Here is a 72,089-nt window from a genome sequence, read left to right as displayed (position 1 = left end):
CAAGTTCTCACTTCATGTCGAGATAACTTAAAAATATTGTCAATAAGATAAAAATTGTAGTTGATTCAAGATAATTAAAATGTAAGCACATTTGTTTGAAAGATATTCCCTCTTCTACCTAGAGTATTACCTCCAATCGGGCTAACTCCGTAGAATCTAGAATCAAAATCAAATTGTTGCTGTTGAGTTTCTTCAAGGAAACTATCCATTTTCTTGATATGAAAAGAAAGGAAATATGTTCTTAGTTTCATAAAAGCACTTGATGAAAAGATATTGATAAAAGAATTTCATATAAATAAAGATAATTCTTGGCAGTTTTGGCAGTTTGATATCTTGAGTTTATCCATAATGATCTTTTTACAGTCTTTTGAGACATAGGAATTGAGCTTTCTCAGGATTTGGCAAGAATTTCATCACATCAACCTTCAACTCAGCTATGTTCTGATTTTTCCTAAAAGGACACATCACAAACTCTTTCAACTTAGAGATGTTCTGAGTCTTCTTTGGTCTCAGGAACTATATTGATAATATAGTCTCTTGGATTGAGAGTCTCTTTATGATAAGAATGAGCAAATATCTTTTAGGGATTGTTGGAAGGTTCATCACATCATCCTTCAACTTGGCAATAATTTAAACTTTCCCTACGAGGACACGTTACATGCTCCTTCAACTTGGAGATGATTCGAGTCTCATTTAGCCCCGGGGGTCTAACTCATCCATCAGTCCTCAACTTGATGATGATTGAGAGATCCCTTTTGCATATAGTTGATTGCAACTTGAATGATTAGAGATATTGAAATTTAGATTGAGTGAATTCTTTTTATCGTTTAGGATATTTCTACTGCCTTATTGCTAGAAGAATAGTCTTTAAAAATGTGCCATAGCTATAATCAATACCGATTCACTTATGGTTTCTTAACATCATTGAGTTTTTCCTTTATTGGTCATATCGAGGATTTTTCTTCATCTTTTTGGTTGACCAACAGAAAAAGCTTAATTTTTCTTCTTTCTTCGCAAAGCTTTGTCCTTTTGGAGGGAATATTGAAGGTAATGTGAGGTATAATTTTATGCAATAAAGATTTTGAGATCAACAACTATTTTCATAACAAATTGGCAAAATATTCTTGAAATCCTTGGTGAAAGAAATCACTTAAGGTCCAATTGACACATCTGTGACTAAATTCTCCTCTCCTTTTCCCAAATGAGAGACTCAGGCTTCACCCTTACCTAAACGGGTAATAAAAAATACTCCTCTCTTCCCTAAAGAGGGGGTTGTTTGCAAAATAAACTTTTGATGAGAAATTAAGTTTTTGTCAAAACTTTCTAACTTTAGGCTTCTCTTATGGAAAGGTGTGTTGAGAAACTATATTTTGATGACACACAATATGATACACTGTCATATTTGATTTAATATGATATAATAATATGTCTTCATGAAAAATGTTATATTATGACTGGATATGCTTTGTCATGTATCTAACGAGTATTTGATGCAAGGATATCTCACACAAAAGGATGGAGACCTCCTGTTCAAGTACAACCTTGGTGCAATCATACTCTTTGAAGAAAAAGCTTGACGGGCCATTCATTCTTAAAGATCATCTAAAGGAATCGGCTACTTCGACATGAAGATTTTTTTCTTCGTTAGAGTCATATGTAACAGAACCTTCAGAAGCATGCATGTTGCATATTACATACTTTATCATACAAGTCACCCATTCACAAAAAGCTATGCTTTATAAAAGTATACGATATTTTCAAAAAGTACCTTTTTGAAAACCAATCATTGTACCTTCTTACAAACTTTTATGAGAAAGGTATTTTAGCTCATGATTTCAAAAGCATTAATTGTACCATCTATCATGTATAAGACAACTTGAAAAGAAATAAAAAGTAATGATTTCAAGTATGTAAGAAAAAGACAAAACATAGAAATCGACTAGTTGAGCTAAACAAAGAAAAACAAAACATGTTTAGAAACGACTAGTTACTTTTTACAACTCAAAGAATGTCGACTTACTTAAAGTCATTATTTTTTCTAAAAACATTAAATACCTCCTCAAAACTTGTTTAGAAATGACTATCTTAATCCCACTGAAGAATGTCGACTTGCTTAAAGTCTTCATTCTCTGTATAGACATTAAGTAGGACATCATAAAGTATTTTGAGATTTGACCATTTACAAATTAAAGGACTCAACATTTATTATACTTACACCCATTTAAGTAAAGAAGTGTCGATTTCTAAATAAAATACTAAAGTATTAAATCATTAATTAGAATCTAGACAAAACTACATGATAACTTACACTCCAACGTTCAATGTACTATAAGTCATTTATTATAAGAAATAGACCTTTTACATAAAATATATCATACCTAAAATACTACAACGACTAGTGTACCCCATACACTACTTTTATAGAAAGAAGACTTTTTCGAAAATCCATAAAGTGTTGTTTGAAATGACTTGACATCTCACATCCCAAAAAGACCATCATTTCAAAAAGGCAACGACTATTTTTCTAAGGCTATATAAACACAATCAAATAATTTATTCACCATGAACATGTGAGCTTACAACGAGAAAAATTTCTATTGATATTTGAAAAAGAGAGTCTAGAAAAAGAAAGAGAAAAAGTCAAGAACAACTCTTTGACAAAGAGTATCTTCTGAGTGAAAAGAATAGAACATTCTGAGAATCCTTCATTCGTGCATTCATATCATTCTAAAGGTTCTATAGGAAGTATTGTAACTTTCTGTTATTCACTGTATTCCTTCTTTGTTGAAAGAAGTAGACCTCTGTGAAAGAGGGTGTGCCCCTTCTCTGTTGAGAGAAGAAGACCTATGTGAAAGAGGGTGTTTTCCTTCTTTGTTGAAAGAAGTAGACCTCTGTGAAAGAGGGTGTCCCCTTCTCTGTTGAGTAAAGAAGACCTCTGAGGAAGAGGGTGTTGTACTATTTATCCGGTAACTCGGATGTTATAGTGGAAAGCTCAAGTGGTTTGCTTGGAGACTGGATGTAGGTCAGGGTTTTGACCGAACCAGTATAAACTCTGTGTTTTATGTGTTGTGCCTTATTGCATTATATTTTTAATTTATCGATCTTTTAAGAATTTCACTATTCACCCCCCCTCTAGTGGAATTTCAAGGTGGACGATAATAAAGATTGAGAAAAATATCATACAAGAGCGAGTCTATCACACTCTCCCTGAAAATAGGGTTCTCAATGACGGGATGACCTAACAAAAAATATTAAGAGGTCATAAGGAGAACGAGCTTCCGTCGAAGCTCTCTCTAGAAAAAGGGTTCCTTATGTAATAATAATAAATTGTCTTGCAAACTGTAAGTGAAACACGAGTCCCTTCAAACTCTCTCTAGAAAAGAGGTTCAGGGAACAAACAATAATTACATGCGAAAAAAATGAGGTCCCTCGAACTCTCCCTGGAAAAAGGGTCTCTCACAAGAAAAATGATTGATAATTGATATTATGCCAATTGGTCGATAAGTTTAACACGAAGGTCGAATCTTAAAAATCCATGATTGGCGAATGCTACCTGAAAGTTGGTAAATAATTGAATTTGATAGAATTGATACCCCAAAGGTTTTCTTGATGAAAATTGGTGACCTAAAGGTCAATCTGACAGAATGGGTGACCCGAAGATCTGATTGATAAAAATTGATTGATCTGGAGGTCCAAAGGTTAGTTTGATAGACTTGAGTGACCCGAAGGTCTGATAAAGGTTGATTGACTTGCAGGTCTGAAAATTGGCATTGAGCTTGAACCCTAATGCGAGACTAGTGTTTGGATTGAATTTTAGAAGTGCGACCAATATAAAAACCAGATTTTGAAGAAGCAACAACACAAATACTGGGTTTTGAGAGAGTACCAGCACGAACACTGGATTTTGAAAAAGTACTAGCATGAACACTGGATTTTGAAAAGGTACCAGTACGAACACTGGATTTTAAAAAAGTACTAGCATGAACACTAGATTTTAAAAAAGTACCAGCACGAATGTTGGATTTTGAAAAAGGTATTAGCATGAACACTGGAGTTGGAAAGAGTACCAGCACGAACACTGAGTTTTGAAAAAGTACCAGTACAAACACTGGATTTTGAAAAAAGTTACAGCACGAACACTGGGTTTAGAAGGAAAGTTCAAGTCAAAACTGGAGTCTTAAAAAAAAACTAGATAAATTGGATTTGAAAGAAGATTCCAGTCAAAACTCAAATCTTCTAAACCAATTGTTGAATTTAAAAGAAGGTTCAAATTTTCAATGGAAAACTAGACGAATTAGATTTGGAAGAAAGTTCGAGTCAGAACTCAAATTTTCTTGACCAACTCTTAAATTTGAAAGAAGGTTTGAGTAGAGACTCAAATTTTCAAAGGAAAAACTAGACAAATTGGATTTAGAAGAAAGTTCGAGTGGAAACTCGAATTTTCTATACCAATTCTTAAATTTGAAAGAAGGTTCGAGTAGAGACTCAAATTTTCAAAAGAAAAACTAGACGAATTGGATTTGGAAGAAAGTTTGAGTTATAACTCGAATTTTCTAGACCAATTCTTAAATTTGAAGGAAAGAAAATTAGATGAGTTGGATTTGGAAGAAAGTTCAAGTCGAAACTCGAATTTTCTAGACCAATCCTGGAATTTGAAGGAAAGAAATTCGAGTCAGGACTCGAACCTTTCAAAGAAAAATTAAACCAAATTAATAAGTTAGGAAACTCGAGACGGGGCTCGAATCGTTGAAGGAAAATTAGACCAACTTGAAAGTTGGATTTGGAAATTGTCTTGAAAGCTAAATTTTGAAAGCTCGATCAATGCGAAGACTGAATTTTGGAATAGTTCAACCAATGCAAAACTGGATTTTGGAATAGTCTGACCAGTGAAAACTGGATTTATAGAGTTTGATCAGTAAAAACCGGATTTAGAAAGTTCGACCAGTAAAAACTGGATTTAGAGAGTTCGACCAGTAAAAACCAGATTTAGAGGGTTCGACTAGTCAAAACTGGATTTAGGAAGTTCGACAAGTAAAAACCGAATTTAGAGAGTTCGACCAGTAAAAACCAAATTTAGAGGGTTCGACCAATAAAAGCTAGATTTAGGAAGTTCGACCAGTAAAAATTGGATTTAGGAAGTTCGACTAGTGAAAACCGGATTTAGGTAGTTCGACCAGTATAAACCAGATTTAGCGAGTTCGACCAGTATAAACCAGATTTAGAGAGTTTGACAAAAAAGAACTGGATTTAGGGGGTTCGACCAATGAAACTGGATTTAGGGAGTTCGACCAATGAAACTAGATTTAGGGGGTTCGATAAGTGAAAACTGAATTTAGGGGGTTCGACCAGAAAAACTGGATTTAGGGAGTTCGACCAGTGGAAACTGGATTTAGGGGGTTCGACTAGTGAAAATTGGATTTAGGGGATTCGATTAGTAAAACTGGATTTAGGGCGTTCGACCAGTGAAACTGGATTTAGGGAGTTCGACCAGTGAAACTAGATTTAGGGGGTTCGGCCAGTGAAAACTGGATTTAGGGAGTTCGACCAGTGAAAATTGGATTTAGGGTATTCAAGTAGTAAAACTGGATTTAAGGGGTTCGACCATTGAAAACTGGATTTAAAGGATCGACTAGTAAAAACTGGAATTAGGGGGTTCGACCCAAAGGTTGATTTTGGCAAGATTGGCGAAACTGGTTTCGATAAAAGACTCAACCTGAAGGTCGAATTGGGAAAAGACTGGTATTTTTAAACAGTGCTTGTTGATTTATGATGGGAGATTTTGAATCTTTACCCTCACGATGACTTGAATAACTGCCAGGAGTCTCAGAATTATCCCTTATCCTGAATGGGTATAAATTCGATGCAAATGCAAATGAATGCAAATATATGCAAATGAATGCAAATAGATGTAAATAAATGATGGGATATTTTGTTTGATCCTGACTGCATACAAAACATTTTGAAGTAAAGATAATTTTTTCAAAAAAAAAATGCCCCAGTATAACTAGGGAGTAAGACATTGAATAGAAAGATAAATAATTGATATTTTAAGAACGCTCTCTGAAGATAACAAGGTGACACATTTCTTGGTTGATTTGGGAGACATTCTGAAAGAGGTCACCCCTCGCAAAATGATATTTGGCAAATAAGGAAAAATAAAGAAGATGGTGCCAAGCTATTAGGAAGAGTGATAATTTTATTGATGAAAGAAATTGGACCACGTTGTCCCTACAAAATGACAAAAGCAAAATGCAAGAATGAGAGAGTATTGACCCTGTTGCTCTTAGGGTGCTGATGAGCAAACCGCTTTGTCCTCTTCTTTGCCTTCCACAATGAGATTTTTATCAATATAGTCTTGAATAATATTCCTGAAAATGAAGCAATACTCGGTATCATGCCCCATTGCCCGATGAAACTTGCAGAATTGATCTTTAAACCTTCCTCTAATGACAAGAGGTTCATCGACTTTTGGGAGCTTGATCATCTCCTTGGCCAACATATACTCAAGGATTTCTTCACGTGGCTGATCTAAGGAAGTAAAGTCATGGTTAAAACTCCAATTGTCGTGCTTCAGCTTTTCTTGAGTTTTTGACTTCTGATGAGAGATCAGCTGGAAAGGCCCATCGTTCTGCTTGGAGATGTCGCTCTTTCTGCTTTCCTTGTCGCTTCTAGCGGCATTCATGGGGACAGGTGCCTTTTTCTTGGTGTCTTGACAGCTCTTTGAGGGAGTAAGACTCTCATATACACCATTCTCCATCCCCATTTTGAGCCATTCTGCTCGTTCTGTTAATTCAGTGAAAGATCCTGATGAAGAGGTAGAAATGAGGCCCCTCAGAGGTTGAGAAAAATTGTTCAGAGTGATTGATAATGCATGCTCCTCTGATATTGAACTCCTCATTTTATTGCAGGTAGATCTCCACTTGTGAATGAAGTCCCTGGCCTTTTTATCTTTCTTCTGCTTGAGGTTGCAAAGATGGTTGAGGGTTGGTAAGGCTTTGGTATTGAAAATGAATAGTTCGATGAATAGTTTAACCACCTTATCAAATTCTTTCAACTCAATGAGATTGATATGCTCTTAATACCATTTAGCTGTTGTTTCCTCCATACTGCGAGGGAAGCAAAGGAATAAAGTTTGGTTATCCCTTTTGAACTTGGAACACTCAACGAAGAACATGGCGAGATGTGCTTTAGGGTCGCCAGAACCATCGAATTTGATGAACTTCCTTGAGAGATTATCGAGACTGTCATCTCTGTCTAAACTGTCATAAAAGTCCTCACTCGTGAAGACCCTTTTGCCCTTGTCACGTTCCTGCAGATCCTTGACCATTTTGAGCACATCTCTGAGGTGCGGCTGAGTAGGGTCATCAACAGACTAATTCTTGGATTTGTTGGTCGATCCTTGCCCGTGAGTCAACTTCTGAAAAGCTTGATGAGCCTCACACTCTTCATCGGAGTCAGACACTGATTCAGATTCGTCAGAGGTATCGTTGTGCTGAGCCCATTTCTTTAAGATTTTCAGATGCTTCTTCATTGTCCGACCTTTAACCTTCTTTTTGCTGGGAATCTTGCCTGAACTAGCCTCTGCTTGCTCAGTCAACATCTTGTTCATCATCTTTCAGAATAACGAATACATCTGAGGATCGATGTCATCATTGGTCTGCTGACTTTGGCCCCTAGTAGATCTAAGATAACTCATCTTTTCTTCACTACTACTGATATCACTGAGGTGCTGATATGGTGCAATCTTCTTGCCTGATTTAGTCTTAACCATTCAACAATGTCGATACTCTCTGTAGGACAAAGGGGATGTTCAGGATGAGGACATTTTTTGAGGGTAACAATTTGAAAAAAAAGGAGAAGAGGAAAATCTGTTGACAATTCTAAAAGGATATCCCATTAACAGGGATTGGGTCATCGCTGGAATTGCAACAATTGCGTTGTTACTTCGATGAAGGAAGTATGCAACTAAGGTAAACCAAAAGGGAAGGCAAACAGATAATTTCCCACTGCCATGATCATGCAATTCACTAGAAAATAAGGTGAAGGGATTTTTGAAAACATGATTGAAATCCATGAGAAAAACACATGATTTTTCTTGAGGAAAATAGCAGGCAGAATAAAAATAAAGCTAGAAATTTAAGATCCAGAAGAAAGTAAGGATGAAAAATCGCCTGGAGTTTTGAGGAAAAGTAGAGGATTTACAAAAATTATCGAGGGTTTAAGAAGATAAAAGGGAATACATGGAAGTAAATGAGAAATAGGAGATTTTGAAAAATTATCCAGTATTTTTAAAAAATTTATAGAAAAAATAAGAAAATAAAAAGAATAAAGAGAAATAACTAAAAATGCATTAATTCACAGCCTACACAATCAAGTATACACATACAACATTCCCTAAAAAGCTGACTCTAAATGCACAAGTTCTGAAATACCTGTAGGACCTTAACCCTAACTCTAAAGCTCAGACCATTTGTGTCTAATCATGTTATGCCGATATACTCGAGACAAGACTCAATGTACGTGGCATAAAAATCAATTTTCTCCGGTTCTAGGCTCATGTTTTTTAACATCCTTGAGCGCATGTCGATATACTTTGGACTATAGCCCTTGGTATGTGGCAAGGGGGGATCAACCCAAATAGGTGGCCCCGTTGTGAGGCTTTGTCCTAAACTATGGTTCTAGAAGAAAGCCCAGCAACATGGTGGGCAAGTAACAGTAGGTGAAGTTATTTTTGAAATTTGATCAGCATGCAAGAAAATAGAAGGCTCTAATGACCTAAAGAAGTAGAGTTTTGAAAAATTCATGAGAAACAAACATTGTTTTCAATCAAATCCTACACTGAGGAGGATTGTATTTGACCTAAATCTATGTGAGCATGAATAATGCCTCCTCAATTAGTCCTACCAAATTATGCCTAAGTCAACATGCAATTCATGTCAGTTGGGTTTGATTCTAGGCTTCTAGGTTCACATGAAATACAACTGACATTGTAGAACACAATTTTCATAAACTAAATAGAGCAAAGCATAAGATTGATCAGGCAGAGACAGGTCCCATCACGACCGCCAAACCTGTTATCATTGCAAAATTTTTCTTTTGCAAGTCAAACTAACCTTTGAAAAAGATTTTGAAAATAACTCACCTCCGTTTTAAAATATGAAAATTTTTGAGGAATGAGACTCACTTGTCAATACGAGGTTCAACCGTTCCTGGCAGCATAACCAGGGGCAATCGAACCAAAGATCAATCATGTGCTTTGCTTTGCTCCACTTGTCTAAATCGATGTTCTATTCTTAAATACACAAAGAATCAGGCATGCGCTATAAAATTCTGAAAATGCAAAACGAAAACATGATGTATGCTTCATATATTGGTAAATACTTGAAAATATTTGTAAATGAAGACATCTTGAAAATTGTGAGTGATGTTGAGAAAACATTTTTGAAGAAAAGGAAAATCGATTTCTGAAGAAATCCTGAGGTTTTTTAGAAAACCAATTTCTTTGAAAAACTCAAATGGTTTTGAGAAAGTTGATTCCTCTTGAATTTGAACTTCGAGATTGAAATTTAGAAAATCATGAATTAAACTTAGAAAAGTACTTGAAGAATTTTTAAAAATCATTTTTAATATAGGGAAAACTTAATGCTTTGAGAAAATCACTTTCTGAAAAAAATTTAGGATAACTTTGAGAAATCGATTTTCTGAGATTGGATTTTTTATTTAATTAAAAAGAGAGGCATGTAGCCTTGTGAAACCCTTTCCATGATGCATTCTAAACCTAAGTGATACATGAATGCAATCTTGTAAAATATATTTCCTAAAGAATATTTGAGAAAATCCTCTAAAAAAGGAAGTTTATGTGCCTTGTAGAATTTCAATAGAACAAATTCGCCTCATATCCCTGACTATGACCACATATATGGATTGAATATAACCCATTTGATTCTAAAAATAGAAAAATATTTAGAAAACCTTGAAATATGCAATGAATTTTGAAGATAGCTTAAGAGTATAGGTCGATTGTGGCTTAAAAAAAGATGATAAATCTGGATTTTGTTCGTATTCTAACTATGGTCATAAATACGAACTCGATCGAGTTTATTAATTGCTTATAAGCTAGTGCACGTGTCATTTGTGTAAACCATGGTGAATTTGAATGTGCATATGAATCATCATTCATCACACAATTAATATTTATTGAAAAAAATAAACCATATGCAATGCAACCCTATTCTAAGGAGGAAAAGTAAATTCTTATTCCAAATTTATAATTAATTTACATAATTAATTGAATTAAAATAAAAGAAAATAAAAGGAAATACAATCTTGAATATCTTTGCAAAACTAGCAAACTTGTTAGTGGCAAAAATGTCGGCCTTTTGGGATTTATCCAATAATATCTAGAAATTGATGGATTTATCCAGATATAAGCCTTTTCAAAGCTTCTTTAAATAAACATTTATGAAATACAGTATTAAATGCATGTATGATTGAATGTAATATGAAAATAAGATTTATTTGAAAGATTGAATTTCGAAATTAGGGCAAAATAACCAAAATACCCCTGAAAACCAGACTATGGCTTTGAAATCAGGGTTTTTTTCGAGATAAAATTGAAATATCTTTAATTTGGACATTCTAAAATTGATAAAATTGATTGTAAATGTAATTGACATGTTTGATAACATGTTTAAAGTATTGAAATATTAAAATGGTGCCCGAAATTAGGAATGTTAAATAAAAATGATGATTTTACCCTTGTTTTAGGGTTTTTCAAGAACTAGTTTTGATAAGATGCATGAAAATCGACTTTAGAAAAATCTCAAAATTGTTTTGAAGACTCCTAATAGCCTTATGTCCTTGTGGATATCCTAGAATCTAAAAATCAAGAAGAATTTTGAGAAAATTTAAGAAAATAAGGTATTTTGCAAAATAACTTAATTTTTTGACAAAAATAAAATAAGTGAAAAAATGAGTTATGGTATTTTGGCCAAAAGAAGTTAAAAAAGAACTCAAATTGAGCTCAGATTTTGACTAAAGATCACATACATACTTGTAAATCAGATGGAATTTACAAAATTGAAAAATAGTTTATAAAACATGATTTATGATTAAAACATTGAAGATGAAAAGTTTTCAAAATAGAAAATAGGCTTTTTGAACAGACTCTAATATTTTTTATGTTTCAGAGTCTAAAAGTCTTCAATATTTTCCCAGATTTAGGGGAAAGATTCTTGACATCTCAATGAACATATCAAGACTTAAAACACTAAAAAACACCTCGGGGTTAGGGCTGTGTGACTTTGGGAAGTGAGGGTTTCTATTTTTGAAGCCTATTAAAGAATCTGGATTATGTACCAATTTTGGTTTTAAATCCCAAAGGGTGGGGCAAACTGACTCCAATAATTATGAAAAATTCAGGATAAATACTAGACATATAAACAAAAAACTTGGTTTTTATAGTTTTGAAAAATCATCTCCCGTTAGGGAGATACAACAGAAACAAGTTACCCCTGATTCTGTAACCGGTTTGACGACCTACAGAAACAAATACCCAACTTCTATTTTTGAAAATAAGGTTATATAACCCTAACAAATCCAATTTTTTTATTAAAAAACGGGAGGATATGCATCATGCTACCATAAAAAATTTAGATTTTTATGACTATCATAGATAGGTAAAATAAATATAAAAACAGACAACTAAAAATCAAGACTGATAACTAAGATGACATTAAATGAAATAAACTTGATTTAAGCATTATAAATAATGAAAAAAATAAAACTGAGGCTATTAGGCATGCTTCAATGTATTAAACAATGAAAATATGCACGCACATGCTTGAATGAAACAAAAAAAATACAGGAATCATGAAATCAAACTTGCTTTAGCCCTTGAAAGAGGGATTCGATCCATAGAAGTGTTGAATCTCATCTTTACTTTGGCATAAACATAAAAATATTAATTTAATCTATTCTCATGGATCAAGAACGTAAAATACATCATGGTACATTATTAGATCATGTTCTTGAATTTATTTCATGGTTTTTGAACTAAAAACATGCTTGAATCCGACAAATAAGGAGCGATAATGGTAAAATCAATGAAATAAAGCAATAAAAATGATTAAAATAACAAAATCAATTAAATAAGACTTTACCTTGGGGGATGCAACAATGGACAACATGCTGGGGGAGAAGGGGAGAGAGGAAGCAAGAAGGAGAGGGAGATCTAATGAGGGTCGACCCCCCTTCGGGGTCCCCTTTTATAGCTTTTGAAAACCTAGAAATTAGGGCATAATTAATGCTATTTTGACTTTTTTGAAATCCTATCTAATGAAACTAACAAAGGGGGGCGATTTTTGATAAACTTTTAACCTAGGTGGGACTCTAACTATCTATCCCTAATTGACCTAATTGAAATTATAAATGGTTTACGAAGCTTCCAAATGTGGCGCCACCTTTGGTTTTTAAAACCCTAATTTTGAAAACTTTAAAAACCTAACTTAAAATCTAAAGTAAAAATGCGGTTTTAAAATCAAATACTTGACTCTTCTAAACTTCTAACCTAATTAGAACACTAACTAACCCTAAGCTAATCCTAACTCTTTCAAATATGGTGCCATGCAGAGTGGGCCCCACTTGATTTTTCAAAAATGGTTTTAGAACTTGAAGATAAAGGATTTAAAAAGAGGTTTTGAATAAACTTGGTTTTGAATTTGAAAGTTTTTGAATCAAGCAAAGTTCTGACTAGATCGAGACTCCTCCCGATGTGGCATCAACTGAGTGGGCCTCACATCAAGGTTTTTAAAAAAAGTTAAAATAAAGATTGTAAAGGGTTTTAAAATAGAGTTAAAATCATTAGATAACAATCAGAGGTTTTGAAAATAGAGTCCTAAACGAAATGAAACTCTAGACTAGAGTCCTAAACCAACTAAAACTCTGAAATTTAGGTTTTTGAAAGCCAAACGAAGAATTTTTTGAAAGATTTTTCTCAAAACTAGTGAAAATAAGTCAGAAAATGCAATCAGGGTTAGAGTCCTAAATCAATTGAAACTCTGAAATAAAGTCCTGAATCATCTGGAACCCTGCAAAATAAACTAATTTTTACAAAACAAGTGAAGAGAGTGAAAATGAAAGTAGAAACAATAATCAGAATAGAGTCCTAACCTGATTAGGACTCTAGGGCAGAGTCCTAATCAGATTAAAACTCTAGAATTTTTGTTTTTTCTAACAATAAATAAGAGGGTTTTAGAAAATAGGTGAAAATAATATGGAAATTGAAATCAGAATTAGAGTCCTAAACCAACCAAAACTCTAAAAATAGAGTTCTAAGTTAACCAAAACTTTGAGAATTAGACTTATTTTTCAAAAGATAGATAGAATAGAGGTCCATGATAAAATCCGGGTAGAGTTCTGAACCAACTGGAACTCTGGGGACAAAGTCCTAATTCGACTGAGACTTTAAAACTTTGACTTCTTTTGAAAGATTTTCCTGAAGACAGATAAAAATGGCAATGAAAGATAGAGTCCTGATTAGACTAAAACTCTGAAATAGAGTCCTAGTCCTACTGAAACTATGAAAATTTAACCAAAATAAAAGATTTTGACAGGTTTTGTTGAAAACAAATGAAAATAGAGATGAAAGGCCGAGTCTTAGTCCGATTGAAACTCTGTGATAGAGTCCTAGTTTGACTGAAACTCTAAGATTTTGGCTTTTTTGAAAGTCAGATGAGAAGGTTTTTGAAAATAAGTGAAAAACAGGAATAAAGGATGAAATCGAGATAGAGTTCTAATCCGACTGAAACTTTGGGACAAAGTCTTAGTCTAACTAAAACTCTAAAATTTTAGCCAAAATAAAAGATTTTGAAAGGTTTTCTAAAAAATAGATAAAAATAGAAGTGAAAGGTAGAGTTCTAATCCGAATGAAACTCTGGGACAGAGTCCTAGTCCAACTAAAACTCTAAAATTTTAGCCAATATAAAAGATTTTGAAAGGTTTCTCGAAAATAGATAAAAATAGAAGTGAAAGGTAAATTCTTGATCTGACGGAAACTCTGAAAAAGAGTCCTAATCCGACTGAGACTCTGAGATTTTAGCTAAGATGAAAGAAATTGACAAGGGATAAGACTGAAATTCCACTAGAGGGGGGGTGAATAGTGAAATATGATAATGATCGATAAAATAAAATAATTAAGCAATAAGGCACAACACATAAAACACAGCAGTTATACTGGTTCGGTCAATATCCAGACCTACGTCCAGTCCCCAAGCAAACCACTTGAGATTCCACTATAACATCCGAGTTACCGGATAAATAGTACAACACCCTCTTCCCAAGAGGTCTTCTTCTCTCAACAGAGAAGGGGCACACCCTCTTCCCAAGAGGTCTTCTTCTCTCAACAGAGAAGGGCAACACCCTCTTTCACAGAGGTCTACTTCTTTAAACAAAGAAGGAATACAGTGAATAACAGAGTTACAATACTTCCTATAGAACCTTCAGAATGATATGAATGCACGAATGAAGGATTCTAAGAATGTTCTGTTTGTCACTCAGAGGATACTTTTTGTCAAAGAGCTGGACTTGACTTTTTCTCTTTTCTTTCTTTTTCTTTTTCTCTTTCTTTTTCAAGGCTCTCTTTTCAAATCACGAATAGAAATTTTTCTCTTTGTAAGCTCACACGTCTATTTCATTCCTCTTGTTTGAATAGTTTATTTGAGTGTGTTTATATAGCCTTTAAAAAGTAGTCGTTATATTTTGGAATTGTAACTTTTTGAAATGTGAAATGTTATGTCATTTCAAAAATATCTTTTAGAGAAGATCGAGAATGCCTTTTTCCATAAGAGTAAAATAGAGGGTACACTAGTCGTTGTATTGTTTTTAGGTAATACATATTTTATGTAAAAAGTCTATTTCTTACAATAGTACATTGAACGTTGGGTTGTAGTTTTGTCTTTATTCTAATTAATGATTTGAGGTACATTAGTACTTCTTTGCTTTAAATGAGTGTAAGTACTATGAGTGTTTTGAGATATTTATTTGTACATAGTCATGTCAAGTGTTTTCTTTATGTTGTGTATTTCAAAGTCTCCAGAGAGAATGAGGACCAAAAAGAAGGTCGACATTCCTTGGGAAGGATATTTAGAAAGGATTTGTTACAGAAGGCATTTAATGCTTTGTAGAGAGAATGATGACTTCAAGTAAGTCGACATTCTATGGTTATGAAAAAAGGTAACTAGAGTCCCTTTAAAAAAAACATCTTTTATTTATTCTTATGTGTAGCCGATTTATGTTTTTGTCTTCTTCTTGTATTAAGAACCATTTCATTAAAGAAGATAACTAAAGTCTTTTTTTTTTAAAACATATTTTATTTGTTTTCTCCATGTAGTCGATGTTATGTTTTTGTCTTTTTCCTACATTCCTTTTTTCATGTTGTCTTGTATATAGTGTAAGGTACAATGATTATACGACAAAAAGTCTTTTTCACAAAAGGTTGTAAGAAGGTACACTTATTATATGACAAAAAGTCTTTTTCAAAAAAGGTTGTAAGAAGGTACACTTATTGGTTTTCAAAAAAGAGCTTTTTGAAACTATCGTATACTTTTATGATATAGTATGTATGAATGAGTATGTAATATGCAAAATGCAAGTTCCTGAAGGTTCTGTTACATATGACTCTAAAGAAGAAAAAAATCTTCATCTTGAGGTAGCCGATTTCTTCATTTGAGCTTTAGGAAAGCATGGCTCATCAAGCTTTTTCTTCAAGGAGTATGATTGCACCATAGTTGTACTTGAACAGGAAGTCTCCATCCTTATTGGGTGAGATATCCTTGCATCAAATACTCGTTAGATTTAAGGCAAAACATATTCAGTCATAATATAACATTATTTCAAGAGAACATATTATCATATCATACAAAATCAAATAAGACAGTGTATCATATTATGTGACATCAAAACCGAGTTTCTCAACATTCTCCCCCTTTTTGATGATGACAAAATATGCTCCCCATGTCAAAAAGACATTATGCATAGAAATAATAATATGATAAAAAAGGTGAAATAATGTTTAAAGAGAGAATATTTCTCCAATAATGGAGACAGGTTTTCTTCCCCTTTGTCATGGACAAAAAGGAGGGATAAGAGTAAAAAATATTACAGACCGAAAGTATTTAAAAGTTATTACAGACCAAATATATATAAAAAATGAGTCTTAGTCAGAGTCAGTGGTATTGAGCTTGCGGCGACAGCGACGTGAATCTTGGCCCATTGTCAAGGAGTCAAAGGCCTGTTGCAGAGAGGCTTGATTCCTGAGAAGTAGAGCCTGGGTATTTTGGATGTCGACGAGGGTAGAGAAGATGTCGGGGTCAGAGCTTGCGGGGGGATCAGCTTCACTGGGGCTTTCATCGTCAGAGTGATCTCGAGGGGACCCTTCCTCAGGGAGGTATGAGTCATCGAAAGCATGATCAGACCGGTGAATGATGTCTTGGTGGAGAGGCACCTGGAAGTGCTGAAGGATATGGGTGATGAAGTACCCGAAAGGAAGAGAGTGGAAGGCCCGAAAATTGATCATGTTATTGAAAATGATACTGGACCAGTTGATGGGAAAGTTGCAGAAGATTGCATATAGGAGAAGGGAGATTTCGTTTGCCACGAAACCCTTGGAAGGAATCTTTGGAAAGACATTGGATGAGAGGATGTGCGAGAGTATTAGAGCATGAGGTTTGAGATTGCTCGTATGCCATGGGAAATGGGTGCAGCGAGTGGAGAGAAGGACTTTCTTAAACACAGTTCGATCTATCGGAACTATGTTAGGAAGCTCGATGCCATAGGAGGAAAGGTTTAGAATGCAGCCTAGTTGAGAGATATTGAAGGAGATGAGTTTTTCATGTACCATGGATGTAATGGTGGTGTGGTCACGGTCTACAGAGAGGTTGGTATAGAAAATTTTGATGAGATGAGGATAGTAGGTCATGGAGTTAGTCGTTCCTAAGATGGGAACAAAATCTTGAAGAGAGGTATGAAGGTCAAAGGATGTGAAGGCGTCGAAGTTTACTAGTTTGCCAGTTTGAATTGGCAAGGTGCTAATGTACTGAAAGTGGTGAATAAGGTCGGGGTATCTTAGATCTGCGGAGGTGATCGCATTGGTAGAGGAGGAAGCCATTATCGAATGCCTTGAAAATAAAGCACTAGGAGAGAAAGGAGCTTGAACCGAGAGAAAGTTTGTATAAGGATAGAAAAGTTCGAATGAAATGGTAAGAGATGAACCAATTGATTAAATAGAAGGAAGAAAATAATTGTTGATATGAAATGAATGACATTGGAAGTGAGTAATTTTTAGATTTTAGTCAAATAAGAAAATCCGTGAGGAGTAAGTTAAGAGACTTGTGAATGACAAATCAAATCAATGTTTGAGGATAGTGTATTATATTAGATTGAGGAGGACATAGTATTGAAATATATAGATTTTACTATGGGTGAGTTTATCGACTAGTGAGAGAACCCATTAATAGAGTATGGGGTGTCATGTTGAATAACAAAATGATTGATCTTTGAGAATAATGGCCTAACAAGACAAACAACTTGTTACTCTATGTGAAGGGATTCTAAATTCGTGAATGGAGAGTTAAAAAAAGATGATGTGGATATCTAGAGAGGAGAGAAAGAAAATAAAGGACAACATTTACTTGATTTAGATATGACATAAAGAAGAGATAGAATAAATAAAGGTTTGCTTGGGGGCAAGACTTTAAAGGTTCTCGATTTTAGAGAGATATACAATAAGAGAGAGACAAGGTCACGGATGGAAAGAAAGGTCATAGGGTGATCATGTGATGTGTACTTTGAAAGATATGACATTTTTTTTTAAAAAAAAATGTTTCATGATTAATATTTGTAATTTTTTAAGAGTATACGTGGATATGAGAAGGACATATTTGACTTAGACTGGTGGTAAGAGAGATGATAAGACAAAAAGGAGAAAGTGTTAAAAATATATAAGAATTGAAATAAGAATAGACATGGAGGAGTCGGATTCAAAAATATAATAAAATGTATTCGAGAGATGAAATGAGGAGACAAAGAAATATTTATGAATGAAGAGTAATAAATGAGGGTTGTCATAGAGAGAGGTGAGATGACATATATGGATTTTTGTGAAGGATAAAGAAGTAATAAAAAAAGGTTGATGAAAGACATGAGGTTATGATTGATATGAATTATTATTTATATTCTTAAAGAAACTCGACAAGGTTAAGTTTTAAATAAGAGTAGACAAACACGGAGGCTTAATTTGTATACAAAAGATATGATAATAGATAGTTTGTTGGGCTATGATAAAATAGATGATATAGTAAAAAAAATACGTGTGAATATATCAACTAGATCTTTTAAAGGAACTAAATAGTCACTCGATTTTAACTAATGAAGAGTATGAGTTCTCATAAACTAAGTAGGACCATTTATCGTAAGAAAAGTTTTTATAAAAGAACAAAAATAATAAAGGAGTTGAGTGATGTGAACATTGTTATGATGACTTTTAATATAATTAGTTCTTATGGATATGAGAGAAAGGAGATAGGACAAGGAGTTATAATGGATGTGTACTTGAAAGATGACAAGTTTGAATGACATAAAGAATGTGTCTTATAAGAATACGTGAATATGGAAACTTAGTTTGACTAACTAAAAACGATAAGAAGGAAAGCAATTTAAAATACGATTTAAACAAGACTTATAAGAAGTATTATATTAAGTGTAATTAATTTATAAGTCACTTAGTTTGCATATTCCTAGTTCCCTTCTAATTCGTGTGAAGTCTTCATGTTTTAATGGTTTAGTGAATATGTCTGCTAATTGTTGATTAGTGGGTATGAATTCTAATTTAATTATGTTGTTTAAGACTTGTTCTCTTAAGAAGTGGTGTCTTATTTGAATGTGCTTAGTTCGTGAGTATAAAATAGGATTCTTAGATAGGTTTATAGCACTCGTATTATCACAGAAAATAGTTGTATTTTCAAAATTTAAACCAAAATCTTTTAAAGTTTGTTTCATCCAGATGACTTGAGTACAAGCTAGGCTAGCAGCAATGTATTCGGCTTCAGTAGTTGATAATGATACACAGTTTTGTTTCTTACTGAACCATGATACTAGTGAGTGCCCTAGCATGTGACATGTTCCACTTGTGCTTTTTCTGTCAGATTTACTTCCAGCAAAGTCAGCATCGCTGTATGAGATTAGATCAAATGTAGAGGATTTTGAATAGAATAATCCAAAATCAACTGTGTCTTTTAAATATCTCATTATTCTTTTTACAGCTTTAAGATGTGATTCTTTTGGATTTGACTGGAATCTAGCACACAAGCAAACACTAAACATTATATCTGGACGGCTAGCAGTTAAATAAAGAAGTGATCCTATCATACCTCGGTATACCTTTGTATCAACAGTCTTACCATCTTTATCTTTGTCCAACACAGTAGTAGTGCTCATAGGAGTGGATTTTGAAGCAGTTGAGTTCATGTTGAACCTCTTCAGAAGTTCATGAGCATACTTAGATTGGTTGATGAAAACTCCATCCTTGGTTTGCTTAATATGCAGTCCAAGAAAGTAGGCGAGTTCTCCCATCATACTCATTTCAAATTCCTTCTGCATGGACTTAGAAAAATCTGTTTCGTCTAGCTTGTTTCTGAAGATCCATCTTGTCCCAATGATTGGATGATCCTTTGGTCTCGGTACAAGATCCCAAACGTCATTTCTTTGGAATTGATTCAGTTCTTCAGTCATGGCTAGCATCCAGAACTCATCAATGATGGCTTCATCAATCTTCTTTGGTTCAAGTTGAGAAATGAATGCCATGTTTGCAATCCGTTCTAGCTGAGCTCTAGTTTGAACCCCCTTTGTTAGTTCTCCCAAAATCTGCTTTTGAGGATTATCTTTGATATCGACAAAGGTTCTTTGGTGATCATCTTCATTAGACTTAGCTGTGTTATCTAAAAATAAATCTGTACTTTCAACATCATCATCATTATTTTGTATATGAACAGATTGATCAATAGATTCATAAAAACTAACATGCATAGATTCTTCAATAGTATTATGACACTTATTGAAAACTCTGTATGCTTTACTATGACTTGAATATCCTAAGAATATGCCTTCAACAGATTTAGCATCAAACTTATCCAGGCTATCTTTTGTGTTTAGGATAAAGCATTTATATCCAAAGACTTTGAAGTAGTCTATTCTTGGAGTTCTGTCATAGAATAGTTCATAGGGAGTTTTATTTAATAAGGGTCTAATGAGAACTCCATTGGTTATGTAGCATGCAGTATTAACAACTTCTGCCCAAAAAGATTTTGCAAGATTATTGTGTTGGAGCATAGTCCTGGCAGATTCCTGAAGGGTTCTATTCTTTTTTTCTACTACACCATTTTGAGGTGCAGCTCTAGGAAAGGCAAAGTTATGAGAAATACCATGCAAGTTACAAAAATTTTCAAAGAGTTCATTTTCAAATTCTCCTCCATGGTTACTACGGATTTTAACAATAGAACATGATTTTTCGTTTTGTAATTTTTTACATAAGATTTCAAACTGACAAAACGTGTCACTTTTGTTTTTCAAAAATATTACCCAAGTAAATCTTGAGTAATCATCTACAATGACAAAAGCATATCTATTTTGATTAAGGCTAGCTACCCTAGAAGGACCAAAGAGGTCCAGGTGGAGAAGCTTTAAAGGTCTTTTACTTGAAATGACATTTTTTGATTTGAAAGAAGATTTTGACAATTTTCCTAATTGACATGCATCACAAAAATAATCCTTTTTAAAAGATATGTTGTGTAACCCACGTACTAACTTATCTTTAGCTAGTTTAGACATGTATTTAGAGTTGACATGGCCCATTCTTATGTGTCATAGATGTTGAGTGTCATTATTAGCTATGAGGCAATGTTCTGTGATGTTTTCTAGGTATAGTTCATATATATTATTCTTTCTTATACCTTTTAAGATGATGTTTTCATTTGTGTCAGCTATGAGGCATGCATCATGATTAAAGCTAACATTATAACCTGTGTCACACATTTGACTGATACTTAGTAGGTTATGTTTTAAGCCTTTAACAAGGAGAACGTCTTTGATAAGAGGTTTGTCTATGTTACCAATATTTCCAATACCAATTATCAAACCTTTGTTGTTATCTCCAAAGGTGACGGTTCCTCCTTCTTTATGATGAAGAACAACAAAAAGGTCTGGATGTCCTGTCATGTACTTTGAACATCCACTATCTAGTATCCATCTGTTCTTCTTTGGAGCCTGCAAAACATTAAGTAAATCTTCTTTTTGGTACCCAATCGGGTCCTTTTTTGTTAGACTTTGGAACCCATATCCATTTGGATTTGGGTTTGTCTATCTCTTTAGAGGAGTTAAAAAGATTATCAATATAATACTCCTTATTTGGTTCAGATGAACTTTTCACAAACGTGGTCTTTTGATTTATACAAGAAGGTTTTTTGAAATGAGAATAGCCAATCTCATTCTTGTAAAAGAAGACCTTCTGAGAGGATAAGAGTTTATCCAAGTTCTCTTTACCTTTAGTAAACTTGAAAACCGTTTTCATGAGGTTCTCAGTTTTACTTTTTAGCTCTGAAATTTCTACTTGCATATTTTTAGTTTTGGAGCTAGTAGAAGAAATTTCAGATATAAGCAAAAGATTTTTCTTTTTCCACTCAGAATTTTCACTGTTGAGTTTTTCATTCTCTTGAGAAAGCTCTAAATTTTCAGATTTTAAAACTTTATTTTTGAAACTCAATTTTCTGGATTCTTCAAATAGTTCTTAAAAAGCATCTAGAAGTTCTTCAAAGGAAAAATCAGAGATTTCACTTACCGAACTTTCGTTTGCCATGAAGCACATATTTGCAGTTTCGGCTTCATCATCACTTGACTCTTCACTAGTGGATGGTTCTGAATCATCCCATTGAGCATGCAGAGCCTTTTTCTTGAAGAACCTCTTCTTTGGTTCCTCAGTCCTGGACTTTCTTTTGAGAAGGGGACAGTCACGTTTTAAGTGGCCTGGCTTATTACACTGAAAGCACATGGGATCTTCTTTAAGATCTTTTCTTTCCTTGTACCTGTTTGGAAGCCGGTTCCTTCTCATGAAGCGCTGGAATTTTCTGGTAAGTAGCGCAATTTCTGATTCTTTATCTGAGTCTTCATTCTCAGATAGGGCTGAAAAAGCTAGAGTTTTCTTTACTGGTTGCTCTTCTTCCCTTCTTTTTTTCATGTGGACTTCATAGGCCATAAGATTGCCTATTAAGTCGTCCAATGTAAGCTTAGATAAATCTTGAGCTTCTTCAATAGCAGTAGTCTTTTTCTCCCAATCAGTTGTGAGAGATCTCAAGATTTTCTTCACCTTTTCAGTCTGGGAATATGTTACACCCAGAGATTTCAGATCATTGGTGATGTTGGTGAATCTGGTAAACATCTCTGTGATGGGTTCATCTTTGTTCATTTTGAACAACTCATATTTTCTAACAAGAGATGATATTTTGGCTTCTTTAACTTTGTTGGTTCCTTCATGAATAACCTCCAAAGAATGCCAAATGTCATATGCAGATTCACATATAGATATTCTGTTGAATTCATTCTGATCTATGGCACAATATAAGGCATTCATAGCCTTTGCATTTAGGTTTGCCATTTTCTTTTCTTCATCAGACCATAAGTTATAGTCTGCGGATGGAGATGTGTATGGATGCTCAACAATTTTCCATACAGCAAAGTCTATGGATTTGAGAAAGATAGTCATTCTGCACTTCCAATATCCATAGTTGGAGCCATTGAAGAAAGGAGGACGAGATGCGTGTTGACCTTCAATATCACGAGCATAAGAGGTAGATGCCATTTGTGCTGAAAGACTTGTTACGTCGAAACCAGCAAACCTGCTCTGATACCAAATGAAATTTCACTAGAGGGGGGGTGAATAGTGAAATATGATAATGATCGATAAAATAAAATAATTAAGCAATAAGGCACAACACATAAAACACAGCAGTTATACTGGTTCGGTCAATATCCAGACCTACGTCCAGTCCCCAAGCAAACCACTTGAGATTCCACTATAACATCCGAGTTACCGGATAAATAGTACAACACCCTCTTCCCAAGAGGTCTTCTTCTCTCAACAGAGAAGGGGCACACCCTCTTCCCAAGAGGTCTTCTCTCAACAGAGAAGGGCAACACCCTCTTTCACAGAGGTCTACTTCTTTAAACAAAGAAGGAATACAGTGAATAACAGAGTTACAATACTTCCTATAGAACCTTCAGAATGATATGAATGCACGAATGAAGGATTCTAAGAATGTTCTGTTTGTCACTCAGAGGATACTCTTTGTCAAAGAGCTGAACTTGACTTTTTCTCTTTTCTTTCTTTTTCTTTTTCTCTTTCTTTTTCAAGGCTCTCTTTTCAAATCACGAATAGAAATTTTTCTCTTTGTAAGCTCACACGTCTATTTCATTCCTCTTGTTTGAATAGTTTATTTGAGTGTGTTTATATAGCCTTTAAAAAGTAGTCGTTATATTTTGGAATTGTAACTTTTTGAAATGTGAAATGTTATGTCATTTCAAAAATATCTTTTAGAGAAGATCGAGAATGCCTTTTTCCATAAGAGTAAAATAGAGGGTACATTAGTCGTTGTATTGTTTTTAGGTAATACATATTTTATGTAAAAAGTCTATTTCTTACAATAGTACATTGAACGTTGGGTTGTAGTTTTGTCTTTATTCTAATTAATGATTTGAGGTACATTAGTACTTCTTTGCTTTAAATGAGTGTAAGTACTATGAGTGTTTTGAGATATTTATTTGTACATAGTCATGTCAAGTGTTTTCTTTATGTTGTGTATTTCAAAGTCTCTAAAGAGAATGAGGACAAAAAAGAAAGTCGACATTCCTTGGGAAGGATATTTAGAAAGGATTTGTTACAGAAGGCATTTAATGCTTTGTAGAGAGAATGATGACTTCAAGTAAGTCGACATTCTATGGTTATGAAAAAAGGTAACTAGAGTCCCTTTAAAAAAAACATCTTTTATTTATTCTTATGTGTAGCCGATTTATGTTTTTGTCTTCTTCTTGTATTAAGAACCATTTCATTAAAGAAGATAACTAAAGTCTTTTTTTTTAAAAACATATTTTATTTGTTTTCTCCATGTAGTCGATGTTATGTTTTTGTCTTTTTCCTACATTCCTTTTTTCATGTTGTCTTGTATATAGTGTAAGGTACAATGATTATACGACAAAAAGTCTTTTTCACAAAAGGTTGTAAGAAGGTACACTTATTATATGACAAAAAGTCTTTTTCAAAAAAGGTTGTAAGAAGGTACACTTATTGGTTTTCAAAAAAGAGCTTTTTGAAACTATCGTATACTTTTATGATATAGTATGTATGAATGAGTATGTAATATGCAAAATGCAAGTTCCTGAAGGTTCTGTTACATATGACTCTAAAGAAGAAAAAAATCTTCATCTTGAGGTAGCCGATTTCTTCATTTGAGCTTTAGGAAAGCATGGCTCATCAAGCTTTTTCTTCAAGGAGTATGATTGCACCATAGTTGTACTTGAACAGGAAGTCTCCATCCTTATTGGGTGAGATATCCTTGCATCAAATACTCGTTAGATTTAAGGCAAAACATATTCAGTCATAATATAACATTATTTCAAGAGAACATATTATCATATCATACAAAATCAAATAAGACAGTGTATCATATTATGTGACATCAAAACTGAGTTTCTCAACAAAGACTTCTTCTGGTTTAAAATCAAAATAGAATTTTGAAGAGGTTCAAAAAAGTGAGTCCTGATCTAACTAGGACTCTGAAATTTGAGAAAGAAGGGATCCAAAAGTGACACCACCTAGATGGGTCTCGTCTGAGAATTGAGATCAGTTAAAATTGAGTTTAAAATGAATCCAGATCGCTTTCTAAAGAAAATATTTTGAAATAAAGATCCTGGGGGTTGGCTAATGAAAAATGTCGATTTAAAACCCAGGTAGTTGAAATTGATTTCGAAAGAGTAGTTTTAAAATCGAATATGGATTTGAAGATTTTGAAAAGCTAGAGTGCTGGATCTCGAAAATTCCATGTAATGCAATGAAATGACATAAAAATGATATAAAATAATATGAAATGTTATGAAATGATTGCAAAAGGCAAACCCTGAATAAGAAATTTGAAGTCTCGGTCCCTTGGCAGAGATAAAGATTTGAACATTTCTATTTGAAGGCAAAAATTGTTGATTGAATATGAGCCAAAATAGAGATTGAATATTGATTGCAAGATGAAATATTGGAATTCGATGCAAAATTTGGGCTTCGAATAGACCTGGTTCAGATGACAACCAATTGGTCCTCTGAAGACTTCAGACAGTGGGTCCCAGTGGCAAGAGCCAGGTGTTTATGAATGACAGTGTATATACCATGAATCTGACTTTCCATCGACAAAGTTTCCAAATCACGTAGAGCTATCACAAAACACAAATTGGATTCTATCCCACATACATGGATTTAATTAAAAAATAGTAAGTAGAATCAAACTAAAAATTAATCACAATGTTTAAGAAATATATTTAGATAAGCAAATTGGTTCAATCTCAACACACTTAAACATTAAATGTGATATTATGCTATTATGTGAGTAGCATCAAACATATCTTCTGGCACTTTTTGTGAGGATCACTTTCTTAAAGCTTCTAATAGTCGTGCCTTTTCTGCAGCCTACATATGTGCATTAGCTTTATGTTGTGTCTTTATCAGTTTGATCTCTGTTTCAAGGCACTACACTTTTTTATTTGCATCACAAGAACACAACGCTTTGAAGTACTCATCACACCATAAGAAAAAGTCACATTCATTATTTTCTTGAGTTTGATATAATGCATTTTCTTCAGTCGACTTGTGATTTTGCCTAGATGAACTCTTTTCATCATTGTATTTCTTTGCCATAAACACAACAATAATGTAATAACAATTTTAAATAAACTAGCATGCAAATACTACTTTGAAATGTTCTACTTTACCATTGTAATGCTTACCCAAAAAGGACAACCATACAACAACTAAATATTACTTTATAGTTTATAAATGACTTTATTAGCACATGAACTGGTTGGCATATACAATGAAACAATTCATATGATTGTCAAGCAACTGTCATAACAAAAGTAACAAAAGTAACAAAAGGATTCTGAAGACAAAAAATCCATTGATACACTAGGACCAGCCACACACACAACATAATAAGAAGCATCAAAATAGCAGAATTGGGGCTTTTTCATTAGGCTGTTTGATTTGAGTTTGATCGAACGACCCTCCATGGTCCAATTTGTAAACAGGGTTCCCTGGTTTACCATCCTATCAAATGAGAGAATGAGAAAGAAAAGGAAAAAATATTGAAAACCTAACAAATTTTCAAGCAAATTAAAAAACAACAAAATAAGAAGATATCAATCAAAGAAAGAACCGAACAAAAAGACCTATTTCTACTCCTTACCTATAATACCCAAGAATTTTCTATGAAAATTATTAAATAAATAAAAAGAAAATTTGGTCTCAAATATGGTTTGTAATTTCAATTTATATTTAAATTTTAATTGGTATTTATTTTGTATTTAAATTCAATTTGGATTTGAATACCCATTTAGAATTAAATTGGGTGTAATTAGGGTATTTGGACCAAGTGGAGACCCAAGTGGGGGATGCACCAATGGGATATGGGTTTTAACTCACTTGAAAAAAAGATCCAAGTGAGAGGGACTTAGTAGAGATAGTGGAATGTGGGGACCACAATTAAGGCAACTCAAAATAAAAGGGGAATGAAGCTTTTCCCTCTCCCATCTGTAACTGTCACCCTCACTCCCTCTCATTCACTCATTTCACTCTCTTTGCTCTCTCTCTTTCATGCCTAACCCTAACCCTAACCCTATTTCTAACCCTCACCTCTCCTATCTTCTCTCATCTCATTTCATCTCCCATTGTTTCTCTTTTAACATCCTTATCTCTCTCTTTCACAATTTTGAGAAGGCGCCATTGATATTTTGAGAGAGAGCTCCATTATCGATTTCTGAAGGAGCTCCATTAATGTGTTTGAAGAAACTCTCTATTTACAATTTTGGGGGAGGTTCAGTCCGTTTGAAAGAGGTTCTTAGCAAGGAGTCATATTCCAATGTTTGAAGGATTCTCCATCTCCAATGATTTTGGTGGAGCTCTAGATTCCAATGATTTTTTTTAGGATTCTCTATTCCAATATTTTTTAGGGATTTTCTATTCAAACACTTTTGGAGAATTTCATTTCTACAAATTCGGTAAAGATAGAGAGCACTCTAACCTTAGGGTATGCAAATCTAAATTTAGAAGTATGTCGAATTTGGGTTTTTCTCAAATCTGAAAATTGTATGCATGTAAAATTTATGTTTTTGTGTAAATCTAAATTTATACATGTATTAGAATCATGTTTTTATGTAAATCTAAATTTATACATTTATTAAAATCATGTTTCTATGCAAATCTGAATTTATATATGTATTAGAATCATGTTTGTATGCTAATCTGAATTCATACATATATTAGAATCATGTTTCTATTCAAATATGAATTTATATGTGTTGTGTTCATAGTTCATGCAAAGTTAGAATATATATATATATATATATATATATATATATATATATATATATATATATATATATTGGATTGATGTTTTATGTAAATCTGAATTTAGATACATGTTGAATTTGGGTTTTTCCCAAATATAGAATATATATGCATGATGAATTGATATTTCATGCAAATTAAAAATCATAATTATGTTGGAATGGTGTTTCATGTAAATCTGAATTTATATTATTGTTAGATTTGAGTTTCTTCTCAAATCTAAAATTTATTTATGTATTGAAATGATATTCCATGTAAATCTGAATTTATATTGTTGTTAGATTTGAGTTTTTCTTAAATCTGAAATTTATATGGATGTGTTGCAATTAGGTTATACAAGTTTAAAATTATGCCTGGACATTGGATTTATGTGCACATAAAGTGTTTGTGCATAAGTTTGTGTGCACATGAAATATGATTTTTTTGAAGTGCTTATGTACACATAAAAATATGTGTTAATAAAATACTCATATGATTAGAAATTTAAGTTTTGATGTGGTACATATGTTCACAAAAATTTGTGAATAATGTTGTGCATACGTGCACAAAAAATTCAAATTAAATGATGTATATACATGTACAAAAAATCTAGTTTGAATGAGGTATATACATGCACAAAAATTTCAGTTTGAATGATGTATAACATGCGAAAAAATTTCAGATTCGATGTTGTGCATATGTGCATAGAAAAATGAATTTGAATGATGTATATACATGAATAAAAAAATTAGTTTGAACACGGTATATACATGCACAGAAAATTCAGTTTGAATGATATATATACATGCACAGAAATTTCAGCTTGCATGATGTATACATTTGCAAAAAAAATTATGTTTGAATGATGTACTTATCTGCATAGAAAATTTCATTTAAAAAATATATTCATGTGCACAGAAAATATGAAATTATTATATACTTCTGATGGAAAATGGTATGTACAAAATTTGGTTGAAATACTATGATTGTATAGATTGTTCTCTCTCTTCGTCCAAGGAAATGAAAAGGCAAATTTTGAGCTTTCTATACATGTGTACGTCCAAACAAGTGAAGGCAAAATTTGAGCGCTCTCCCGCTACATCCAAGTGAGAAGGCAAAATAAATGAATATCCTGATGTTTAACAAAATAATTGATTCAACCGTTACAAAGAGCGAAACTTGAACATACCAAAAAATCTCATCGTCGATGATATACCCGATATTAGAAAACTCGTCAATGATGTGCCATCACACGATGAAGATGGAGCAAAAACAATGACACCTTATAAGTTGTCGAGAAAAATAGGTTGAAGACCATAGAACACCCCCCCCCCCCCCCCCCCCCTAATGTTATGCTGAAAGGGTCCTCAAATGTGAAATAGAGCTTTTATACATATCAAGAGATATATTTAATGCACATATGAAAGTTCACAAGCATTACATGCAAGGGTCAGGAGATTCACACAAAGGTCATAAAAACATTTGCAAACCTCACTTCACATGTTACATATGTGAATATTTATTAAGTATGCAACTGAGGCTAGAACTTATGTATATACGAAGGATGTTTGTGAGTCATCTACGCAAACATCAAGAAGACTACAAATGTATAACACAAAATAAAATAAGAAAATATGCGAAGGTAAGGACATTCACAAAATAACTTTAAGAGATTTGCATATTAAATAGATTCTCTTTGCATTAATAAGAGTTCTCCATATAATGCTTGCGAATATCAAACTCACATATAATATTAACAGTAGCTTCCCTTCATACATTTGTGAACATATGTTTAGATTTTATGCAAGTTTTTCTTTAAAGAAGGTTCACATGGTATTTATGCGAAGGTCATGGCGTTTGCAAATGTATGATGTGAACATGTAATAAAAAAACATGTGAAGTTAAAGACATAATACATATTTGCAAATGTCAAACATACATTTGCAGATGTATGCAAAGATTTTATGCAAATTTTTAGTTGAAGAAGATTCACATGGTATCTGCGTGAAGGTTGTAACATCCTCAAATGTGTGACGCAAACCTTTAATAAAAAAATATGTGAACATAAGGACATTCACAATACATATTTGAAAATGTCATACGCATATTTGCGAATGTATATACAAACTTTATGTAAGTTTTTAGTTAAACGAGATTTATATGGTATCTGCGCAAAGATCGTGATATCTACAAATGTGTGACATTAACCTGCAATTAGAAAATATGCAAAGGTAAGGACATTTATAACACATATTTGTAAATATTAAACACATTTGCGAACATATGTCTAAACTTTATGCAAATATTTTTAAGTTAAAAAGAGGTTCACATGGTATCTACGCGAAGCCCGTAAATGTGCAACGCAAACTTGCAATAAAAAAATATGACATTAAATACATTTGCAACACATATTTACCCTTGCATGCATGCATTTGTACCTTATGAAAGTTTTTAATTAAAGGAGGTTCAAATTTTTAAAGGTTTGCACCAGGCTTGTGAATTTCAAAAAATCTATGCATTTTATATGAAAACCTCATATGTTGGGATTTAAGTTAGCATGTCTGTAAATACTTTATGTGAATTTCATTAGGTACATATCTATGGTAAAAATATCCTAAAAAAGTTGAAAATCAAAATTTTGGGCATGAAGAGGATTTTGACTAACTGTAAGGCATTTCTGAAATAGTGCCATTTTATAAAAACAGTAAGGTCATTTTCTGTTTTTTTGTTTTCATTTTTGTTCTAAATGACCACCAAACTCTACAATTTTTAAAACTACTATTTTATTGTTTTGGCTAGACTAAGGGAAACCCCTTATCATAATCCACACTATGGCAAGCGTTCAATTGTTAAAACCCTTAAAGACCTGAGAGTAAATCCAACTTCAACCTTATGGCAAGGAACAAACCCTGTGGGTTTCCAACCGTGATTATCTCATGTTTGGTGTTGAATCATGGTTGCCCCTAACCAAGAAGGCAGCTCCCTTGTGGACATTTTGAAAACTTCTTTCGATGAAATGATCAAAATGGTGCATATACCATCCAAACAACCTCAAATTTAAAAAATCCAGAGGATCCAACGGCTGGTTACAGAATTTTTGGTCCCACATTGTTTTGAAAGTATAAAGTAGATGTCGCCAGTTTACCTTTTTAATAACAAGAAAATTTAGGCTAACTAGAAAGTCATTAATATGAAAGACTCCTAGTCACATCCTTAGTGACCAAGTAAAGCAACAGGTTAATCTGAATACCAAGAAAATTATGATCTCTTTTTTTTAAAAGGCAAGCTGGGGTTCGGCAGACCCCTATTGGGTTTTGAACCGGCAACGTCCAACACAAGGTGACAGCACTAGCTGCTCCTACCAGACAAGCGGAAATTATTATGATATCTCCTAATATTAAGTTTGATGAAGTTGAGACTTTAATTCATAAAGAGGTGACGGCTTTTCATAGCACACGGTTCCCCACTGCATGCACCATACAGGCACAGCTGGAACAGTCGATTCGCCTAGATTTGATGAACAAGATGAAACAATGATGCTCCCTTTCCTTCACAGATGAAGCAGCATATTTTGCAGATCCAAATGATAGTTCACATTTAATCTTCTGTTCCAAATTATACATAGCATCTACAAGGGTTCCAGTCATCTGGTAAGGGAAACTTTTGAACATCACCGATACTGGCACAATGTTTTTTTGCCAGTACTTACGCTATGTTTGGGAGCCTTGTGTTGGGATGGAAACATGGTTCCAATGTGTTGCCTAAAAAAGAAGCAAGGATTCATGGCATTTCTAATTCCACAAGAGATTTGGGAGCTCATTGTGGATTTCAAGTGGTTTTGACATTTTCATGAATTGATGTTGGCTCCCAAACAACTCTTGATTTTTGAAAATTCAATTGTCGTGTTTTTGACTACTCAAAATAACACCAAATTTCCAATTTCATCTCGTCCATCCCTAAAAAGGATTGTGCACAACATTCATATAACTAAAAAAGGTGCTTCTATGGTGGTACTGTACCTCTATAGATTACTGTGGTACACACTTGATTTACATAGTTCTATGCTCTAAAAGCAAAATCTAACCATTGGATCATGCATAAGGGGAATTAAACATGATAAAACCTTCTAATATACTAAATAAATCATGCTAAACACATCTACACGGTTAGATTTACCATTTGGTAGCTAGATGCAGACAAGAGTGTAGTAAGGTATCATGGTATAGAACCACCATATATTTTCCCAACTAATTTTTTTAGAAAAGTTAGTGAAAAAAGTGGGATCAAAAAGATGAAAAAGAGAAAAATTATGCCTCAGAAATGTATATCAATTTCAAGAGTTGCATAATTTTCTAAAAACTAAAAAAAAAGAGAATGTTGTCTCCAATAAAAAGGATTTTCAATAAAAAAACTGTTCCCTACAAAACCATTTTAACAAATGCATGAAAAAAAAAGATGACTTCAAACCCCCACTCTCCAACTTCTGATTCTCCTTTACCCACTGCATCATCAGCAGCCCTATCAATCAATCTCCCAAAACTATTCTTGTACACCCAAATAGATGAAAAAAAGACATGACAAATTGCAAGCCAGGAAAAAAGAGAGAACGAAGAAGAATCTACCAGTTAGGGAGGAAGAGAAGAAGAAGAGTAAAAAGAGGAGAAAGAAGAACCTGTGTGCCAAAATCACAGGAGAGATGCATGGGAGCGATGTTGTGGCCACATTCTATCCTTGTGAACAACTACTTCTCCAGGAGAGTCGTGTTCTTGTGTTAGGGATGGAGTTGTGTTGCCAACTCCAGCCCCAATTCATAATTTTGGCAACACGATGGCTCCCAAACATCCAAAGACTACAGTGGAAACCACAACACAACATCAAGACTGTGATTTCCATGTTCCCAAACATAGCCTTGATTACCAACGTGTCTTTCACTGGCCGCATTGTTGGTGCATTCTTCACATCAGTAAAATGATTTAGTGGTAGCAGCAGTGTACCAGTATTTCTCATCTCTCTTGCAGTCCAAGTTGACGAGACATCAAAAGCTTGAAATCTACAGGTGTGCATCCCTTGCCATGAGGCAGAAGCTAGGTGTACTTCCTGGGGTTCTAGGCCAATGAATTCGGTGTGGGAATTTCAAAATATGTTTCTCCAAAGAACCACGTGCAATGCTGCCAATATGTCAAAGGCTCATGAGCGCATATATGCTTATATGTGGAACACCAGTTAATTTGGCCGCTCACAACTGTAACTGTGCAAGAACAAGATCAGAACCAACTGGACCATATCCCATGCCTATCCTAAACAAATGTAATCATACTCAATCCATGCCACTTGACAATTTTTTCAAAACATAGGTACTAATTCAGTGGGTATGGGAGCATGCTTCATTTGGTGGATTAACTCAAGTGGCCCACTAAGTTCAACCAAGCATAATGGTAAGAGAAGCAATGCACTGAAAGGTGAGAAGCGAGTATTTAACAGATATCCTACTGCATAATGATAATCCAACTTGGTAGTCTCCTGTATGTGCTTAGTTAACATAAAATGAGGTTTCAAGTCAATATACTGTTTATTTAAGACTTGTTTGAAGATGCTGAACCTGTGGTAGATCATAGATGCTGGTGCGTTGGGAGGAGAACTCGTTCAACCAGGTAACAGTAACCTGGACAACATTTAAATTTCAGATGAACACAACTATGACTGCTACTTGGTAGCAGACTTCAAGCATTTGACTAGAACATATCTACAAACAATGAGATGAAATGCAGTACTAGACCTTTTACTTTGCACTGTAGGCTAGATTTTTCAGTCTATTATGTACACCAATTACACGAATTCAAATGAAATGATGAACTTGATATACCAGGAGATCAGTAAAAACATAACACCAATCACATGCTCCTGAACAACAATTTCTTTTCTACAGCAAGAACACTGCACCTGCAACAAACTCCAATCATTCTGCTGATAACCTGGTGAACATGCAGCCTATACCTTGACATGGAAAGAAACAGAAAGAACATTAGCACCAGAGCAGAAGAGAAAAAGAATGATGCATAGAAAGTTCGTGTAGCAGAGTTCTTAGCCAAACTCACATGGGCTTTCATCTGTGAAAAGAATTCTGAAGTTAGGTAAAGCTCAGCATCTCAGAAATGTTCCTTAATTTCAGCCCTGAGAAGTACCACAAATATTAAGCCAAAGATAGAGAAATCAATGTTAAGCCATTAGCAAATGACAGGCTCAAATCTATGCTTCCTACCCTCCAGATGATTTTGCCCACTGAGTAGAATATAAGTTATTTAGCAAAGAACTGATGCACTGCCTAGGTGTTTCACTTTTCATTATCTATTATAAAATCGTTGTTCCAGCCTGTCACCCTTACCTGGATATCGATCTACATGCATGGATTCAGAAATTCCAACTAGTCCTTGTCAAGTGTCCCTGTAATGGGCTTCACACACAGAGCCACGTCCTAGCCTAGTCTTCACTTCTCATTATTTCTTATAAAGTTTCAATCCTTCCAGCCAGCCAGCTTTTACCTGGAAACGGATCTGGTTTAGTGAATGCATTCATATATTCCAACTCGCCCTTGTCAGGTGTCCTGTAATGGGCTTAAGGCACAGATACAATCTCTCTGTGGATAGGCTTCCAACATCAGGCATCAGAGAGTCAAAATCTCATAGTTTTGCCTGGTGCTAAAAACCCTTCTAAGGCCATCAATTCCATTTCAAGGAACACCTGACAACTTTGGGTGTAAATTCACCACATTACTAAAAGAGGTAGCACCGATTATGGATGATGAGCTGGATATGATTCTGCATTGCAGCATTAAACTGCTCACAGCAAACATCAACCTATCCAAACACACCTCCCTGACAGCTACTTGTCACCAAGAAAATGGTTTACTGAATATCCATACTCAGAATTTCAAATCAGAGGTTAAACTCATTTAAACAGAGACTAAAGAAAGTAGCCTTACTTGTAGCCACAACATGCCTCCATCAACATCTTTCCATCCTTTACATCCAGAAATAAAATAGTATCCACTCATGCAACCACATGAACTGGGCAGTCAAGACTTGAAGCATCTTTGCCTGGATGAAAGGATCCTAATGAAGCAGAGCATGCTTTGATCTAAAACAGAAGTGACCACTTCTATACATGCCTCATCAAGATTGATATCAGGTGATCCCGATAAAGCATCATGGTTGATTTAGCTAGTTGATCACTTGATCCTCCTATTAGCAACCATGACACAATTCTTCACGCAGAATTTTTAACCACCACCTCACACACCTTCAATGCTCACAACTTTCCATGTTGGGCATTTCAGGCTACTGCAGTTGAAGATCCAGTTTATAAAAAATTGAGGTCTTCATTATTTCTTAACCCATTGACAGTTTCCTATGACACATTTGACATGTTCCAGGAAGCAGCATCTGGTTCATAAGTTTCAGCTGTCAACTTGTGCATATCAGCAAAATTGTCAAACTTTTGATACATACTGATCATACTACTATTTACATTTGCATTTGTACAGTAACCACTCTTAACAATATGGGTATGAACCTGTTTTCCTTGTTCTTCCATCATAAGGCTGTAGCAAGCTCTCAATACGTTAATGTAAGTTATTTGATCTGGTAATACAGCTGATCTTTTCATTTCCACAAAAAGCCTTAGCGCCTCCCGTCCAGATCCAAGTTGGGCATGCCCCGAAATCATCACATTCCAAGAGACAACATTCCGGATTGGCATCATATCAAACACCACTTGTGCCATGTCCCATATTCCGCATTTAACAAAACCCCCAACAATTGCTGTCCAAGAGATAACATTAGGACACGACAATTCTTTAAAAGCATTACATGCATTCCCCATATTCCCACATTTAGCATACATGTCTACAACAGCAGTTCCAACCACAACATCAGCCCCAAATCCAGATTTATAAGCAAGCCCATGATACTTCATTCCAACAGTCACTACGAATAAGCTAGTGCATGCATTAAGAACAGAAGAGAAAGAAACATCATCAGGTTTTATTCCTGACATCCTCATGAGCGTAAAATTTTCTATAGCCTCCTGACCTTGCTCACTCTGTGCATATCCAGAAATCAGTGAATTCCAAGCTACAATGTTTGGCTCATAAATTGCACCAAATGCCAACCTTCCAGATTCAAAGTCAAAGAATTGTGTATACATATCAATAAGAGCACTGCTCACAAAGACGGAAGAATCCAGCCCCATTTTAATAGTATGCACATGAACCTGTTCACCATAACTCACACCCAAAATACCTAAAATCTTAACAAGGCTTCCAAACGTAAACTCATCACCCTTAAATTCCATTATCTGCATTTTCCTGAAAAGCTCTAGTGCCTCTTGATGCATTTGTAGTTCACAATACCCCGCAAGCAGTGCATTCCAAGATGCGATGTTCTTCTCTTTTAAACTCCCAAATATCTCTTCCGCCTGGCCTATATACCCATGCTTAGCATATTCAGAAATTAACACACTCCAAGTAAAATCATCGACCAAAGGCATACTTTTAACAAGATAACTCGAATCTCTGAAGTTCCCACACTTCACGTACATGTCCACAAGTGCACTCCGAATAATGTCATTTCGTTCAAAGCCATACTTTATTACCAAAGCATGCAATTTCAAACCTTCATCTAAACCATACGCACATGAGCAAGAATTTATAGTGGCAACTAAAACTACCTCATCCAGATCTATGCCATCAGAACGCATTTGTCTGAAAAAACCAAAAGCTTCCTCAATTAAATTGTGCCGGACACATCCTGCAATAGTGGTAGTCCATGAAACAACATTTTTATCGTGAATTTCGCTAAAAAACGCAAGTGCCTGTTCAATCCTGTCAGAGTCGAAATACCCACCAAGAATAGTATTCCAAGAAAAGATTTCTCTGGTTGGCATCCCATCGAAAACTTTCCTAGCATCATCTACATCACCACACTTTGCATAAAGTTCAACAAGGGCACTGCCCACGTAAACACCGAGTTCCATCCCCAATTGAATGGCACCCGAGTGCAGCCCCATCCCCATGTCCAAAAAGCCGACGTTGGTGCACGCACTAGCCACAGTAGAAACAGTAAAATGATCAACCTTTGCATCCGAACGCCTCATCTGAACAAAGAGCGCCAATGCCTCCTCCCATGGTCCCCATTGATCATACCCAGCAATCATAGTGTTCCAAGACACAGAGTCCCTCTGAGGCATTTCGTCGAACATTTGGCGTGCATCCCAAATAAACCCAGCCTTGCAGTAACAACCAAGAAGGGTATTCCAAGAATGCAAATTTCTCATATCCAACTCCCTGAAAACAAAGTGTGCACCCTTCAAATCGCCACATTTTCCATACATATTCATCAAGTGATTGAAAACGAAGACATCTTGCCTAAACCCGGTGACCAACATGTGGGCGTGGAGCCGTCTTCCTTCCATTATCGATTTCGAATCGGCACAAGATCGAAAGATTAGAGCGAACGAATCGGGATCAACAAAAGTTCCTCGATGACGAAGCAAAACCAACGAATCAATTGATTCCTTGATCTTCCCTTGATGAATCAGCGAGTTAATGAACTTGGGGCTTGATGGGCGTCGACAAAAACGGGTTTTTGATAAAGAATGTGATTGTCTGCAATGAGATTTCAATACGTTGGTGATGGCCAGAATTGAATGGCTGGGTGCCCTCATGGGTTTCTGGACGCGGGCTTCCGTTCATTGAGGTGGGATTTTGGGGTACCTTACGGTTTAGGGCAGGCTTGAGACCCTCACTGAGGAGTAATGAGGCCCTCGGAGAGGGAGGGGTCTCTGAGATCGCCGGTACATGGGGTAGAGAGAGAAGAGGGATGGAGAATAAACACCAAAGAGTGTACTCTCCGGTGAAATTTGGGATGGCAATGTTCCAGCTTTGGACCGGATATCCAATTGACCCAAATCTGGTTAGGTGGATCCTTGGACTTGGTATGCTAACCCTTACCAGATCCGGTTAGGCAAATGGTGGGACCTTAAAGATCCAAAAACAAGCAGATTTTGACACGGACAAGACCTGGTTGGGTCATTTTATGTGCAGTTTTTGAAGTTTTGGATCTTGTAAGGGGCAGATTTGATTTGGATCAGTAAGTGTTAAACTTTCTTTTTTTTTTTATACCCAAAGGAACCCTTCTCCCCCGCAACAACAACAACAACAACACCTTCATCTCAAAACAATTGGGGTCGGCGATATAAACCAAAAAAGAAAATCATTCTGGGTCCTCCACATGAATCCTTCTCCTCCAATCATTTCTATCCAATGCCATGTCCTTGGTGAGGTTCAAAGCATTCATGTCCTTTTTTATCATCTCCATCCAAGTCTCCTCCCCCCCTCCAAAAATTGCCCACCCCACATTAGCTGGCCGTCGGTTGGTAAAACCCTTGAGGTCCTCCCTGCTCACTGAAAAGTACACCCAGTTTCGACCTTGCCACAAGAAATACTACCTGTGGTTTTGAACTTGTAACGTCCTTGATGACATTCACAAGTTACCCATGCTAAATGAGCAGAGCCCTTGTGGGCAGGTCTTTTAAACTTTGTACAAGTCTGAATTGGGTCCGGTAAGATCAAATACTATTGGATTTGTTATATATATATATATATATATATATATATATATATATATATATATATATATAACGCTGGCACAGTGCCATATACTAAGCTGGGTCTGTCAAGCGGTCAGGTTTTCCCAAGCCTGACCCGCTTCTTGCCAGAGGACAAACAGACTTGGATCACTTGGTAAACCTGATATGCTTCATCAGCTTGGTTAGTGAACAGTGATCTATGATTAGATAATTAATTGGATCCGATTTTGGTAGTGAATCCATTTATTTGGTTGGATGCATGACCTGAATCTAAGCCATTTACATCCTTATGATTAAACTATGCACATGCTTCCACACTTACTAAGCTCTTGATGAACCCTGCTAGGAGTTTGAGTTTGGCCGGATGAGCTTGATTTTTTAAGTTTGATCTCTACTTTTTTTGAATTTATAACCCGAAGAAACCGCACCGGCACGAAAGCCTGTCCGCTCTGGCTCAGCGTACCATACATAGTGGTGCCAGTACTGTAAAACTCCAAGGCTAGGACTTCTGTTTCTGGGGCCTATGCTACCCATTGGCTTGTGCAGAAGGGCGACACTAATGAGAATCGAACCTTTACTGCCCGTCAAGCAGCCAATGCCCCCACCTCGCTACTCCAACCCCCTTGGGGCAGTTTGAGCTCAACTTGTTTTGCAGATTAACAACCTCATATATAGCCAAACTCAAGTAGTTTGCAAACTGTTTGGTTTGCGGCTCACTGGCCCTTTAGTGTAAGGTGGGTAGGCTTGGCCTGGCTCATACTGGGAAGGGTTCGGGTCTCAAAATATAGACCCGTGGGCTATGCTAGCAGAAATCATGCTTTTCATCTTCCCACATGTCTTAGAATAGGTCTGGGTTAAGTTACTATGCACAGGGCCTTCTTGACTGTGGACACACATCCATGCCGGCAAAGCAGTAAAAGGTTAGATCCAAATAGATCTATGTTAGGACTTGGACTTGAAATTTAAGTGGATTGATCCAGCTGAAACAAAAAAAATTTGGTCGCATTTTTCGTAGGGCCTGCTTTACCTGGACTTAGCATAAAGATATGGTCGGCTTTGAATGGTCCTTACCTCAATAAGTATCCAAAACTAATTGGATCAATTATCAAATCCAAACAATCAGATATGGCCGTCTTAAATTTGGATTGGAATATAGAAAGGATTAAACCAAATTAGCATCCAATAGTTTAAGTAGAAACCAAAATCTGGATAAGCAAGCCACTTGGTTCAGCTTGACTTCCAGTTTATGAATAATTAATTTTCTGTAATTATGATAAGTGTTCAGCTGGTCAGGCTGTTATTGCCTTCCATTCATAAGCACCTCATCTTGCTTTTAATTTTTTGAGAAATTTTCAAATACCTCCCAAACGTTTCAGCCAAATTGATGCTCACACCAAACTTTTCTCAGTTTGCAAATGCCCACCAAAGTTTTTTCTTGGTTCAATCAAATTACCCCCAATAACTTTGGATTGATCTTGGGTTAACCTAACTCATATTTTGAAGTTATCATTTTACCCTTGTAACTGATGAAATAAAATTACTAGTTTGCCCTTACTTTAGAAGGGTTAACTGCAATGACACTTGAACCCATGACCTCCCCAACAAAAAAACAAAATACTAACCATGAAACTCATTGTTGGGTATTTAAAAAAAATAATATAAAGCTTAAATTGCAATAAACCAATCAACCCAACAAGTACTCGACCCACTAATAACTCAACTGGGTCCATTTCATTCCTCAATAGCTGACCTGATAAGTATTTGAACCAAAACTAAATGCATTTTCAATTGACTTAAAAACCAATATGATTATAGTTGACAAAAGTCTTACTATTTCAATAATCGAAATCAATTAGCTATTGCCATGATGGTGACTATGCAAGGTCTAAGCGCAACTAGGTTCACTTGGTTCCTCAATAGCTAACTCCATAAATATCCGAACCCAAACTACATGCATTTTCATTTGAACGGAAAGCCAATTTGGTTATAGTTAACAAAAGTTTTATTATTTCAAGATTCAAGATTAATTAGCTATTGTCATGATGGTGACTATGCGAGCTCTAAAGTTTTCATTTAGATGTGACAACTTAATCCACTAAACATGTGCATTTGAAATAAACAACTAATAAATAATTTGGGCCTGTTTAATGGACTCACATCCATTCCATCATTGACTTTAATTTAGATAAGAAGTAGACTAAGTATGAATATGTATTAGTCATGGCAACTTAAACGAAGATTGCAAAGAAATGTACAGTTAGAAATTGCTTGCAAATGCAATATCAAAACCATATTTTAGGTCATTGTAACAAAAACAATGAAAGATAACAACCAAATGTCTGAAAAAAAAGTAATAGTCTAATTGTTGCACCCAAAACCTCGGAGAGCCTTGCAACGTGCCATAGGTATGGGACTGGGTGCGGTGCATGGGGTTGAAGAGACGTGTGCATGCCACTGATAGTGCCGTGTGCCTGAGCTTGGCACTGGACTGTACAAAGGGGTGTGGCGTGTGCACGGGTTGGTGCAATGTAGGTGCTGAAAAACATGTGTGCATGTCACTGATTGCGTCATGTGCCTGAGCTTGGCACTAGACAGTGGAAGGAGTGTGTGACATGTGCACTGGCAAGGTGCAGTGCACATTCATAAGAGGCACGTGCATGCCACAGATGGTGTCGTGTGCTGGAGTGGGGCACAGGGCTGTGCAAGGAGTGTGGCATGTGCCTGGTGTGGTGCAGTGCAGATGCGGCAACAGATGCATGGATGTGTGTGAAGTGCGGTGGAAGTGCCCCAAGAGTGATGGATTGGTTGGTTGCGGCGTGCATGAGGCAGTCGGGCCAACCCCATGGCAAACAGGCCTTGCCCATGTATGCAGAGTTTGGTGCACATGCATAACAGTGGTGTCGTGTGTTGCACAGACCATTGTCATGCGTTGTGCATGTGGCGTGCGAAGCACATCATGCGGTGGGCACGCAGTTGCGGTGAGCATGGTCAGAGCTTGGCATGTGCAGCAATGTGCGCAGTGTGGACACAGTTGCGTGCACAATCTTTGAGGCGATAATCCAATGAGCATTTGAAGTTGTTTGGGGCCAAGATCGAAAATTCACCGTGTAAATGGACTATGGGGAACACGTGGGTGAAGGCGGATTTGAAGAATTTCGAAGTTGAGAAATTTATGGTTCCCCAAGTGTTATTCGGGTTCCTCTTGCTGGCAGGGGCCTGGCTCCTAAAACACCTATATAGGGGACCTCCTATTTGAGCTGTTTGGCACATGTTGCAGCAGTTTGGCATAGGCACCCCCTATATCGCACGGGCAGCACTGGGAGTGCATGGGGGTGTCCGTGTGTAGTTCAAATCCCCCATGGGGCGTAGGCAAAGACCTTGGGTGCGTAGGCAGGCGGCCCTTGGTGCGGCGATGCGGTCCCAACCATGCCAAGTGGCATGGGGTTGTGCAAGAGAGTGCACAACGCCGGCGAACGAGTTTGGGTGGTGTTGTTCGCTATGGCAGATAATCATCAACTGGTCTGCGGACTGGGAGTCGAAAGATCTTGTCCCTTCTATGGTGAGGTTATGTTGGGGGCGTGCCCATGGGGCTGCTATCTGCTCCATGGCACGCGAGGCTAAGGCATCCGTGCGTTGTTGGCTCGGATGGTTGGGCTTGAGGAAAGGTGGCTTGCAATGATGGTTGGAGGCATGACATGCATCGGTAAAGGCTTTGGGATGCGTTATGCTCCCATGACCCGTGTTGGATGTTGGTTAAGTCGGTAGTGCTGCGAAGGCACGTTTCAGCCCTTGTCAACGTGCGCTTGCTTGTGGGAGTGGTAAGGCACGTTTGGCTTGGTGGTTGAAGGTGCTAGCCGGTATGGGACGGCTATGCACGTAAGTGGCTATCAGATGCACGATGGACCATGTTCGGAAGGATCTCTTGAAAAGAAGAGCTTGTTAAGTTGACGTTCCGCTGGGTAAGAAAGTTACGTGTGGAAAACACATGCTGTGAGGCTGACTAGGTCGTGAGGCCTAGTGCCGCACGGGGCTTCCTTGGCTTGAAATGCGAAAAAATTGGCCTTGGAAAGTTAGCCCGTGACAACTGGTATCAAAGCAGAGCATACGAGTGCCTAAGTGGTTGATGTGTTGGAGAGCCTTTGGCCGGGTTTCTCTTCATGTTGCCAAAGCATGTTCGGAGCACCGAAGTCGGATTGTGATGCTTCATGGTGGAGTTAACATGAAGGCTGGTTTGTTGGAGTGGGATTGGCTATGTGGAAGGCCAACTATATAGTCAGCTCAGAACAACAATGTGCAGTTTCTGTGTGGGCAAGAAAGATCGTTGTTTTCCTTCATGCCTCGAAAGCTTTGCGAGGCACAGTGGCGTACAAAATGTGTGTTTAAAAAGGAATGAATCCTTTGGGTCGATGCGACACTGAAAGGGCAGTGGTTGCTTATTGCGAGCTCAACAATCACCAAGAAGGTGCCCTATAAATCAGGGCTTATGCGCGGCAGAAGGTCGCTGAGGAATGCGGTGGACCGTTGTTGGAGTTTCTAGAGACATGCTAAGGTATGGGACTTAGTGTGTTCGAAAGCTGCAGTAACTGCGGGTTGAAGCCAAAGTGTAGGCACACCTTTGGATTCAAGGGTGCCTTGTGTGGTGAGGGCAGTGCGAGGAGAAGCTCGACTGTTACTCTGTGTTGAAGGCAACACGATATGGAGTGCCTTGATTGTTGCTCGTGTGTGCCGGCACACTCTCCACGGACCACAGTCAGGATGACTGGTGGTGTGCAGACCAGGTATGGCCAAAGAGGCATGACCTGAAGTGACCGAGCCATCGAATGAGCAATGAGGGCACACGTGTAAGGTGCTGAGACAGCAAGATGCTGTGCGGGCATGGAGATCCGCTTGAGAATGGGGACTACGCTGGGGTCCCGTGATTATGAAAAGAGAAAAGGAACTGAATGAGAAGGTGCACATCATCTGGATGAATTGCGTTGTCGAAGGGAACTCCATAGATGTTAAGCAAAGATATCGTCGAGGACGACGATGGCTTGAGTGGGGGAGGATGTTGCACCCAAAACCTCGGAGAGCCTTGCAACGTGCCATAGGTATGGGACTGGGTGCGGTGCATGGGGTTGAAGAGACGTGTGCATGCCACTGATAGTGCCGTGTGCCTGAGCTTGACACTGGGCTGTGCAAAGGGGTGTGGCGTGTGCACGGGTTGGTGCAATGCAGGTGCTGAAAAACGTGTGTGCATGTCACTGATTGCGTCATGTGCCTGAGCTTGGCACTAGACAGTGGAAGGAGTGTGTGACATGTGCACTGACAAGGTGCAGTGCACATTCATAAGAGGCACGTGCATGCCACAGATGGTGTCGTGTGCTAGAGTGGTGCAGTGCAGATGCGGCAACAGATGCATGGATGTGTGTGAAGTGCGGTGGAAGTGCCCCAAGAGTGATGGATTGGTTGGTTGCGGCGTGCATGAGGCAGTCGGGCCAACCCCGTGGCAAACAGGCCTTGCCCATGTGTGCAGAGTTTGGTGCACATGCATAACAGTGGTGTCGTGTGTTGCACAGACCATTGTCATGCGTTGTGCATGTGGCGTGCGAAGCACATCATGCGGTGGGCACGCAGTTGCGGTGAGCATGGTCAGAGCTTGGCATGTGCAGCAATGTGCGCAGTGTGGGCACAGTTGCGTGCACAATCTTTGAGGCGATAATCCAATGAGCATTTGAAGTTGTTTGGGGCCAAGATCGAAGATTCACCGTGTAAATGGACTATGGGGAACACGTGGGTGAAGGCGGATTTGAAGAATTCCGAAGTTGAGAAATTTATGGTTCCCCAAGTGTTATTCGGGTTCCTCTTGCTGGCAGGGGCCTGGCTCCTAAAACACCTATATAGGGGACCTCCTGTTTGAGCTGTTTGGCACATGTTGCAGCAGTTTGGCATAGGCACCCCATATATCGCACGGGCAGCACTGGGAGTGCATGGGGGTGTCCGTGTGTAGTTCAAATCCCCCATGGGGCGTAGGCAAAGACCTTGGGTGCGTAGGCAGGCGGCCCTTGGTGCGGCGATGCGGTCCCAACCATGCCAAGTGGCATGGGGTTGTGCAAGAGAGTGCACAACGCCGGCGAACGAGTTTGGGTGGTGCTGTTCGCTATGGCAGATAATCATCAACTGGTCTGCGGACTGGGGGTCGAAAGATCTTGTCCCTTCTACGGTGAGGTTATGTTGGGGGCGTGCCCATGGGGCTGCTATCTGCTCCATGGCACGCGAGGCTAAGGCATCCATGCGTTGTTGGCTCGGATGGTTGGGCTTGAGGAAAGGTGGCTTGCAATGATGGTTGGAGGCATGACATACATCGGTAAAGGCTTTGGGATGCGTTATGCTCCCATGACCCGTGTTGGATGTTGGTTAAGTCGGTAGTGCTGCGAAGACACGTTTCAGCCCTTGTCAACGTGCGCTTGCTTGTGGGAGTGGTAAGGCACGTTTGGCTTGGTGGTTGAAGGTGCTAGCCGGTATGGGACGACTATGCACGTAAGTGGCTATCAGATGCACGATGGACCATGTTCGGAAGGATCTCTTGAAAAGAAGAGCTTGTTAAGTTGACGTTCCGCTGGGTAAGAAAGTTACGTGTGGGAAACACGTGCTGTGAGGCTGACTAGGTCGTGAGGCCTAGTGCCGCACGAGGCTTCCTTGGCTTGAAATGCGAAAAAATTGGCCTTGGAAAGTTAGCCCATGACAACTAGTCATTGTAAGAATTCAACCAGGGGCGTAGCTAGGATTCATGTGAGGGGGGGGGGGGGGGGGGGGGGCAAACAGGAGTGTAGCAACAAAAAAAAAATATTTGTGCGATAGTCGGGGGTTCATTAATAAAAATAAAAAAATGGCTACAATTATTAATAAAAATCTTTTTCATATGGACAAATCAAACTATTTGCTGCAGTCAGGGCTGGGCTAGGACTGGACTGGGTTACAAAAATGGATAAAAATCTATTTCATATGGAATCAGGGCTGGGCTAGGACTGGGCTTTTAAAAAAAAAAGCAAAAAAAATTAACTGTTTCGGGAGGCAGGACTGGGCTATAGCCCAGTCCTGCCCCCCCTAGCTACGCCCTTGAATTCAACCTAGGAATAATTTAAAGCAAGCTACAAGTGATTCATGCATTATGATTTTTTTTCCTAAAATAAGTCGCAAGCCCATAGTTCCACTTAAAGAATCATCATAGACCACCTAGTTGAGAATCAGCTTAACCAAGTACTCCAACAAGCCCACTTGCATATAGGTTAAGATGAATTTTTTTTATAATAAAAAATTAAATATGTTTATACTACTAGTAAGACAATTGAATAGGTGTTAATCTTAAAAGAAAGGAAATACACGATGAATTCACATCCTCATCCACCCTTTCTTGTCTTCTTTTTGTGACTCCACTTCCTCTACTTGAAGTGCAAACTCTACGTGGTCTACTCGCAAGGGCATCAATATGGCTTTCTTTCTTTCGTCCTCCAATTTGTATACCTCTACATGTACTTGCATGTGTTGTGCTATCACTAGTATTGGAGTTAGTTGTATTTGTGCTAATAAGTTCCTTACATGACCTAAGATTATAACCTAAGCCATGACACCAGCGAAGTGGGACTAGGTGCTCTTCATCGGGATGACATCTTCTCTTTTTCTTTGGACGACCAGGTTCACGTTTTACACTAGGAGGCTTGAAAGGATATTCATCTAATCTCTACCAATGATTTTTGTCAGGAATTGCAAAGATAGCTTCAGCATAGATCCACCTATATACATTTGTTGTGTAATATTCTGATCAATACTCTTTAATGTCATATCTCATGTCTAGAATTGCTGCAATTGTATGAATACAAGGTAGTCCAGTCAGTTGCCATCTTCGACAAGTACACCTTTTCTCATTAAGCGATACCACATGAAAACCATTGTGAAGGACTTCAAATATGCTATTATCTGCATTTAAGATGTTTACAATACATATAAATAATTATAACTAGACATTTAATAAAACATATTAAAATATAATAACATTTATGACTTTATACCATTAAAATGTATAGCTTCAATAAAAAATAAATAAGTAATGGAAAATGACTTTACTGTACAGTAAAAATGGCATGTTTTCCCAAATGCCTTACAAATTTTAAAATTCATGGCATGTCCAAACACACAATAGCCAACTTCATTAGGACCTTTTTACCCTTCACATGTGCAAATCTTACAAAGTTTATGTAATATATCACTTTGCTCATCAGGTATCACTAACTCTCACTTAAAAGAAGGTTCACACGTTTTTTTGTGAACATCACCAAGTTTACATATTCATATTTGCGAACATCCTATTAAACCCAAACCTCGAAACTTCGTAAATACCTAACTAAGTTCACATATATAATATAAAATTCATATAAAAAATATGCAAAGCTCATGTTAAACTGAACCTCATAACCTCATAAATATTCTACTTAATCTGCATACACCTCACGAAGATCACATAAAAATATTTGCGAACCTCTTGTTAAACTGAACCATGTAATTTTACAAATATTAGACTATAGTCGCAAATATGATACTAAATTTACAGAATATCATGCAAACCTCTTTTCAGTAACAAGGAGAACCCCAAATATGTGGGTTTCTGCACAAATATTGGCATATAAACCTGCGTAACTTCGCGTTCTTGCCGAATCATATATAAACTCATTTTATTTATTTATTTATTTATTATGTTGAAAAAGAATCATATTTTTTTGTGTAGAATCATCAATATTGTTCCTCTCTCCTTATGACAAAGCTATGATGCTTTTTGGCACTATATTTTGATGAGGTTGCGATATCATCCTTTTCATCGACTTTTCAGGTGAGTTTCATGCAAACAATATATATATATATAGTTTTATTTCACTACATTTTTTTCTTTTTTTATAGATATAATTATTTAATAGCCCCTTATGTATTTGTGTTTGGTTATTGTTGTGGATGTTTTTTATATGTTTCTCTGTATTTAATTTAATATTTGGCACTAGATTTAGCATTTAGGGTTTACTATTTCTAAGGTTTTATACATATATATTTGTTTGTTTTGTAGATGATTTATGTTTGTTTGTTTGTCCTTTAATTAATATTCATCATTTTTGTGTTGGTGTGATGTGACTAGGGTTCATTGTGCAAAAGCATTGAATAGGAGATAGTTGATTTTAAGAGTGGTTGTTGTAGGTAGTTATATTAATTAAATATATGAAGTCTATATGGATGATATTTTCTCACGTGCTATTTCATAAGATAAGTGATATGCTTTTGTGGTTGATGTAGGCAGTTAACAATGACCTCTAAATGAGATTTATAGTGGTACATGATCAAAGGATCACTATAGATGATGTTAAATTACATGAGCAAACCAATGCTAGTGATCTTTATTACAGTAATTTAAATGACATCCAGCCTTCCTAGGCCAATAACAAAGCTAGATACAAGTTGTTGGATTTTGTAATTTATACAAGATATAGGTGCAATGATGGATATAGAGTTTTTATATTAATTTTGAATGTTATAAATGTAAGAATCACTACAAGAATTTTGTGGATTAGGGACGACCTCATTCCGTCGCTAACCGGCTTAGTGACGGATTAACAACGAAGAAGCGACAAACAACTTACGTCACGATTTTTTTGACCCTAACTGGCGACGGAATAAATCCGTCGCCAGTTCTGTCGCTAATTGCGACGGAATAACAAACGACGGATTTCGTCGCAAATCTACCGGTACTAAACGACGACCTCGGCTTGGCGCCGAATTTACATCCGTCACTAATCCGACGCTAAATTATATGTATAGCGACAGATATATCCGTCGCAAAGGAAAAAAATAAAAAAATTTATTTGAAAATTAAATATCGAGAACGCTACAATTTATATTTTATGTACAATTTATATTTCCTGTAAATAAAAAACAAAGTACACATAAAATTTCATATAAAAAAAATCTAAAATAATTAATTGTTCAACTTTAAAATTAACAAGTTTAATTATTTACAATTCAACAATTACATTTTCGAAACAAAAAAAAAAAAACAGAACTTCTTCAACACATTAATCTAATCATCGCCAAGATTTTGTGCGTCTTCTTGTTCATTGCCTTGATCTGTCCCTTCAGCTCCGCTACGCTGATTATCGCTAGCAACCTACACAAGAAAAGAACAATCAGTATTGATAAACAAAATATATTGAAATAAATTATACACTATATGTGATTTTATCATGTGCTCATATGTATTCTAAGGCAGTAAAAAACTCTATATGTGATTCTATCATGCTCATATGTGCTCTAAGGCAGACAAAAAACTCTATATGTGATTCTATCATGAATGATATGTGTTCTAAGGCAGTAAAAAAACTTTATATGTGATTATATCATGCTCATATGTGTTCTAAGGCAGTCAGAAAAACTCTATATGTGATTCTACCATGCTCATATGTGCTCTAAGGCAGGCAAAAAGCTATATATGTGATTCGATCATGCTCATATGTGTTCTAAGGCAGTCAAAAAATCGAATATGTGATTATAGCATGCACATATGTGTTCTAAGGCAGTCAAAAAAACTAAATATGTGATTCTATCATGCTCATATGTGCTCTAAGGCAGGCAAAGCAAAAAACTTTATATGTGATTCTATCATAAATGATATGTGTTCTAAGGCAGTAAAAAAACTCTATATGTGATTCTAGCATGCTCATATGTGTTTTAAGGCAGTCAAAAAACTGAATATGTGATTATAGCATGCTCATATGTGTTCTAAGGCAGTTAAAAAACTGAATACGTGATTGTAGCATGCTCATATGTGTTCTAAGGCAGTGAAAAAAACTTTATATGTGATTCTATCATGCTCATATGTACTCTAAGGCAGGCGAAAAACTTTATATGTGATTATAGCATGCTCATATGTGCTCTAAGGCAGGCAAAAAACTCTATATGTGATTCTACTATGCTCATATGTGCTCTAAGGCAGACAAAAAGTTATATATGTGATTCGATCATGCTCATATGTGTTCTAAGACAGTAAAAAAACTGAATATGTGATTATAGCATGCTCATATGTGTTCTAAGGCAGTAAGAAAAACTCTATATGTGATTCTACCATGCTCATATGTGCTCTAAGGCAGTTAAGAAGCTGTATATGTGATTCTAGCATGCTCATATGTGTTCTACGACAGTCAAAAAACTGAATATGTGATTATAGCATGCTCATATGTGTTCTAAGGCAGTCAAAAAAATTGAATATGTTAAGGCAATCAAAGTTACATGAAATCTAACGACATGTAATATATTGCATGAAACTTTCATACCTGAGAGGGACCTGTAATCGAAGTTCCCCTGTTCAGCAAAAAACTGTTAAACTCAGCTCGGAGAACGTTGGCGACAGTTTCATGTAAGCAGTCACACATTGTGTCTTTAACGATCTGGCGTACATCTTCACCGGAAAGAATAGGCTGTTGCTTGGAGCTTATGTCGATGGAAGAAGTCTGTGAGCCGTAACTGAAAGAAGCAATAACAGGTGAAGTGTTCATATTACTCCCAAACCCGAACACACGACCCTTTTTGGGTTCACCTGCTGCAGTCACCCATGCTGCAGGATCAAATGATGGATGCTGAGTAGCGTCATCGCCATATCGCTCTATCATCTGTTGCTTATATGCCTCCTACAAAATAATGTTTAAAGTATGCATTAATAATTAATGATAACATTATGATAACTTGCATATTGCAATGATTATTAATAGAATAAATACATACCGTTGTCGTTCTCGCCTTCTCTGATACAAAGTCTCTCTTGGTCTTCCGTTTATGTGTTTCAACAAACACATCCTTATATGGTACACTGCCTCATTTTTCTACTTCCTGCGAAGTTAAATGATAAAAGATTTAGTTAACAAGTTTGCAACAATACTTATAAAATTAATATTATATATTGATGAGTTACCATTTTCTTCAGGTGACTCCCAAATGTCTTAGATCCACCTGTGTGTAGATGAGCTTCAGGCATTTTCGCTCGATTTTATGTAGCCTTCGCAGAGCGATTTCAAAATGCATCTCTCGCCCACTTATCGCACATTCTATCCCAATAATCTCTCCTGATAGTAATAGGGCCATGGCCCTTCCACTGTAGTGGATCATCTATTCCGCTAGATGCTTTTTTTGTTGCAGTCTTCATATTGTGCAACATGTCTGCAAATCGATTGGCAGCCACCTTCTGCCACACCTTCCTTGCATCATTTTCCTCCACCGTAGTTGCGAAGCGATTCGAAGCCTATAAATATTTTCAGAAAGTTAGTAGACATGACTAAACAAAATTTAAATATGAAACACATTAACTATAAGAAACAACTGTATACCGTGAATGGGGACCACAATCTATCTATCACCTCTTTTGGATACTCTTTTCATTGAGCGACTGGTCCTGATAGATGTTGAAGAAGTGAATTCCTAATCTCGAGTACTACTTCTTGTGGCTCAAACCTCGTGTTGCACATGAATTGGTACACAGTAAATATCAATATAAAATATTTATAAGATATGCAATAATTGAAAATGAAATACTTACGGTCGATTATCGATATACATTATTCGAATGAGTCTTCTTGTGCCAGACTGAGAAGACCCTGCATCCTGTGTTGGCTTCTGACTTGTGTGATCAACTGGTGTAGGTGGGTCGTGTACAGGCGAAACATCATCTGTAAAAAAATATGTTAGAAATTCTTAGAATACGCATTTCAACTAATCAAGCATCCAATTAGTTAAATGATATACCTATCACAGGAGCCTGTGAAGATGAAGGCTGAGCCTAGCTACTACTGGATGAACGACCACTGTAACCTCCACGAACCATATTCTAACAAATAACATATGTCATACAATATATTCAAATAATTCACATCAAGTATTACAATACATTCAAATCATTCGCATCAAGTATTGCAATACATTCAAATGATTCGCACCAAGTATTACAATACATTCAAAAAATTCAAATCATTCACATCAAGTACAATACAACCCATTCATTTGCATCAAGTATTACAATGCATTCAAGTCATTCACATCAAGTATTGCAATACATTCAAGTCATTCACATCAAGTATTGCAATACATTCAAATCATTCACATCAGGTACTACAATGCATTCAAATCATTCACATCAGGTATTACAATGCATTCAAATCATGCACATTAGGTATTGCAATGCATTCAAATAATTGAAATCATTCACATCAAGTATTGTAATACAACCCATTCATTCGCATCAAGTATTACAATACATTCAAGTCATTCACATCAAGTATTATAATACATTCAAGTCATTTACATCAAGTATTACAATGCATTAAAGTCATTCACATCAAGTATTGCAATGCATTCAAATAATTCACATCAAGTATTGCAATGCATTCAAATCATTCGCATCAAGTATTATAATATATTCAAATAATTCAAATCATTCACATCAAGTATTGCAATGCATTCAAATCATTTGTATCAAGTATTACAATACATTCAAATAATTCAAATCATTCACATCAAGTATTGCAATACAACTCATTCATTCGCATCAAGTATTGCAATACATTCAAATAATTCAAATCATTCACATCAAGTATTGCAATGCATTCAAATAGAGGTTTGTATTACAAGATTTTGCTCACTAGCTTGAGAATTCTTCCTCGTCACTTGTTTGACTTTCATATTCTTCTTCTTCTTCATTGTATACTCATCCACTTGGTATATCATTTGGATCACATTCTTCTATGAATGTTTCATCGACCAATGGAGATATGACATGCATATCATGTGCAACATCGTGACCATAAGCAAAGTCATAGATATCATCTGATTGATAGTAATCACTGTCTTCAGCTAACTTGTCTTCTTGTAACTGATCATACTCAGGGTATAGTTTATACTTCACCTTGCAAACTGCCCACCATTCATTTCTATCTGACTTTTTTATACTCAGATATGAAGTATAATAAACCTATTGAGCTTGCGAGGCTAATATGAATGGTTCATATGTTCCAAACTTTGATTTATGATTCACCTCCACAATGCCTGAAGCGTTGTTGAGTCATGTTGCAGTTGGATCAAACCAATGACACTTGAATAAAGTTACCCTATTATTTATGCCTAAGTTGGTCAACTCTATTATTTCCTCTATAACATCGTAGTAATCATGTTCATTTTCACCGTAGTTGCTACCCTTGACACACATGCCACTATTTATCGTTGATTTGTTTATACCGTAATCTTTTGTATGGAATCGATAACTATTTACGATATACCCATTGTAGCATTGCACAACTTTGGTCGGACCATTTTCTAAATCACATATTCTTTGATCTTTAACATCACCATGGCGGACCTATGCACAGACATAAACAATGATTATGATCATGACCAATTAAGTAACTTAGTTTTGTTTACAAGTACAAAATTTATGTTAACATCCTTACCAACTATTTCAACCACTCCACAAACTTAGTTTCACGTTCTTTTTGTATTTCTGCATCAGTGAGATGTGAAACTTCTCTTTGCAACTCCAGATCAAATCGTCTGCAAACCACAAATACTTATATTACCGAACCATGTATGCACATATAGAACATAAAAGGATTTATAATTGTGTTGCATCTACATATACTTACTCGATGTATGGGTCGATCACTAAGCAATTAAAAAGAATATAGATGTGTGCTGCGTCTTGCTCTTGATCTGTCAAGAGCCTTGATCGACAACTACCAAATGCATGCCCAAGTGGTTGAAATATCGACAGCTTGTCAGCTACAGTTACTTGTTCTCCATCATCGTTACGGGACAAACATGTGTAACATGTTGGAATGTGAGGTTTAAAGTACATAGATGAGAAATTTGAAATCTCTTTCATAAAGTGTACGCCTCACAAATAGAGCCTTCTACTCTTGCTTTATTACGAACCTTTTTTTTGAGGTCAAACATGCATCTGGCAAAAATATATATTTCAAATTTGAAATATCTATCATTAAAGAGACAAATATAAAAAAATATATACCTTTCAAATTGGTACATCCATCGATATTGCACAGGGCCACCAACCCTTAGTTCATATGGCAAATGTATGATCAAATGTTCCATAACATCGAAAAATGCTGGCAGAAATATCTTTTCTAGCAGACAAACAATGGTGATGACAAAGTCCTCAAGATTCTTTACATCAGATACTATGACTTCCGATGCACACATTGTTCTAAAAAATCCACTCAACTCAGACAATACCCCCCATATAGGTTTGTCTAACATATCATGGAATGCTAGGGGTATTAATCGTTGCATAAAGATATGACAATTATGGCTCTTCAACCCATATAATTGTCCATCGTCAATCTTCACAGCCTGAGCAATGCTAGAGACATGTCCATCTGAAAATCTCAATTGTCTCAACCATTGACATACATGCTTTATTTGATCAGGTCCAAGCATGTACTTTGCCTTTGGTTTCAGTACTTTGCCATTATATTCTTTGAGTTCCAATTCTGGTCTTTTACATATTACTTTTAAATCCATACGGGCCTTCGGATTATCCTTCATTTTTCCTTTAATATTTATTACTGTATTGAACACATTATCAAACACATTTTTCTCCATATGCATCACATCCAGATTATGTCGTATCAATAGGGTCGGCCAATACGACAGTTCCCAAAAAATAGATTTCTTCGTCCAATTGTGATCATTCCCAAATCCACGAAAGGGTGTAGGACTGTGGGCATCTGTTAATATATTTGAAAAGTATCACAATCTTCTTAGAATCTCTGTCAGACAATCTTGTGAATGAACCTTCCATTTCAGTTGTGCCTACTTTAAACACATTCTTTTGTCGTCGGAACGGATGGTCGCTAGGTAGAAATCGATGATGACACTCAAACCAGCATGGCTTCCTTTCATGCATCAATCTAAAAGCTTTAGAATCCTCCATGCAGTACGGACATGCCAACCTCCCATGTGTGCTACAACCAGATAGCATACCATATGTAGGGAAGTCACTGATTGTCCATAGAACAACGACCTTCATGTTGAAATTTTATTTTTTGTGGGCATCATACGTGGTAACATCGTCATCCCACAATACTTTTAGTTCATCAATCAATGACCTTAAATATACATCAAGATTTTGGCCAGGTGAGGTCGGACCAGAGATCAACAGAGATAAGAAAAGATTTGGACGTTTCATACACAAGCTTGGTGGAAGGTTGTATGAAGTTACAAATACTGACCAACATGAGTATGGAGTTGATCTACCCCCAAATGGATTAAATCCATCTGTACATAGACCGAGTCTAACATTTCACACTTCCATTGCGAAGTTCTGATGAGTACGATCAAAGTGCTTTCAAGCTTCAGCGTCAACGGGATGCGTGGTCTTGTTTTCATCGTGTCGAACTTTATTTGCATGCCATCTCATGTGTTTAGCTGTCATTGAAGACATATACAATCGTTGCAATCTAGGAGTGATAGGAAAGTAGCGGAGCGACTTGTATGAAACTTCCTTTGATCTCGTGCTACCATTGCCTCTTGTCTTTGGCTTGAACCGAGGATGCCCACATGATGGGCATGATATGTTGTTTTCCTGCTCCTTGAAATACATGCAGTGATTTGGACAAGCATCAATCTTTTTGTACCCCATACCTAGAGCGTTGACCATAACTTTCGCACGATAGAAATTTTGTGACAATTTCTTATCTTTGGGCAACATACTCTTCACAATCATGCACAAACGGTCAAAACATGATTGACTTAAATTATACTCGGACTTCAAATTCATTAGTTGAAGATCTGCAGACAAGATAGTATGACTCTCGCAACCATTCCAAAGTGGCTCATCAACATCTCTAAGTAAATCATAAAATCTACTAGCTGCATCGTTTGATGATTCTTCATCTACGACAGTTCTTGCATCACTAGGACTCATAACAGAACCCAGTTCTATTCCTGCGGCATCAAATATCAAATCCATATTTGGATTATCGTGCACCACATTCACCATGCATCAAAATTGTTTCTAACTTCTTCTCCACAAAATGTCCAATTCTGATAATCACTCACAAAACCCTTCCTGTATAGGTGATGTCTAATGCCATGATGTTCTACAAATCGATTATTCTTACAAATCTTGCAGGGACAACTAATCCGACCTGTGGGATCCACTGTACTGACAATTGCCGTTGCAAATTCAATAAAACTTTTAACACTATCCATATATTCATGCGATAACTCATTGTCCACTATCCTACGGTACATCCATTCACGGTTTGCAGTCATTTTCTTATGATGTTACGAATAATAACCTAACCAGTTAAAAGAGAACCATCAGAATGCTATGATGAAGAAAATATCAAATTTATCATGCAATATATGATGTCATACAATAACAAGAATTATGATGCATGCATTGATAACTTAATATTTTCATGTGCAAACTATTAATGACACGATACAATCATTTGAAGCATGCTTTCATTATACAATTTCACATGAAAGCCATAATTAAATTGAAAGTAACTACATGCAAGCATTGATACAATTACATCAAACATTGCAATACATCATAATCATTCATATCAAACAAATGACAAATATGTACCTGCAGCAAAAACACTTCAATATTCCACTAACTATTACCATGCCTAGCATAAAATCCGTACTCCAAAAATAAGAACACTTCTATATTCATACATTAAAATCATGCTCAGCATGATCTCCGAACTCCAACAAAGCAACCCTAGATATCAACAACTAAGTGAGTGTGTGAACAATAAAGTGTTACATCTAATAAATTAAATAACATGTGATACACTTGCATCACTTACTCACCACGGGTATTTACCCGATTTGCATTGTTTTTGTCACTTACTTACCACGGGTGGCTGAGTACAAGCGGGTTCCGTTGAGAAATCTGCAAAAAACACTATTTTAAAATAAAGTCACAAAAAAACCTTGGCAAATGAAAACATCTTGCATAGGCCTTGAGAAGCCCAATACCCAATGACCTACCGAAACCACAGGGGGTCGACCCCCTGTAGAAACACAGACCCCATGCCTTTCCGGCAGGGAGTCGACCCCCTGCCGGAACAACAGGGGGTCGACCCCCTACCGGAACAACAGGGGGTCGACTCCCTGTCGGAAAAAGCAGAGGGTCGACCCCCTACCGGAAAACGCAGGGAGGCCGACCCCCTTAAGGTATTTTAGAATACCTGTCTCCGGGCGGTGGCGAACGGCGAACGACGAACGACGAACGATGAACGATGAAAGGCTGGCGGGAGCAGAAGCAGCGAAAGAAGAAAATAAAAAGAGGGCTGGGATTAGGGTTATTCGACAATTCGCGACAGCATAGCGACAAATTAATTTCGTCGCTAAGCCATTGTAAATCAAATTTACGAAAATAGCTACAGAATATATTTTGTTGCCAATTCCGTCGCTAATTAGCGACGAAAAATCTTTCGTCATAAACAACGTCGCTAAATGTTGCATCCGTTACGATAAAATATGCCGTCACAAAATCCGTCGCTAATTAGCAGCGGATTTTGCGACAGAATATATTCCATCGCTATTTTCGTAAATTTCATTGATTATAGCGACGACTGTGTTTCGCTCGTTAATCCGTCACTAACTAGCGACATAATAATTCTGTCGCTAATAACCTATTTTCTTCTAGTGAATGTTGAATACATGGAAGCAAAAGAAGCGATAGATACAATAATTTTAATTTAGTTTATACAACTAGACAATCGATTAGTAGCAATAGCGATCATGTTAACAGTGGACGAGTAAGGTCTCATGAGGGTTTGTGGCGAAGCTACCTACAAACATCTCTATCATCTATGCATAAAAATTTCAAGTTCAAAAATATTAGGCCACTAAGGATTTTGTTTTCGCCAATATTTTGTGCCATTACATTATCAAAACATAATTAGAGTCTTTTATAAGCCGCCACAGAATAAAATATTTTCTTTCACTTTTCTAAATATCATAATTATTTATGCTTTATTCTCAGAAAATCAAATATGTACATGTTATTATTTACCAATCCTCACTCATATGTTTTCTGCACATGTTTTCTCAATATTTGCTTCTAAGTAGTGACCTTTTCTCTTTTATGACTTTTTTTTTTTTTCTTGATTTTTAATTTTTCTACACTTTTTGTTTTTCTTTCCTTTGTTAAGCACTATATCAAATTTCTAGTTTTCGTGACTCGTGTAACGAGCTTTGGGTCAGTGACTCCCAGGCCAGACGACCTTAAGGCACCAGATACAAAGTATCCCGCAGACTTAATTGCTCAAGTCACTAGACCTTCAATTTTCATAGTTTTACGTATAGTTTACTTCTTGTCATGTATAATGTCAACATCTATTAGGATCTCTATAAAGTCCATATAATGAGCTTTCGGGCCGGTGACTCTCAAGCCAGATGGCTTTAGGGCACCAGGTGTAAACACCCCTCAGGTTCTACTTGCTCGAACAAAATAGGCCACATATATCAACTAGATATAAAAGTGACTTCCTTCGTTATCCTTTTCGACATGGAACTCAAAAACTTCAACTTGTGTCTCAACCCAACTACTAGGAAATACAAAGAGATCAAACAACTAAATGTATGCTCCTTTTCACTTTTGAGCTCCTATTTTTACAATTGTTCATTTGCTTAGTTTTCAAAAATAAATTATGCATATCCATACTTGTGATTTAAAATAAACTCTAATATGCATCTATCGCCATTTCTTTGAAATCTACATAAATAAGCATGTTTTTCTAGATCCATGTTAATTTTTTTTGTGGGGCTTAAAATTTCTCTAAAAACATTAGATTATGTAAAGCATTTATATAAGATCAAATTTATTCTTTAAAAGCCTAATTTTTATGAGTTATCATCAAAAGTGCAAGTACAAAGACAAAAAAATTTGAGTGTGCAGACTGCACCCTCCCTCATGCTTGAATGACATTGTCATCAGTGGCACTCCCCCATGCTTATATGAAACTGAGTGAATGCATATGAGAATGAAAATAAATGAGAGAAAAGGAGTAGAAGTCACCTGATCCGCACTGTGCAACCTTACTTGATATGGCATATGAATGGTTCGGAAGAGGTTCTACCTGTTATGCAACTCATAAAAATATACAAAAATGCAATGCATACATGCTCTATCATTCAAGCTTATGAAAGAAGAAAACTATCTAAAAAAAAAAAATACTAAAGACTACTAATAGTATATCATAAATATGGGCTACCTCCCATAAAGCACTAGGTTTTATGTCCTCAGCCAGATGGATATTTGGAGACCCTTCATCGTCCATGAGATCAGTGGACGTGAAGTCATGCTCAATCAGGGGTTCTAAGGAAAAGAATGTCATATGTGACACTGCGCACTATGTGTCTTCCAACTCTATCCCTAAGTATCCTACGATGACTCTCTAAACTAGCTGGAAGAATGAGATTAGTCTCTACATAGAGGCTATTCTCAAAAGATGGAGAGTCACAAACCGAACAACACACATCCAACTACAGATCAGATTATTTTTTTGTGATGTCAGTCACGCAGAAGCATTCATTATTTTCTGTCACTCTCGTGGCAACATCAAAGATATGTAATCGTACACACTTGTTGTTGAAAGAAACCTCCATCTTTCCAGTATAACAATTGATATGAGCATGGGCCATGGTCAAGAACGATCTGCCCAGAATAATGAGGATCTAGTGAGCGACATCAGTGCCCTCTATGTTTAGAACAAGAAAATCGACAGGGCAGTAGAAGTCCTTAACATTAACTAACACATCTTCCAAGACTTTTCGTGAATGCTTGGTAGACCTGTCAGCCAACTGCAAGATAGTAGTCATGGGCTTCAAATCCCTATGCCCAAAAGTGCCATAAAGAAAACTCGACAAAATGTTCATGCTGGCCCCATGATCGAGCAATGCATGCTTGATGGTCTTGTTCTCTATGACACAAGAGATGATTGATGCCCTAGGATCCTTGAGCTTGGGTGAGTCTTGGTGTAGAAACACAGAGCTCACTTGCTCAATTAAGAAGATCATCTTGGGCAACAACCTCAATTTTCGCTTCTGCATATAAAGTTCTTTGAGACACTTTGCATAAACAAGCACTTGCTAAATGACGTCAAGCAAGGGGATGTTTATGTGAACTTGCTTGAACATGTCAAGCATCTCGTGCATGCGCACCCCCTGCTTGCCAAAAGCAGTCAATTTTTTAAGGCTTGAGAAAAAGGGGCTCGAGGGATATACGAAGAAGACACAGGCCGTGGGCCCTGCCTGTTCTCCTTGGACCAAGTGGAGGAGATCGACTGGATAATAGGTGTGGTAGTGGGCTCGCCACTTGACTCTAGAGTAGGGTGGAATGCCTTCCTACTCTGAAGAATCATAACAGAGTTGGCCTACTCTTGGTGGGACTCTGTGAGGTGCAGATCGTGATACATAGGTTCCTTATCCTTCGGGATGACGACAGACTAACTAAGGAGGCTTCCCTTGCTTTGCCTGCTCAAGGTCTCAATCAATTGTCCCATCTGAGTCTCTAGCTTCGCTATTGACTATATATGGGAACTGAGTTTGGCCTTAATGTTAGGAAAGGCCTCGGGCAACTTCTCTTGAAAAGATGGGCTCCTGAGTAGAAGACAAGCTAAGTTGAGGATGGGCGTGTGGAAATGTGGGACGCGGGTAACCATGTGGGAGGTTACCCTATCTGTGCTGTGTCTAGAGAGGCATGTGGGGTGACTCTTATGGATTTCTCCAGGCAAAGTTGGGATGATTTTGCCATCCTAGGTTATATGTAGGTACATAAGGGTCGTGCACCGGTCTGGAGAAACTTTGGGAAACAATCACTTCCTCCTAAATGAATTCAGGATAGAGTGGTGTTGCCGGACACTAAAAATCAAAGTGTGCAGGGCTAGCGCATAGCTCACACACTTTTCCTACAGGATTTAGCAAAGCTGGATTGGTTAGTAATTGATCAACTTTCAAGGTCAACTGGTTCACTTTGATTTGCAGATCATGCTCGGACCCAACTTCATAAATTTTTCATTTTTTAGGACCACTAGGAACAGGTGTGGTCCTATCAAGTCGCAAGGACAGGGCATGGTGCAGAGCATTTTTGCTCAACATTTCGATTAGGGCCCATACCTCATCCTCGCTCTTGAGCATGAACGTGCCCCCACACAAAGAATCAACCATTTGTCTGTCATTCTCGATCATACCATCGTAAAAGTGCTGCACTAGTTGCCAACGAGGCACCTGATGGTGGGGGCACTTTCGGATAAGATCTTTCATCCTCTCCCAAGTCTCGTGGAATTGTTCTCTCTCAATTTGAGAAAAATTGGTGATGACTTTCTGATATTAGTTTCTTTTACCAATCATGAAGTATTTCTTGAGGAACTCCCTTTACATGCATTCTCAAGTAGTAATCTAAACCATAACTAAGGTCATTAGCCAGTGCTTGGCTTTGTCTTTGAGGGAGAATAGGAACAACGTCAACCTCAATGCGTCATCCTCAAAATTGTTGATCCGCACAGTCAAGCAGATCACAAGAAACTCGTCGAGATGAAAGTAGGGGTCTTCGTTGCTCAGGCCACAAAAAGATGAAAGCATTTGGATTATGCTGGCCTTAATCTCAAACTGTGGAGCTCCTACAACGGGTCTCGCGATACAAAAGGTGGGAGTATATTCATTAGGAATGAAATACTCTCTCAGGGGATGGGTCAACTGCTGATCTTGGGCCATGGGGCCGGATTGACAGGCTCTCCTAATAAGGGACTCTGGGTTCTCGACTATCTCTACAAGCTCAGGATAAACCGAGCATCACCCTTGCATGCACCTGAGGGTAGACCGATGCAACAATCGTCCTAAGACACTGGTTTTCTAACTAGCTAACGTGCAGCACGGCCAAATCACAACAAACCACAAAGCAGGTAAAAAAATAATACTAAAAAGTAGTAAACAAGCACCACGCAATTGCACTCAACAGATATCTTGTAGAAAATAAACTAAGAGCACGGTACCAATCATGCGCAGTTACCTCTAAGGGTACCCTAATAGGTGGGTCGTGCAAGAAAGGTAAGTTAGTATCTAGAGTATGCAAACACGTGGTTCTAACCTAAATACTAAAAAGAAACTAAACAATCCTAAACAATCAACATGAATTTAAACAAAGCAGTCCTAAGTAGTAAACAGATGGGAAACTAACAACCTATAAAACGTGAACAATCAGTGGCAATAAAGTGAATACTCGTACTACTCATCGTTCCCCGGCAACGGCGCCAAAAATTTTAGCATGAGTTTTATGAAAATAATTTTTAAAATAATATTTTTAATGAAAAAAAAGTGAAAGCCAGATACCAAATAATAAAAACTGACTCGCATGAGTGGTGGAGTTCGGGTCGATCTCAGGAAATGAGAAATACTTTGTATTCAAGCACACAATTAAACTATGCTTTATTGCCAAAAAGTAAAATCAATTAATTGAGTAAATAAGGAGAGAGTGCATTCCTTTGCGGAGGACTTTAAACAATAAAATAAATGACTTTATTACAAACCCAATTTAATTGAATAAAATAAAATAAATCCTAATCTAAAAATAAAGAAAAGGTCTTCAGTGCTTCGAGTCTTTAGTCCTTTTGATTCTTGTGCTTCCCTCTAAATCCAAGCTACTAGTATTTTATTCCTATTTAAATGTCTTGTATTTCTGAGGGCTCTCTGAGGAGCTTGAAGGGCCTTTTCAGGACTTTAGAGGGTACTTCGAGGGTACGAAAAGAGGCTCATCGCATGTCTGATCTCTCTCTGCAAAATACAAAAATGCAAACACAGCAATACGAAGAAAACTAAACTAAATCTACACTTAAAAATCATCAAAAAATAAATAATTATAACAAAAACTAAACAACTAAATAAAACACTGAAAGACAAAATAGTAAAACTATGTAACAAATTATATAACTAATTCACATCAAACTATAAAGACTCTACTATTCTAGCTCAAGGAAAAATGTTGCTTCTAAAGTTAATTCTATTTTGAACAATTCTCACTAAATCTAACTAATAGCCTAACTAACAAATAAATTGACACTTTCACTAAGCTGCTTATGAATGCATTGTGCTACAATAAATTAAAAGCTGTCATAACTATTGTAAATACAATTCCTAAATGACTGAAGTTAGCAACACAACCTAATTAAACCATTAACAAGAAGAACGTGAAAAGATAAATCAAATACTCACCAATTAAACTACTAACAAGATAATTGCTGCCACTGAGAAAAACTCTATTGACGTCAATAACATATAGACATGCTAACCGAACACTAGATATTTTTAATTAACAGGAACGATGTGAACCACACAGAGAGCTAATTAACTAACCATTACACCATAAGGACTCTACTCCAAACAAAACAACTACAAATTAATTGAACTATTTTAATGTGATGCACTTGAAACTTTTAATAAATCTACTTAACTTATTCAATCACGCTGGATGAACTAAAACAGGAACATGGCTTAAAACTCTAAAACAATGAAATAACACAACAACTTATCATGTTTATGCAACCATAGATGGCTATTGTCAATCATGCTGGACACGTGATTGGCATGGGTCCAGAAACGCAGAATAAAATCAGCTGAACTATGAACAAGACGTGCAGGCCTTGGCTCATACGATATATACATAAAAATGGGTCTGCGTTCTGCAGTCAATGTCCAGCGTGATCTACACTACATGTTTTGTTTATTGCAAATCACACAGACTAGTTCCACTACCTAAACGAATACTTTCACCCATCAACTATGCTTCTAAACAAACTAAAAAAAAACAAGAACCAAATATTAACCATCAAGAAATAGGAAAAATCAGTAAAATTAATATCTATGCTACCTAAACGACGTTCTAATATGTGAAAACACAGAAAAAAAGAAGTTTACACTACATGCAATGACGATGTAAAAAAAATAATTTAAATAAAATAAGATGATATGCTATGATATGATCCTAAGCTATGGAGAAGGGGTAGAAGATACAAACCAAATGATCCGGATCCGATGGAGGGGTTGAGAAGAAGAAGAAGATGGTTATTACCATCGATCGGTGCATGCCTCCATCGAGTAAGGCAAGAAGAACCGACGACAGAGATACGTTAGAAGCAAGACAAATCTGAAAGGAAAAACAAGAGAACAAGGGAGAACCAGTTGGGATTGAGAAGGAGGAGTAAGAGAAGAGAGAGGCAAGAAGAGGCTGCATTTTTCTCAAGAGCCAAAAACGGCTTCCACGGATGGAAAAATTCTATTTATAAAAAAAATTAGGTTAAAACACATTTTCTATGAAAGTCTAAAATATTTTCAAAAATTTTAAAACAGGTCTTTCTCAAAAACATGTTTTCAAAGTTTTTTTTTCTTAAACTAATTAAAATTAGCAAAACATTCTTAATGTAATTAAATTATGAATTAGAAAAATTCTAAATTAATAAAAACACTGAAAAACCAGAATGATAAAATTAGATATGAATTGTTCTCCCCTCAATTTGAGAAAAACTGATGATGACTTTCTGATATTGGTTCATTTTATCAATCGAAACTTATTTCTTGAGGAACTCCCTTTGCATGCATTTCCATGTAGTAATCTGAATCGTATCTAAGGCCTTCAGCCAATGCTTGGCTTTGGCCTTAAGGGAGAACAAAAACAACGTCAACCTCAACGCGTCATCTCCAAAATTATTGATCCTCACAGTGGAGCAGATCTCGAAGAACTCATCGAGATGACGGTAGGGGTCTTCGTTGCCCAGGCCATAAAAAGATGGAAGCATCTAGATTGTGCTGACCTTAATCTCAAACTATGACGCTCCGACAACGGGTCTCGCGATGCAGAAGTCATGAGTATATTCATTAGGAATGAAATACTCCCTCAGGGGACGGGTGAACTGCTGATCTTGGGCTATGGGGCCGGATCGACGGACTCTCTTAATAAGGGACTCTGGGTTATCAATTATCTCTGCAAGCTCAGGATCAACCAAGTGTTGCCCTTGCATGCACCTCAGGGCAGACCGGTGCAACAACCGTTCTAAGACACTGTTTTTCTAACTACCTAACGCACAACACGACCAAACCACAACAAACCACAAAGCAGGTAAAAAAAATAATACTAAAAAGCAGTAAACAAGCACTACCCAATTGCACTCAACAGATATCCTATAAAAAATAAACTAAGAGCACGGTACCAATCGTGCACAGTCACCTCTAAGGGTATCCTAATAGGTGGGCCATACAAAAAAGATAAGCTGATATCTAGAGTGTGCAAACACGTGGTTCTAACCTAAATACTGAAAAGAAACTAAACAATCCTAAATAATCAACTGGAATTTAAACAAAGCAGTCCTAGGTAGTAAATAGAAGGAAAACTAACAACCTATAAAACGTGAACAATCAGTGGCAATAAAGTGAAACCTCGTATTACTCACAGTTCCTCGGCAACGACAAATTTTTTTTTTGGCATGAGTTTTATTAAAATAATTTTTAAAACAATATTTTTAATGAAAACTAAGTGAAAGCCAGACACCAAATAATAAAAACTGACTCGCACAAGTGGTGGAGTCCGGGTCGATCTTAGGGAATGGAAAATACTTTGTATTCAAGCAGACAATTAAACTACGCTTTATTGCCAAAAAGAAAAACCAATTAATTGAGTAAACAAAGAGAGTATAACCCTATGCAGAGGACTTTAAACAATAAAATAAATGACCGTATTACAAACCCAATTTAATTGAATAAAATAAAATAAACCCTAATCTAAAAATAAAGAAAATGTCTTCAGTGCTTTGAGTCTTTAGTTCTTTTGATTCTTATGCTTCCCTCTGAATCCAAGCTACTAGTATTTTATTCATATTTAAATGTCTTGTATTCCTGAGGGCTCTCTGAGGGGCTTGAAGGGCCTTTTCAGGACTTTGGAGGGTACTTTATGGGTACAAAAATTGGCTCATCGCATGTCTGATCACTCCCTGGAAAACACAAAAATGCAAACACAACAGTAGAAAGAAAACTAAACTAAATCTGCACTTGAAAATCATCAAAAACAAATAATTGTAACAAAAACTAAACAACTAACTAAAACACTAAAAGACGAAATAGTAAAACTATGTAACAAATTATATTACTAATTCACCTCAAACAATAAAGACTCTACTATTCTAGCTCAAGGAAAAACGTTGGTTCTAAAGTTAATTCTAATTTGAACAATTCATACTAAATCTAACTAATAACCTAACTAACAAAACAAATTGACACTTTCACTAAGCAGCTTATGAATGCATTGTGCTACACTAAATTAAAAGCTGTCGTAACTATTGTAAATACAATTCCAAAACGACTGAAGTTAGCAACACAACCTAATTAAACCATTAACAAGAAGAACGTGAAAAGATAAATCAAATACTCACCAATTAAACTACTAACAAAATAATTGCTGCCACTGAGAAAAACTCTATTGACGTCAATAACATATAGACATGCTAACCGAACACTTGATATTTTTAATTAACAGGAACGATGTGAACCACACAGAGAGCTAATTAACTAACCATTACACAATAAGGACTGTACTCCAAACAAAACATCTACAAATTAATTAAACTATTTTAACGTGATGCACTTGAAACTTTTAATAAATCTACTCAACTTATTCAATCACGCTGGATGAACTAAAACAGGAACATGGCTTAAAATTCTAAAACAATGAAATAACGCAGCAACTTATCATGTTTATGCTACCATGGATGGCTAGTGTCAATCACTCTGGATGAGTGATTGACATGGGTCCAGAAACACAGAATAAAGTCAGCTGAACTATGAACAAGACGTGCAGGCCTTGGCTCATACGATATATGCATAAAAACGGCTCTGCGTTCTGCAGTCAATGCCCAACGTGATCTACACTACACAGTTTGTTTATTACAAATCACACAAACAAGTTCCACTACCTAAACGAATACTATCACCCATCAATTATGCTGCTAAACAAACTTAAAAAAAAACAAGAACCTAATATTGACCATCAAGAAACAGGAAAAATCAGTAAAACTAATATCTATGCTACCTAAATGACATTCTAAGAGAAGAGGGAGAAGATACAAACCATATGATCCGCATCCGATGGAGGGGTTGAGAAGAAGAATATCGTTTTTACTTTTGATTGACGCGTGCCTCCGTCGAGTAAGGTAAGAAGAACCGGCGACAGAGATATGTTAGAAGCAAGACAAATCTGAGAGGGAAAAGAAGAGAACGGGGGAGAACCGGTTGGGATTGAGAAGGAGGAGGAAGAGAAGAGAAGAGAGGTGGGAGAAGAGGCTGCGTTTTTCTCAAGAGGCAAAAATAGCTTCCATGGCCAGAAAAGTTCTATTTATAATAAAAAATAGGTTAAAACATATTTTCTATTGAAGTGTGAAATATTTTAAAAAATTTCAAAACAAGTCTTGCTCAAAAACATGTTTTCAAAAGGTTTTTTTTCCTAAACTAATTAAAATTAGTAAAACATTATTAATCTAATTAAATTATGAATTAGTTCTAAACTAATAAAAACATTGAAAAACGTACGGCCGAACCAAAAAATATGATTTTCTCAAAAATGTTATTTAAAATAATTTCTCGAAAACAATGATAAAAATGGGTTTTTAATGCGATTTTATCATGGATCATGCATAACCAGATATGAATAAAATGCAAATATTATGCATGATCAACATCTAAAGAAAGAGCACATATACTTCGACAAATACAAAGAGAGATTATAGCTTATAATTATCTTATATAGGCATGAAGGTCTAAAATATGTTGTCTCCCACATGTCTAAAATATTGCATGAAGCATTTGACGGAGAACTTTTCTAAGAAATTTATGGTTCACCACTCAGTATACTTTGGTGGAGTGCAGCTCGAGTAGCCATGAGATGACAATACAATTATTTCATTAAAAAATTTTAAGAGCAAGACAAAGCCACATACAATTATGTTATCACTAACGTGAAGCTAGAACATTGGGCTAATAGTCAATTTCTAGCAAAAATATATGATTGCTTAACATCTAATATAGCAGAGAGCTTCAATTTATGGATTTTTGTTATACATCACAAGCCCCTAATTCTTCTTATCAAAAGACTTTATTTCATATTGATGAAACTTCTTGAAAAAAGAAAGAATACCAGACAACATATGCCAGGCATTGTAATGCCAAAGGTAAAAGAAAAGCCAGAACTGAAAAAAAAAGACATAACAACTATGTTTGAAGGTAGTGTATTGCCATTAACATCGGTACAAAGCCTGTGATCGATCTCACGGTTACAGTGTTGATCTTGAGAAGCAGTTATGCTCTTGTGAAGGCTGACAAGTTAGTGAGATTTCATACAAACATATGATCACAAACATTTTGGATGAGGGCAAGCTATCAAAAAATTATTGTGATAAGTTCTTCACAGTTGAATAGTGTCAAGCTGCATATAATGATATTCATTATTCTTGATGGCGGATAATAACTCACACATCGTTCCATCGACTCTTATATCTATCTATCCACCAAAAGTGAATCATAAAGTAAGACGGCCTAAGGTGAAGAGGTGGAGAACAAAATACAAGGATGTTATGCCATAAAAGTATAATGTATGTAGTGATATTGGCTACAACAGGTAGGAGCATGAATAATAGTATGTTAGAATACATATGCTTTGCAAAATGTAAGATTTGTTAATAGTTGTTTAATGGATTGTTTTTTAATATTTATCTAATATTTTTTAATAAATTGCTCAAATATCATATGTCTTTTATGTATATGTTAGGTATGTCTCCTATGTATAAACGTAAAGAAAAATGTGGCAGAAAATAAACCAAACCTTGATTTCACCCCCAAGCAAGGAACTAATTATGGTGCCTAAGGTATAATCAATGTTTCGAGTCATGTGTATATATTATTCTATTGTACATGTATGTGTTTATATATAATTTTAATAGGTGATGAGAAAACATTAATAAGGAATGAGAAGTTTTGTAGTAGAATACAAAAGAACTGAAAGAGTATGAATTTGGAAGAAACTCTATTGGCAATTGATGTAAATATTATGTTTGCTCATCTGTATAATTGTTATTTTGTTATATTTGTGTGTAGACCCATTTGAATCTAACATAAATGTACTACATATTTTGACTATGTAACATCTAGCAAAGTTCATAGAAAGACTCTAAGTGACCCATAATGAAGACATAAAAAGAGAAACAAAACTACCAGAAACCATTTACCTTCATATTTTTTGTGAGTTTGAAAGCCAGGTTTCTGTTATTTTTTTTATGAACTAATAAAAACTAACTGGTAAACTTCTTCTATTCATAATAAATGATCGCAAGTAAAGAGCAGCGAGATGGGGAAATTATGTGCTTGGAGAGCAATAGCTTGTCATATAAATTCTTTGAAGCTGAAAATGTATCAATTTAACAACTTTGCATACTTAAAAAACTTAAATTTTCATGTGCATAATGACCTTAAACTCAATTTATGTTGTAGCTCTTAATTCTTATCAATTGGAGCAACTACTACTAGGTTCTTTGATAAATGGACATGAAGGAGAAGATATTCAAGTTGTACAATTTCATGGGGTCCACAAATTATGGAGATGAGAATATCATATAAATAGTATGATCACATTACTTATTCAATAATGTACTCAGTTTTTTGCATATGTTTGTTATTGAAAGACTTTTTTGCATATGCTTGTTAACTCATTTTTTTGCAAGCTCATTTTTTATGGTTTGGCTATGATTGTTACAAGGATTAGACAATTGGGGCTATGGAGGGTATTCCTCAACAACAAAATGGGTAATTACTTTGCATGTCTATTAACTCAATATATATATATATATATATATATACATGTTCTTGACTTAGTATATGATTGCTACATGTATGATTATGGTATATTTGTCCTATTATATATACAGTACTTGGGCAAAAACTAAGATTTAAACTTCATGCAAGTACGTGTTTATATGGCATGTTCTGCTATACTTTTTAAGATATAAGTTATAGTTAGGTGTTTGATAATAACTCTTTTTTAGAAAGATGTCACACAGTACAAGTGGTAGATGACAAAATTCTATGAATGCATGAAGAAAGAAGATTTGAAGGGTTTAAAAAAAAGGCTGATAAGGAGGCAAAGAACAAAAATAGACCACAACAGAATACAAATGGTACGAAGGATAATAAAAGATGAAGCTTAAGGAAACATCGGCCAGTGAGGTGTCAGCTGAAGAGGTATCGGTAGTTGACCTGTGGACAATTATGGGGAGTTTAGTTTGAATAGTCAATGCAAATTTGTATGAATTGTCAAACTTTAAGGATGTAAATTATAAGTGTAAATTATTTTTTGTAAGTGAAGGATATTCTTTAAACAATTAACGAGGTTTTACAAATTTTGTATGTTTAATTTTATTCCATATATGAATTGTGTTAGGTAGCTTTTTAGCTAGTTTTTCCTAGATTTTATGTTAGATTTCTGACTTGGCTACATAAGACTTTCTCATGTTCTATCATGAAAAAATGCTAAGTGTACTACTATAGCTTAAGAATTCATTTAACTGGCATAATAGAGTGGCTTGTCCTACAAGAAGTACCCTTTCCATGTAGGATTTTTCAGTTAGAGAGAAAAAGCTCTGCTGAATTTTTGGCTTGCGGTGGAACGATGTCGTTCTATCAGTCCAATAAGTGAGGGTTAGCTAGGGTTTCTTAGAGCGCGAGTAAGTATCTCTTTTCCTCTTTCTCTTGTTATTTTCTTATGAATTATTTTTCTCAAATACTCTTACTGATTTACACACATTATCTTTGTTGGTTTGAGCCTTGAGTGGGTCCACCATTCTTGTCTCACTGCACAGGTGATCAAAATAGGCTTCTAAAGGTCAAATTCTTTTAGAAAATTTCATCCTTGTTCGGATTATCACTCGTCACTTAGGGAGGAATGGTGGGATCTCATACCAATGAGGACCCCACAACATTTTAAATAGAAGTTGATTTTAAAAAACATTTCTCAAGGAAAAATCTTTGGTTTTCAAAGGTAGGATCTCAATCCTACAGACCCCTTGCCTTTGTGAACCTTTTTTCGGTTCTTGAAGCACCGCGCTCTTTCGATGGCTCATCATTACATGGTGCATGGTTTGTCCCTGTGCGAATAGAATAGGGATGATGCCCACATGAATCTCCTAATTGCTAGAGATAGGTTGGGCCACCTTGGTCAGATTTAGCAGTGACTTCTTGCCCTTGGTCTTTGGGATTTGTCAGTGTTCGACCTCCCTTTTGAGTGAGTAGAATATAAGATTTAGGTCATTTTCAACCCAATGTTGATAACACCTCTTGAATACCTTCCTTCTTCTAAAGTTGAGGTATACACATCCTTCGCAAACCCAATCTTTAATCCTAGCTTTGTTGATGGAAATTAGGTGATATTGAAGATCACTATCGGTGGTGATTTTTTTTAATCTTAACCACAGTTCATGGTCGTACTCCATGGAGATCCACTTTGGGGTGGGTGGAGGGCATTTTTGTACCACCAACCCATCTTGGTGGTATGGAGATGCCCACCGTACAAGGGTGTGTGGTGGATATAAAAATCACCACTGGTGGTGATTTTCAATATCACCTGATCCCAACCCATTGTGAAACCTAGTTGGAGTTTATCTTTCAGAAGGGCAGGCCCATTAAGTGTTTGGGTGTGATCATCGCAAAAAATTTTCCTATTCTCTTGTGGTTTCTCTCTTTTCCTTTTCTAACCTCTATTTTCCTCCTTTTTGAAGGGAGAAAAATAAAAAGAGAGAAAAAGAAGAGAGAAGAGAAAAGAAAGAAGAGAGAAGAGAGATGAATTCTTTTGCGGGTTTTCACTTGACCTTAATTTGAAAATATTTAGAAATTTAATTCGCCTCCATTTTGAAAATATTGCAGAAAAAATGGAGAGACGAGATTCGCTCGTCGGTACGAGGTTCGACCGTTCCTGGCGCCTTTACCAGGGGTAATCAAACCAAGGATCGAATCTATGCCTTTTGCTTTGCCTAAATATTATCTAAGAATTTATCCTAAAGATTTAAATGCACAAAGAATCATGCTTGTGCAATGCAAGGATGTATGCTCTTTTGAAGGATGTTTTGAAGATTTCCAAGTATTCTGAGATGAACTTGGTAAGGGAGTGAAAAAATGATTGAATCTAACTTAGAACTTGAGATAGATAAGAGAAGTTCTAAGTCTTTGAAGTAAATCAGAGTTGGAAGAATAAATCTTGATTTTGAGAATGACTTGAAGCTTTGAAATGAAAGGAAATGAAGTTTCAAAGTCAGAAATGGACTTTGAATTTTGAACTTGAATTTAGGAAAGGAAATGAATACTTGAGATGGAATTGAATTAAGATTTTGAAGTTTGAAATTTAGAATGGATCTGAGAAATGGTATTAAAAATAGAGATGAATTTAAGAAATTCAGATGTGATCTGTAGGTGGAATTGGATTTGAAATCTGAAAATGAAATGAAATTGGATTTTAAGAGTGGGAATTGAAAATAGGATTTGATTTGGAATCTGGAATTTCGAATTCGAAGTCTGGATCTTAAGATGGATTTGGATCTGAAGTCTGAGATCCAAAGTAGAATTGGATTCTGGATCCTAAAATGGAATT

At 36.3% G+C, this 72,089-nt stretch overlaps 1 protein-coding gene and 1 long non-coding RNA gene across 2 annotated transcripts; both read right to left on the bottom strand.

The window, feature by feature from the left end:
- Positions 1-33,441: 33,441 nt before the first annotated feature.
- On the bottom strand, positions 33,442-33,856 carry LOC149848863 (uncharacterized). The gene is made up of 2 exons (XR_016433144.1): positions 33,781-33,856; positions 33,442-33,679 (listed from the first exon to the last, which is right to left on the bottom strand). It is a non-coding gene; the product is annotated as an uncharacterized LOC149848863 (long non-coding RNA).
- A 1,233-nt stretch (positions 33,857-35,089) lies between these two features.
- On the bottom strand, positions 35,090-37,153 carry LOC149848862 (pentatricopeptide repeat-containing protein At2g13600-like). Its single transcript, XM_090005455.1, has one exon. It carries the CDS (start codon positions 37,151-37,153, stop codon positions 35,090-35,092), a length of 2,064 nt encoding a protein of 687 aa, XP_089861581.1.
- Positions 37,154-72,089: the final 34,936 nt, after the last annotated feature.

The sequence above is a fragment of the Nuphar pumila genome, chromosome 1, assembly GCF_984573655.1.
Source record: "Nuphar pumila chromosome 1, dmNupPumi1.hap1.1, whole genome shotgun sequence".
NCBI lineage: Eukaryota > Viridiplantae > Streptophyta > Magnoliopsida > Nymphaeales > Nymphaeaceae > Nuphar > Nuphar pumila.
Note: the sequence above shows the minus strand (reverse complement) of the source record. Positions and strands in the feature narration are given on the sequence as shown.

What these genes read in the sequence shown, in the direction of transcription:
- LOC149848862 (XM_090005455.1), bottom strand. Translation starts at nt 37,153, where the DNA reads ATGGAAGGAAGACGGCTCCACGCCCACATGTTGGTCACCGGGTTTAGG.